Source organism: Castor canadensis, chromosome 5, assembly GCF_047511655.1.
Source record: "Castor canadensis chromosome 5, mCasCan1.hap1v2, whole genome shotgun sequence".
Taxonomy (NCBI): domain Eukaryota; kingdom Metazoa; phylum Chordata; class Mammalia; order Rodentia; family Castoridae; genus Castor; species Castor canadensis.
Window position 1 is genome coordinate 65,863,547 of NC_133390.1, and position 72,089 is coordinate 65,935,635.

Consider the following 72,089-nt stretch of genomic DNA (forward strand, 5'->3'; position numbering starts at 1 on the left):
CCTCCATTGATGGGTATATTGAAGTTAATCTTTAACCTAATACATTAAAGAAATCATTGAGTGAGAGCTAATCAGTCTCAGATTGTTTTTTTTCAGGAGAATTCTTAGGTTTTTAACTCCAGACTCAAAATAAAAAAATAGGACTAGGTTTTCTCAAAATAAATCCAAGTTTTACTCTCAGCTTATTGAATTAGAGTCTCTTGCAGATGGGGTCTGAGAGTTTGCATATAAAAACTACCAATGGAGAGTCCCACTCTAGACTGTGAGATCACTGGAATAAGCGTTGAGACCAGGAAACCTTAGCTTCAAATATTACCTCTACTTCATCTCTCTTTTCTGCACTTTGGTTTCCTCCTTTTTAAAGTTGGATTAATAACATCTACTTTGTGGAGTTATTCTTAGTATCAAGTGAAATAATATGAAACAAGTCATAATTAAAAACATTTTGATATGTATCAAGAATGGAATTTCTACTATTTTACATTTTAAATTGTTTAACAATTGATTCTTATTGACACTCGCTTGTCAGTTTTGTGAATCTAGACAATATAACTCTATACTAGGTCCCAAAATACTGAATAGGAAAGTTCTTTGAAAATAAAGTGAAACAGGTCAGTAAAATTATTTGATTAAATAAAGTGGAAAACATAAACTACACAAAAAATGAAGAGGTGTATTTTGTTTCCTTGGCAGCTTCATTTTTTGCTGTTAATAATACTTGGGTGCCTCCAATGCATTAGGCTGTGTAAAAAAGAGCAGAAGTAGAAAGTATCTTGGCTCACAGGAGGTAATGATATTGATTCAGGAGAGATCTCACTGAAGATGTGAGCCTAACCCAAGAAGACAGAATGTCAGTGGGAGTAGTTCTAGAACTACTGGTTAGTGAAAAGAGTTGACTACTGAGAGTGAAAAAAGAGAGAGAGAATATAGAGGTGAAAAAGCAGGATGATCCCTTCTTATTATAGGCTGCAAGGCCAACAGAAATGCTGAAGCCAGTAAGGTAGAAAGTGCAACTTAAAGAAAGGTCAAGACTAAGAGCAGAAGTGGGAGTTATTATCTATCCTAGTCAGACTTTAATTTATAAAAAAACAAAACAAAACAAAAAAAGACTTAAATATCTGCATTGCTGTGGTATGTGTTAGGAAAATATTTACTGAATGGACAAAAATAAAGAAAGCAAGAGGGTGATTAAGTAAAGTAATAAACATTCATAAATGCAAAATATTATTGTGATGTTCAACAAATATTTGTCAGTGCTACTGTGTGTAATGTGTCATCTATGTGTGTGTGTGTCTTCGGGTTTGTGTGTGTGTATTCAGTTGGGCTTGGATACAAAGATAAATAATACCTCAGTTTTCACCTCAAGTGTTCAGACTATCAAGAGTAATAGTTTATATGTGCGGCATTTTAAGTCCCAGTATATTTTTTATATTAAGTATAAAAAAGTCATGGTAATTCAATATTTATCACCATTTTAAGCCCAAGAAATACAGAAAATATTGACTTATCAAAGCATGCAATTAAGATTTTTACATTTTGAAATTTTAACCCTAATGCATATTATAGATTTTATTTTACTTTGATCTACTTGGATATTTATTAACACATGACAACTAGAGTACAATGACTGTCTTAGAGAAACATCATTGGTTGGCTGGAAGGTCATTATAGCTCATATCTTCCTTGTATGGGCTGAGACAGTAATTTCTGCATTTAAGAAAGAAATGCTTAACTGAAGATTTTATATTGTGGAGAAAGAAGGGGAATGCTAATTTTCATCCCTTGGATATTCTTTCCAAAATTTACAACCAGATGAAAACAAAGGGATATAATGAAAAATGAAATGTAATCCCCTTTGACACCCTTGGATATATGAGTAATATATACATGGTGTTCCTTTAGGAAATCAGAAATAGATACATTTTAACCTCAATTATTCAGTGAATCTAGTCCCCCCTGCCAATGTTTTTCTCTAACAAAAGCTGAGTGGATACCTGAGTTTGACATTTTCATTTTCTCAGAGTTAGTATGCCAAAGAAGAGGACCCCAGCAGAGAGCTGCCCAATGAAAGTACTGGTAGTGACAGTAGCAGATGGAAAGTAAACCATGGGCGTATTGGAAATAATCAGACATCATCCTACAGCTGGGAAATCAGCAAGAAATGAAGATAGGGCATTCTCCTCATTAAATCTGTAATTAAGGCCTCATTCTGCTATGTTGAAATCCTGCTGTGTTGGTGGGTAATACCCTTTCTGTACTGGGGTGAGGGAACCCCTAGAAATGTCAGAGTGATAAGTTAATCAAAGGGTTATACGGAGATAAAAGCAAAGTTGATAAGAGATTTAGGAGGAATCACACACAATAATGAAATAATTCTGATCAATTCCCACATGCTTCTCTGAATCTGACATGGAACTTAAAGGGTGTGGAAAAACATCCAATGATCTGTGTTTGTCAGTGTGAATTTTCATATAGAAATCAAAATCAGAAACTGTTTTGCATGTTTGATAGATGTGATTGGTGTAAATGAAAATAAAAAAGTATTTAATTAGCATTAGAATGTTTACTAGACTGGTAAAAAAGTATCCCAAAGTCAGATCCATGGTATATTCAGCTAAGAATGTAAATTTGACAGTAGCAATTCAGGATGACTTGTAGAAAAGAATTCTCCCTTCTTTACATCAGCATTTGAATGTGAGGCACGCATCCAAATATTGCCAGACTTATTTAACAGTCCAATCCTGGTTTCTCATTGATGAATTTATATAAACACATTTAATTGTTACTATCATACCAACCTATACAACCTCTTGAGGTAACAATTTCTGTAATCTTATTAATATTGGCAAAGGTACTTCTTCCATGTATAGGCTCATAAATTTTCTCTTTCATATTTAAGAACTTGCCCATCTATCATTTTCTTGAAACTTAGAGCACCCAATCTGACCTTTCATAACTTAGTAAACCATAGTGATAACCTTTAAAGTTTTTCCCAGTTGCAAAATACTTGAAAACTCATTGAATAAAATGTGATTAATTTTTGAAATAACTTTCAGTACTATTTAAAAGAATCATAAACATCATTTTTGTCTTAATATGGGGAAAACAGTGGCATGTAATTAGTTATGTGTAAATAATATATGAAATTTCTAAAACAACTATACAGAGACAATATTTTATCTCGAGTGTGGAAAAAAAGAGGATCTCATAATCTTTTGTTTTGTCTTTATGGCTTAGACATAGTCTTAAAATTCTCTAGTTCCCAAGTTTTGTCACTGAGAGATTCCAAAAATAAAGTGGGTTTGTTTCATCTGGCACTTGCTAGATGTATAACTATGGTCAGCAAACATGGTTTGTGATAAGCCCTTAGAGACCATTTCCTCTCACATAAAATGGGGATAAAAAAAAAAAAAACTCCAAGCTAACATAGCATGTAAGAAAATGTATCATAAATGATAAAACACTGTACAAATGAAAGTTAGCTGACATGCTTTTGAGGTCTTCCTAAATAATCTCTAATATTTTTCTAACACACTTTCTACTTTCCCCTGGAGGACAAATACCATTTTTCATACAGACCCCAATTTCCATCTGAGTTGCTTATAAACCAAGAAGCCAGGAATGGCTCCATCATATGTTAGGGGAAATATTTTCTTAAACTAGGTAGATAACCAGACAGCTTGAATTCATTCTTGTGTTATTTGGTGGAAACTGTCAGATTTAGTACATGTAGCTTTGAACACATGTTCAAAAACAAGGTGGTGGGGGAGTGGGTAAAGGAAAATGGTGGAGGGGTGAATTCAAGTATATTTGACGTATTGTAAGAATCTTTGTAAATGCCACAATATACCCCCACCCAACACAATAATAAAAAACAAAAATGGAAAAAAAATGCTTTTAAATATGTAGTGTGCTCAAATCTCCCTAGAGGAGGAATAGTCCTAAAATAGAGAATCTACTATGGAAAGTCTGGGGTGCAGGGCCTGAGACTGCTTTACTAATAAGCTCACAGATGATATCCATATTGTTGGTCATAACCTCACACTTTGACTGGCAAGGTTCTAGACTATCTAGAGGTGCATTCTCCAATATAGTAGCCCATAGTCTTGTGTGGTTCTTTATACTTTAAGTTAACTATAATTAAATAATATTTGAGTGAATTGCTTCTATTAAACTAGTCACATTTCAATTGTTCTCTGGCACAGGTGACTAGTAGCCACAAGCTGGGTAAGTCATAGAACATTTGCATTATGACAGAGAGTTCTATTGGAAGATTCCACGGGAGCAGAGCAGAAATAGTCAGGAATGGAAAACTGCCTTCATGTAACTGGTTTCTCTTCACCTGTCTGGGTGCTAAAGCCGTGTCTCCATGTGTCCATTGGCACTGATGGTTTAACTAACTGAATCTTTTATATATGAAGATGATATAAATGACCTCACCACAAGACACACACTTTGGGCCATGATCACAGGAGGAGGAAGATGGATTTTCTGTGAGTGAGCTTTTAGAAAAAAGTGGAGAGAAACTGAATGGCAGTCCTTCCCAGCAGGAAAGAGAAGAGGGTCCAATGATGCCCAAAAAGAGAATGACTGAGAGCCAGCCTTGCTCCTCTCGAGGGAAGAGTGAAGTGATATTAATCAGCACACTATTGTGTACAAAGAGGGTTCTCTCAGGAGAAGAGCAGCGCATCTGTCCTACTCACACATCAAAGAGGCCCAGCAGCTGAAAACGCTTGTGTCAAATCTCCACTCAGCCTCTTTTTCCTCCTTGCTTTCCTTTCCTGGTTCATTTGCTATTCTATGGGCTGTTTAGCAATAAGCTCTTCATCTGATTAACATTTCAAACCCATTGTTGGTCTGTGCTGGCTTAAATGAACTAATCATCGTTAGTACTTCAAAACCTGTCTGGCTATGCCTGCAAGGGGGAAAAAAAAGAAGAAGGAAGAGAAGAAAGGGAAAAGGAAACAAGTCTGACTCATTAAATAAGTCATCCTTCAGTAGTTGGTCAAGACTTGAAATGGGCTGAATTCTGAGTATTTTAATCACAAATCAAGTCATGGACACAAATAAGAGCTACGCTAGCAAAATTGGAAATTGGATATCTTTCCACAGGGCAATAGTGGAAAACAGGCATGTTCCTCAGAAAGATGAGAAAAGGAAGCCTGGGACTCTATTCATTCTCTTCACTCTTATTTCCTCTCTTTTGGAAAAAGATTAGTTTATGAATCTGATCTCAAAGCCAAATCATTGCAGAAGCTACAGAATTATAGTCTCCAAAGGCAGGTCATCTTTCTGATATTTTATTACTTTTAATGTATGTTCTGAACATTCTGCATTTTTTATAGAATGTTTATGAACCTATTGCCTTAGCGGTCCATCTAAATTACCAGTCTGAGTTAACCTGAGGTTCCCTAAAGGGGTTCTATGTGCCCTCCAATATCAGACTTTTCTAGTAAGTTTATCCATTGCTCATTCCACACTGTACTAAAGTTTCATCTGAATACTTTATAAATCTGAGGACAAAAAAGAAAAAAAAAGAGAACGCAGCAAGAGCATTTCCTGTGCTTGTCTGCAAGGCACAGTGACAGTCTGAAGGAATGTTCTGAAATTTCCAGCTTAAACAAGAACATTTTTCTTGCTTTTCTTGGAAAATCAACATTTCTCACAGTGACCCAGTCCTTGTGATGCAGAAGTAAGTTTCCTGGAGTGTAACCAAAGAGCTGGTGAGGAGAGTCACTTCAGTATCACAGCTTCATCTATTATGTAGTGCACACCACATTCTCTTTTCAATTCTCCTTTAATCCTTTGATCTTGGCAAAGAGAAAATCTTTGGAACATTATGCATTTAATACCACTTCTACTTGCCAATCTCCCGTTTTAACAAGTAGAACAACCCTTAAGTTTAGCATCTTCTAAAGGGGATTGAATCTAGCAAAAACTCAGTAACATTTTGTTTTCATTGAATTATTATATTTAATATTTTTATTTATGTCATATGATACTGGTTTTTTTAAAAATTCATGATAGTAATTGAATGTTTCTTATAGTAAAAACAGTCTTTAAAGAATATATAAGCATTATAATAAAGCAAATGAACATCATACAAATTAAAAGATTAGTACTAATTTGGAGCATCTTGTTTGCTTTGAGGGGTGAAAGGAAGAAAAAATGTGCTGCTGCTTAGCTGTTAGACACTGTACACATGCTAGGTTCAATTTCTAGAAAGTCTACTCTTAATAATGATCTTAGGAAATGATATTTCATAGAAACTGGAGGTGGGAAGATGAGGAAAAAATTACCTCATCCTATACAGAATAATTGTTTATAGGGGAAAAGGTCTCAGGGAGCACAGAAGTGAATGCCTGTGTGGCAAGAAACAGTGAAGCAAAAAGTATCCACAGCAGAAATGGAAGAATATATTTTCCATCTATTCCAATTTGGTTGATTTCAACCAAATTGATTAACTGTTTCATTGCTACTCTTTAGGAGGAGAAAGGAAACATAAGACTTGTGCTTCACATTGCCATGTCCTGCCAAAGGAAACAAATTAACTTTATTAGCAAATATTCTGGAGCTCTCCATCATTAATTTCCTCTAATAGGATCTCATAATACTAGTTCACACCTACCAATACTCTTAGATTAAACCTTTTGCTAGTGCCTAATGAATAAACATGTATTACACACACTATCCATAAGGCAGTTTGTGTTTGTTGTCATGGACGTGATATGGTATCCTGAAATTCAAAGGGTCGTCCATTTATAAGCAGCCCTGGCATCAGCTGCAAGCTCATTAGAAATATATAATCATAGGCTCCAACCCAGACCTGAATGAGAGACTTCAGCATTTCTAAGGTGATTGATACGTACACTGCAGTTTTGGAGAGCCTAAGATATAGAGACCACAGCCTAATTGGGAAAGAATACTGATGCTAAAATAATGAAACAAGAAGTGACAGTGATACTGTGAATGGTATGATCCAAATTTGGATAACGTATTTATCTCCAGAAATCATTGGGAAAAAAGACAGGAACGATGTCTAGAATCAGAGGATGGATTTATGCCCCTACTTTGGAATGTTGATTTTTTTAGGAATGGGGGATAGAACTTCTGTGTGTGTGTGTGTGTGTGTGTGTGTGTGTGTGTGTGTGTCTTCAGTACGCATAGAGAAAACCAGTTGTGACTAAAGAGGATACATGCTGGGAATATGAAGAAATTAAAAGTTATTGGAAAGTATGACTCGGTTCTGGTTGCCAAACAGAATTTACTTTTTGTACCAGAGAAAAATATGCCATCTCTAAGCATATACAGACTAAGAAGTCACACAGTAGAATAAATGCTTAGCATTTGCAAAAGTAAGATGGTTAAACAGTGTGTTCAGAGTGATTACTCTAGTCCCATGGTGGCTACGATGAGTGTAAAGGGGAATGCCAGGATTGTACTGTCTATAAATATTCTTGGTGTGGGATCAAATGCATTGAATAATGTCTGTTTAGCAGAAGATAGGCAAAGGCCCTAAAAACACTAATTATTTGTAAAAGACTAATATAGTCAAACCACTGTATCACAATGACTGTGCTGATTTGAATTTGCCACAATTAAGGAGCTCATTCATTGAAATAAAGTTTCTAAAAATGTTACTTAATAGCACTACTACACTGTTACTCAATTCATTCAGCTGAAAACCATGTGCTTATTACACATCCTTTTATTCCTGTGTTCTATTGTAGAACAATAACAATAAAAGTGAATGCACAATATTGCATTTTAATTCAGGAAGTACCTTTTCTTCAAATGAAGTAGTGCGCTGTACATGCAAACTCTTAAATGGTGGAGCCACACCTGTCCTTGAAACCTGTCTATAACATTTCTGGCTGAATACTAAGGCTAAATGACACTTGACAGTGGCTTAATTTCCCTGATTCTCAATTTCTTTATCTATAAATTAAACTATGTCCCAGGGCTGTTGACACAAGGTCTGGCACATAATTGGAACCGAAAACTAGTGCTGCTGATAACAATTTCATCATCATACACTGTAATCATCATCACATTTAAAACTGACTTGAGGAGTGATACAAATCCAAGGCATACATATTCTACTTTTAAGTTCAGAATATGACTCTAATTTTACAGGAAACCAAATTTCTATATAGTGGTTCCAGAGGTAAGCCAGAGGCCTTTCAAATAAATAAGACTAGCCAGTATTTCATTTAAGTTACACAGTTGTGCTCTACAAATGTAAAAGGGTACTCAGTGATGTGTTTGATATGGGAACTCAGATGTGGGAGAAGCTTGATCACTTGATCACTCTTTCTCCCACCTTAATCTCTATCGTTTAAATTCCAGACCATCTTTACCCATATGGTTTTCTGGCTATCTCCTTTCTCTTGCCCTCCTGCCTCTTTCCCTCTAACCCTGTGATTGGAGCTAAAGCAAACATCTCTCCTCATCACTCCTTCTTCTTCCCCTACCACCTGAAGTATTCTTTCTCCTAAAAAGAGGGTGATATCCAAGAATCAGAGCACTGAGTCTCAACTACATACAATATCCTTAAATTCCAGGAAATTTACAGCTTTCGAGTTTTTACCATGATTCCAGGGGTCATTAATAGAATTTCTCTGAAGGAAAATCAAAGGTTTTTTTCTTCACGGTGATGACTGCCTGTGGATCTAGTTCCTGTCTTACCTCTTTTGCCTAGCTCTCCTGGTAGCTGGAAGCATTCAGATATGTCCTCACTTGTAAATAAAAAGGATGTTCCTACTTGATTCATAATTGAGCTACATTTTATTTAGCAGTCTTCTGGAGTGGTTGGGAATGCAGTTGCTGAGAAGGACTTGAGTCTGCTCTACTAGCATATGTAATGTTTACTCTTGTTATGACTTTTGAATATCCATATATTTCTATTATTATTATTGTGCTGGGTGGGGGTACATTGTAACATTTACAAAGGTTCTTACAATGTATCAAATATATCATACTTGAATTCCCTCCATCCACTGCTCCTTTTCATCCTCCTCCCCTAAATAATGGAAGAGTTTCAACACGTATCATATTTGAATTTACAAACATGTGTATACATTATTTGTACCATATTTTTCACCCTCTTACCCTTTTCTCTGCCACCTCTCCCCACCTATGGTACCACCATGTTCCCCTGCCCCCACAACCTGTTCTGTCCTCCTTCAGTTTTGTAGAAGAAAACACATAAACATAGAGAAACAAGGCATTTTTGCTAGATTAGGATTAAAAACACAAGGAGTTTCCTTGTGTTGTTTCCATGCACATATGTTTTATAACCCCAATTGTATCAGCTCTACCAGTCCTCTTCACTCTTCCCTTATCTTCCCATGGTGACTCTGGCCAGTTTAAGATTCCTATATTCATTCCTGTACAATGAGCACATCAACCACATTCAAGTTTTTGTTTTCCTTCCCTTGCCCTATCCCTTCCTCATATATTCTCCTCTTAGTGTGACCCATGTTCCATAAAATTGCTGCATTTGTTGTAGGTCTATAATCTTTATATGAGTGAGAACATCTGGCTTTTGGCCTTCTGAGCCTGACTAACATTGCTTAAGATGATGTTCTCCAGTTCCATCTGCTTACCTCTGAATGACAAAATTTCATTCTTCTTTGTGGCTGAGGAAAATTCCATTGTGTATAAATACCACATTTACTTTCTATAGTAGTGGGGCATCTTGATTGTTCCCATAGCTTGGCTATTGTGAATAGTGATGCAATAAACATGGGTGTACAGGTGCCTTTTTAATAACCCGAGTCACATTCCTACATACGTATCCCTAGGAGTGGTATTGCTGGATCATATGGCAGATCTATGTTTAGCTTTTTAAGAAGCCTCCATATTGTTTCCCAAAGTGGTTGTACGAACTTACATTCCCACCAGCAGTGTATGAGGGTTCCTTTTTCTCCACATCCTTGCCAACATTTGTTGGTGGTGGTTGATGGTAGCTATTCTAACAGAAGTAAGGTGAAATTTTAGTTTGATTTTTATTTGCACTTCCTTTATGGCCAGGAGTGGTGAGCATCTTTTCATGTGTGTTTTAGCCACTTGGACTTCCTCCTTTGAAAAAGTTTTGGTCAGTTCAGTTGTCCATTTCTTTACTGGGTCATTGATTTTTGGGAGTTTAGATTTTTTTTTAGCTCCCTGTATATTTTAGTTATCAGTCCTTTGTCTGATGTATACCTAGCAAAGAGAAAATCCAGATATTTTTGAGGAATAGATCTACAGATTCAAAGAGTGTTCCACAACCCAGAGGGATCTCTTCACTGCTCATGAACCATGTTTTTACTATCTACATATTATAGAGAATTAGAGAATACTTAGGAGACAACACATTGAACATCTAGACCAAATTTCTCATTTTCTGGGGGCAAAGGCCCCCTGAAATGATTTAGTTAAGTGAGGAACAAGTCCACATTTCTCTACATTAATGGTTCTCAAAATTTAGATTGCATCAGGACACTTAAAATCTGTGAAAACATAGAATTCTGGGCCCTACCCCTTGATTTTCTAATTTAGTAGGTCTGGGGTGGGGTCTGAAATTGTGTAAGTTCAATTCCCAGGTGATGGGATGCTGCTGGCTGGGAACCACACTTTGAAAATCACTGCTTTATATCACTGGGCTTCTCAACCATGCAGACACAAGATATTCTTAAGATTTTTTTAAAATATTCAAATTACACATTATAGCTTCTACTTCTTAACAGGGAGATAAGAACAAAGACTTGAATTACCTACAAAGTTTTATCATCATCTCCCCTCTCCCCAGCCCACTCACTTGTCATGATCTCAATAAAATCTTAGCTTCTAGATACTTACCAGCAAGTTTTTAGCTCCATTATGGGTTGTCAGGATTATGCTCAGTGATAATATGAAATTAAACTAAAAGTCATCATTGCTCTCTTTAAAGGAGAAAGCTTTTTAATATAAAAAACAATATAATTTGTTTGAAAATTCATTCTGTGAACAGCCTATCTTTTCCTTAGGGTGAATGAAAGAGAAATGTTGACTAAACAAAGTAGTTTTGGGGAAATAAAAGGTGGTGATGGGAGATTAGGAAATAAAAGTAAAGAAAGGAGAGGGAGAAAATCAGTATTTTGGTGCCCCTACTGTGTGTTTGGCACCAGTGAGGCACCTCTATACAATTTCACTTGAGTATCCAACCATTCTACAATGCTCTTGGTGAACAGCTGCATTTTTCTCCTAGTGTAAAAGTACAGTTTACACTCTACTCTGTGTCCACACCATAAGCAAACATAGTCTAGTCTTATGAACTGTACTTATTAAATAAATGCTAGTGTCTTTTACAACAATCCTTTATCTATGTGGTAGAGATAAATTTTTTAGCACTAAGTGATCAAAATAGATAACTGATCTAAGGTCACATTACTGCTGCCAGGTAAACCTGGAACTATAACACAGTTTTGTCTAATTACATTGCTACTGGGGGTGCCGCAAACATTGTTTTCCATCCATTTTTACCTTCTCCTCCTCCTTCTCCTCCTCTTCCTCCTCCTCCTCCTCTTCCTCCTCCTCCTCCTCTTTCTCCTCCAACTCCTCCTCTTCCTCCTCCTCCTTCTTCTTTTCTCTCTCTCTCTCTGTCTCTCTCCACTCATTTTTTACTGTGGAGTTCACTAATACTTTTTTCTACTGGGACAGACTCAGGAGGAGAAGAGATAAGGGTTCAGGCAGGGAGGAGGTATCCTTTAGAGTGCTGCATACGCCCTAAGTGTGGCATATGGGTTCTGCCACAAGCTCCAGATTCAAGACAGCAGTTTGAAGTCCCAGATGCACTTCCCTGAATATCGTGAGTTCCTATTTTATTCTCTGAATGGGTCAGCACAAAGAAAAGAAAAGAAAAAAAAAAACCCGAAATTGCTGCTATTAAACGGCAGGCTGCCAGAAATCTGAGCGAGCACACATTGACACAATGTCTCAAGCCTAAAGGGAGAGTTTCATGCCAAGATTCTGCATCTCCTTCAGCCTCAGAGTTTCCATTCTTAGATATGTGACCTTCTCCCTAGGACACTCAGGAATCATCCTACAGATCTTCCAGGTGCAGACTGAAAGCAGTAGCTTGTATCTGTCTTTTGGTGCTGAAGGATAGTTGTAAAATGTATACTATTCCCTATTCCCCATCCCTATCCTTTTATGTAGACCTAGAGACATGTGCCTGTATAACATGCAATATTAATGAAAGAGTCTCCTTCCCTGAGGAGCTCAGTGCATTTGTCCAGCCTTGTTTTCACAAGCAAATGTATTGCAGAGAAGAAGGAATCAATAGCAGAAATAACACGTAGCCACCCACACACAAAAACCTGCTCAGCTGTTTGATGTTAGTACTCTGTGGAGAAGCAGTGTATGAACCTGGAGTGGTATTCCTTCCTGCTCCTCATGGAGTTCAGGGTAACTTAGTGGCTGGACATTGGATTGAATTCTGAATTGAATTAATTTACTTCTGACACAGCCAGCACGGCGCGGTATGAGATGAAGCAGATGCTGTGTTAAGTGTGACATTGTGAGTCCCTGGGTCTAATATCTTCTTAATAAGAAATGTTGCTGTGGACATAAAGGAAATTGTTTTTGTATGTGCTCAGCACTTACACAGGCCAGAACTAGAGTTGCAGAGTTCATTAAATTAAATGATGGATTGAAGGGAAACATAGTTAGGGTTGTGCAAATATTATTCAAAATGTTAACATCTGAAAGTTCATTGTAGTGTAAGTGAGAAGAACTGAGTGATTCCAACATATTTATAACCAGCAGAAGTAACCACAAACCACCAGGAGTAGTGATGGCAGCTGAGAGCCAGTCAGCTTGGCACTGAAGACTGACAGACTGTCCAGATGGTGAAAATCACTCAGGTGGATATTATACTTTGAATAGGATTATTTCTTAATACTCTTGAGAAGTTTAAATTCTATAACAGAGATAAATCTTTGCAGTGTATACTATACTTACATTTGTCACCTTTAATCTAGAAATTATGAATCATTCACCAGAAGCAGAAATATTTTACCATCAGTAGACATTTTATAGTCTGTGGTCAAAGAAGTATACTTTAAAATAACCCTTTCCAAGAATTTTAGCATGTTCACCTCTATACTGTCATTCTGTACATTGGTACCACTCTTCCTATTAAGAAACAATTAGAAAACATGGTTTTCTATTTTATCATAATGGCCCTTTACAAACTAAAGTTTTGCTACAGTTCACAGTGTCAACTGAATTCATTCTATAAATTCAACAAAAGATTAATGTAACTATTACTGTAAATAGTAAGAGTAGTTAAATTCTCTAGGGTAAGAAAATGTAACAAAGAAAAATATATAGTATTGAACTTCATGCAACCTGAACTCTAACTTAGTTTCCATTCCAAAATTGGTCTTTCTATTTCTAGCCCCACTCTATTAAATTCCAGATAGCATTGTTTTTGAATGAACACTCTCAGTATAGTTAGGTTGGTCTCCTCATTGCCCTTAAGGATCATTATGCTGACTGCTTAATTTCCATTCTATCCCCTGCCATGAACACCTGCTTCTACCTATCTGTCACAGTCACAAAGGTATGTTTCTTTCCTTGTTATAAACACATACTGTGTTGGCTGTGGTTCTATTTTAGATGAAGCACACATTGAAAGTTGTGTGATAGAAAAAAAAGAGATCACAATGAAGCATTGATTCTTCAGGAAGTGACACATATTTAATTGGCAGAGAAAAACAGATGCCAGGCTTCAATCTAATTGGCCAGTGAAGTATAACTGTCCTCCAGGGAAGGGTAATGAATATTTGGGAACCATAGTACGGTTTACCTCCATGTCAGCCTTACTCATCTAGCAACTCTCTGATCAATGCCCACTTTTAAATTTATCCCATTTTAAATTTTACTAACTCATTTAATGTTCTTCAGCAGGGTTTACCCTTACTGCACATGCTGGTTTTTACATGTAACAGATTATCTTGCAATATTTTAAAGTAATTTCTTTTTGTGTTTGCCTTCTCATCAATTGTTAGTTGCTGAAGGAAGGAACCATGTTATTTGTCTTTAAAAATAACTCATCCTATGTATGTACTGGTTTTCAGTAAAAGTAAGTACAAAAAAGGCCCCACAGTCTGCATGCATTCTAAAACTGGATAATTATAGCACAACTTACTTTTATAACATACATGAAAATCATGTCAGATGTTATATTATCACAAAACACACAAAAACCATATTCAATATTTTATGCAAAAATAAAAGGTGTAATTTTTTAAGTAATTGTTTCTGTTAAAGATTATATTATGATTGAAAATATATAAAGCAATCCAAAGAATGATGTAGAGAGAGATTCAGTTGAAGATGCCTCATTAAATGTTTGAAGCTAAATAGTTGTAGCCTACATTTAATGTAATTGGAGAAAAAATTTTTCCATGCATGTATGTCTTACATTGGATCCAATATTATATTTGTCAGAGCACTTTAAGTGTCTACTGCAATGTTTCTGCTTATAACTACAGAAGAACTGAGTGCATAAACTTTTTTTAAAAATGGTTGATGATTGATAAAGTAATTTGTTTGGCAATTGTACTCAAGAACGTGTACAATGGAACCTGACACAAATGTGTTAACCATGTGAGAGTCATAGAGGATGTGCAATTAGGAAATGAAAACATAAGCAGGCAGATATGTAACAACATCAGGATTAGAAGGAACCATTTAATAACAACCGACTAAATTTATCATGTGCATTTCCTTGAAATCATTTCATTAGTCTGAAAATTAAGCATCTGTTGTTTCTGAGAGGAGGAGAAAGTGAGACTGGTTTGCCCAAGAGATTGGTAAATGCACGTGAAGCTATTTATCTTCAGATTATAGGTCCGGCTTCAACCAAGAAGCTAAAGGCAGTTATTGCTACTTTATGGTCCATATGAAATGAACTGTCATTATCAGTTTAGATGCTCATTTCAGCAGGCTGTCATGACAGTATTGGTTTGGATGACCCTCATGGCTATGTGGACGAATGTCTGCTTCAAAAGATAACACGGTATGTTGAAAAGAGCCCTTGGCTGAAACTCAGGGGAATTGGGTTCTAGTTCCAATTCTGCCTCCACAGGCTTGCACCTTTCTGGGAGAGAGAGAGAGAGAGAGAGAGAGAGAGAGAGAGAGAGAGAGATAAGGGGTAGGTGACCTCCAAAGTCCTCTGTAGCTCTGGTGCTGGATACCATCATGTCATGGAAAGTTCCTTTTGGCTTGTCCTGGTAGGAAGCTTGTCCAAAGTTATTGGGCAAATGACCCATGACTGCTTTCAGATATTGGTCTACTTCTAAATTCCCTGTGAATAAGTGATAAGATGTTGTCTTCTTCCTTTTTCCTCAAATGTGCAATTTACAAAATATCTCTTAATCTAAGATAGATTCTTAGGTATAGTTTCACAGCCTGTAATTCTTTTTTTAAAAAAGCTTCAAAAAAATCTTCATGATATACAACAACTTATTATAAAAGGTGCCATTCAGGAAATTGCCCAAAGAAAAATAGTTTCAAATACATTTTACAAGTATCCCGTATTTTACATAGGATACTCTCCCTCTGTTTTCAAAGGAAGAAGGCTAAGAGGTGAGTCCTGGGTCCCTGCAAGGCTGAGATACACACAGCTCTTAGAAGGCACATATCCATTAATAATCTGGCTACCAGGCCAGATCTGTACATCTATAGCCTAATTAATTTCACCCTGCCTGTGGTCCATCCCAGCACTGTTCTCACTTGCTGCTCTGAGTGAAAGCCGGAAGCTGCATATTTCTTTGAAAGAAAGGATGACATGAATTCCAGATGATGGAAAAGAAGTTATTTGTTTTACATTTTCTGTAATATATTACATTTCCTAATTTGAAAGTTAGAGTTTGGAGATCTAAGAAAAAATGAGGCTAATACTGAAGCCTTCATCAAAACTGGCATCAAGACACCAAGGTGGAGCTGTTGAGAACACAGCAGCACACACAGACAGTAAGGATGGGGGATAGACACTCAGAGCTGCCATTTGGATTGCTCTGCACTAGCTTTAGATTCTCTACCCTTTGTCGTCCCCACAGCCTGGAAGATGAGGAAACTGAGACCCAGAAAGTTCAAGTCACTTAATCAAGGTCACACAGCAAGAGTGGAGCCAGATTTGTATCTCAGCCTTCTGATTGGTAGAGTTGATTCTAGTAACCACTGAGTTTCCTGCCTTGTAAAGATGTGTATAGGGGCAGTGAGCAGCAGCCTTCACCTCTGCATCTATCCAATGTCATAAACTCAGACCTTTATTTAGTAGGTCAAGCTTTCTTCCACTAATGAAGAAATGGTAGTGATTGGGTCTGGAATAATAATAAATGCCAGCCAAAAGTCTCCATCCAATGTGCCCAACCCTACACCTGAATCTGCTGAGTGACACTGCACCTTCTGCCTCTTCATGTTCTCTGAGAGGGAAATCACACCTAGAAGCCATGAATACCATCACTTTCTAAAAGGGATTTAGCATAGGTGGGTATCTGTGAGGAAAGGTTTCCTCTCAGTTCTGTCACTTAGCAGTTGTACGTCTTCATGCAAGTCCGTTAATATACATGGGATTCAGATTCTACAGTTGTAATAGGAAGACACCAGATATGATTTAAATTATCAGTTTTTTATTTTCCCACAAAGTATAGTTCAATGTTCAGATTATATCTTAGGCCCCAACACAATGTATGAAATAAATGCTATGTTTTTTCTCTGAGTGACTACACAACCATCCTCCCCTCATGCCAACTAAATAGCTGGGGACTTCTCAGTGCACACTAGCAAACACCTTGCTTTGATCCAATAGGTGATCTCAGCCCTTACACAGCCTTGATAGTCTATGACAGTTCTAGAATTCCTTTAGATAAGGAATACATTTACTATTTTTAAGTAAAACCTTTGTTATCTCCTTTGATCAGTTCTAATCATAAACCTTGCAATTAGTCTCCTTTGAATTACAAATGTGATTTATTTAATTTTAAGCACACTAAGACACCCAGTGCTTTCGATAGATTTGCTCTTCAGTTTAGAGGAATGAAGAACTGGACTTTGATACATTACTACTGTGCTGGGGATTGATTTGGGGGAAAGATACATGATTATAGGATAGAACGTGAACGGGGACAGTTTGTGCTGACCTCCACTCTGATTCTCCATTTTTCTGTGGTGCAACATGAGTGACATGGGGTGTGAGGAGTGCTTCATAAGATGTAAAAAGATCTGATTGATTTATCGATCTAAGGAAGACAGTCTCCTTGACGGAGACATGCTGTCAAACAGTGGCAGGATGTGCTGCTAAAAGCCCTCCAGATTGATTACCCTACCTGGCACCTGATCTCTCATCACTGTGTCAGGTGAAGAGTTCTGGAAATGGCCTCCCAGCTGCATTAATAAGATAGGAGAAGCACAGGTCAGGCAAGGCTCTGACAAGGAAAGGGTTTCCCACCACTTCAAATGTCCTCAAAACATAAAGTTTCTCAAATGGTGTGAAACACACAGGCAGAAAATGAGACAAAATAGCTAATCCAGCTGAAAACGTGTATGGCAGCAATGACACCTCTGGGTTCTGAATTCTGTGATTTGGTTTTCCCATCTGTTACTGCTTCTAAAATTTGACAATCCCTGTTCAAATAGTTATGTAATTAGAAAATGCTTTAGAAATGGTATAGTAAGAAACACACCTGGTATAATATGCAAAACACTTTTCTTTTTAACCATACTAGAGAATCTGTACTCACAAATACTGCCACATCCTACCATGTGGATCAACAGGAACATTTAAAAGCAAACATACGCACATGCACATACTCACAGAAGTCATTTTCATATGCACAGTCTTTATACCAAGTCATAGCCGAAGATCACCCAGCAGCTGATAATCAGGGAAGGCACTCAGTTAATGAACAAAAATAATGGAGCAAAATGAGTCAATAGTAATGGTGTTGAATAAACAATTTGATTTTAGCATTTTCCAGAAGGCTAGTGTAATCTGTGACAGGTTATCACATCAGCTTGAAAGGAGATCATTCAAAGCCTTGAAGTGTTAAAAGAGAAATTAACCAACTCCAAATCCTGAAAGAAAATGAGGTTTTTAAACATAATGTTTATGTGCTCAAAAGGATGAAAAGAGTTGCTACAGATGTACAGTATTAAAAATTATATTACAGAATTTCTAGTATTAAAATCCAAAACATTGAATTACAGAAAGATAGATCTAGAGAGATAAGAGAATTCTCCATTGCAGTATTTTACCAATGAGAAAGCTTGGCCCCAGGGAAGGTGACAAATTGGCCTAAAGTCCCACCATATGTTCAGTGGAGAAAGAAATGGGATTTGAGCCTGGCCTCCTGATTTCTGAGTTAGAGCTTTCCACTACATTATGAATACATAATCAATCCTTTTGTTTACCTGGATGTTCCTACAACATTTAAAGAATGTTAAGTCTATCTCAATAACAATAGTAACAATAATAACAACAGAAGCAGGAGCAGCAGTGAGAGCAAAAACAATACTAAAAATCAAAAGTGCTCTCTATGGCAACAATATCACCAGCTTTTTAAAAATTTTACCTTTAAAATCTAATAATATAACTAACTAACCAATCAGAGCCCAAATGAAACAGGTTTCACTGTTCCTGGGGCCAAATGTGTATGGGGGACCCATAGTCATTCTAGAAAATGTGCCCTTTCAATATAATACTAGAAATCAAAGCAATGATCTTGGGGAGACAGACAGCCAATAAGGCAAAAATAATTTTCTATTTCCCTGGAAATAAAATATGATAAATGTAAACAAATACTTTCTTACCCAAAATTTTAAGAGAGGACAGAGACAGCTGAATTTGATCTCTTGAAGGTCACCCTTCAGATGGTGCAACATTTCTCCCAGGCAGTTGTACAATTTACAACTCAAGGGGTTTTTAATAGGTCTATGATCTTAATAAGAAAAAAATATGTCTGTGTTTTTTACTAAGCTCTAAATGAATTTAGCATTTCCTTCTATTGTGAATGTATCCCAACTATTAGTGGTATTATAATTAACTGTGATGTCCTTCATAGAATCACAGATATTTTCATATTATATTACTTCATATATTACAAATTTCCAATATGTAATTTATACTCTTCTCTATTTCAAAGTTACAGTATAACTTAACTCACTTCTAGATCTTGTTACTTAGTATATTATATCAAATTTATATAATAATTTTAATATTTTTATAATTATACTCTAAAATAATTGGTTTACTTCAAATTACTACTGGCAAACTTGTCACAACCAAATGAATTTATGACACAATAGTAGCAATTCTAAGGTTCTCACGCTTAACTTTCTGATATCACAAAAGACTGCCAGAATTACAACCTTGTACAGAGGTCACTGCAACCTTATAAAAAATATTTCTGTAAGCATATGTGCCCAGTAACTATCTGTTCAACCCTGACTTAGAGACACCCTTATTATTAAGCCCTGTAGTCAAGAATTATTATTGCAAATATCTCATGTACTCCTAAAAAATTTCCTCACTTCTTTCTATGAACAGGCTCACAGTTTAGTGTGATATGGATATTTTCGTTTTATTGTTCTGCCTTTCCTAGGTAATGATTTTTATTATAGAGAATGTTTCTCCAATAGTTATTTAGGGAGACATAGCTGGTGGCAGAAGTCTTATCTAAAGCAAGACTACATCTAAAGGGAATCAGTGACTCTTAGAAACAGGCACAATGCCTGTACTGAGTCCTTTGTGATTGCTGTTTCCATGGCTTTCCTGTTTTACTGCCCTACAGTCTATTCTTTTTTTTTTTTAATTTTTAAATTTTTTATTATTCATTTATTCACATGTGCGTACATTGTTTGGGTCATTTCTCCCCCTGCCCCGTTCCCCCCCCCCACCGCTTCCAAGCAGAACCTGTTCTGCCCTTATCTCTAATTTTGTTGAAGAGAAGACATAAGCATAATAAGGAAAACAAAGCGTTTTTGTTAGTTGAGTTAAGGATAGCTATACAGAGAGATTCCTAGCATTGCTTCCACGTACAAATGTGTTACAACCCAAGTTGATTCATCTCTAACTCATCTTTACACTGGTTCCTGATCCCCTTCTCATGTTGACCCCTGTCACTTTAAGGCTTCTGTATTAACTCCTCTGGAGTGGGGACATCAAACACTTTCATGTTTTGGTTTTTAGCTTATCCCCATAGCTCCCATATGACAAGTTTCTCCCCTTGTCATGTGACCCAAGTCCAACAACATTGCTGTATTTGCCCTAGATCTAAAGGCAGCATAGGAGGGAGAACATAAGATTTTTGGTCTTCTGAGCCTGGCTAACCTCGCTCAGAATTATGTTCTCCAGTTCCATCCATTTACCTGCAAATGATAAGATTTCATTCTTCTTCATGGCTGAGTAAAATTCCATTGTGTATAAATACCACATTTTCTTGATCCATTCATCAGTAGTGGGGCATCTTGGTTGTTGTGAATAGTGCTGTTAGTGCTGCAATAAACATGGGTGTGCAGGTGCCTTTGGAGTAACCTGAGTCACATTCCTTTGGGTATATCCCCAGGAGTGGATTGCTGGATCATATGGCAGGTCTATGTTTAGATTTTTAGGAAGTCTCCAAATTTTTTTCTAGAGTGGTTGGACCAGCTTGCATTCCCACCAGCAGTGTATGAGGGTTCCTTTTTCCCCACATCCTCACCAACACCTGTTGTTGGTGGTGTTTTTGATGATGGCTATTCTAACAGGGCTGAGGTGGAATCTTAATGTGGTTTTGATTTGCATTTCATTTCTGGCTAGAAATGGTGAGCATTTTTTTTCATGTGTTTTTTGGCCATTTGAATTTCTTCTTTTGAGAAAATTCTGCTTAGTTCAGTTGCCCATTTCTTAATTGGTTTATTGATTTTAGGAGAGTTTAGTTTCTTCAGTTCCTTGTATATTCTGATTATCAGTCCTTTGTCTGATGTATAGTTGGCAAATATTTTCTCTCACTCTGTGGGTGGTCTCTTCAGTTTAGAGACCATTTCTTTTGTTGTGCAGAAGCTTTTTAATTTTATGAAGTCCCATTTGTCCATCCTTTCTCTTAGTTGCTGAGCTGCTGGGGTCCTATTGAGGAAGTCCTTGCCTATACCTATTTGTTCTAGAGTGTTTCCTGCTCCTTCCTGTACTAACTTCAGAGTTTTGGGTCTGATATTAAGGTCCTTAATCCATTTTGAGTTGATACTAGTACAGGGTGATAGACATGGATCTAGTTTCAGTTTCTTGCATATGGATAACCACTTTTCCCAGCAACATTTGTTGAAGAGGTTGTCTTTTCTCCATCATATATTTTGGCAGTTTTGTCAAAAATGAGGTGGGTATTGAAAAATGTACCCTAAAGTTCATTTGGAAACACAAGAGATCACGAATAGCCAAGGCAATACTCAGCAAAAAGAGCAATGCTGGTGGTATCACAATACCCATCTTCAAACTATATTACAAAGCAATAGCAATAAAAACAGCATGGTACTGGCACAAAAACAGACATGAAGACCAGTAGAACAGAATAGAGGACTCGGATATGAATCCACACGACTATACCCACCTTATTTTTGACAAAAGTGTCAGTCTGTTCTTAAGTTGAGTTCTTCTCTTTTTGGTAGCAGCTACTTACTGAGTTTACTTGGGACTTGACTTAGATAAAGGTCACCTTAAAGGATTTAAAATCTCTTTTGAAGACTATAAAAAGCCTCCTGGCAAAGCTTTTCAGGTATAAGTATACTGTTCTAATGATTATTCTAATTTCCACAGAAATTACATTATGTGACAACTTCACTTACCCTCTGGTAAATTATCTTTTGGTTCTGTGTATCTAGCTTAATATTTTGTTTGATCCTTAGGCCTGAGCTAATTTTGAATACTTTTATTTATATTTTACTTTGGTTTGGTTTTGTGCCTCTATAGATGGATTGACTTTTCACGCTCTCCTTTTGGCTTACTTGTTTCTAAAACTCTCCTGAGAGTAAAAATGCACATTCTAAGTGGTTGGCATGGGACAGGTAATTACAAGCCACTAGGGAGACACTGCCATCTACGAGAGATTCTAATGTCTACAGATAAAGTCTCCTATATTAGGATTAACTTTGCATAGACAGGAAAGATCACCATCAGCATAGGTCAAGAACAAGAAAATTTCTGTGCAACTAGGGAAACCTTGATCTAAATTTAAACAAACTAGGGTGATGGTGTTCTGCCAGGTTAAAAAAAAAATCCTGTACCAAGTATACTTCTGAAAGCAAAGCACCTGTGTGTCTTTATATACACATGAGTTTATGTGTGTTATACATGTGTATGTCTTTTATGTTGTGTCAACATGATAAAATCCCTTAAATGAATTCTATTCAGATGGGTTAACACATAAATGCGTGCTTATATAAACTGTTATAGTTATAGCAATGAGTTCCAATGCCTGTTAGGTCATATGACGTAAGTAAATCTTTGATGAATAAATTTGTTTGAATTTGTGGATAAAATAAAAATGAAGATATCTTCAGAATTGTTAGATATTTTTAAATTGGTTTATTGGGCAGATAATATGGCATTTATCCATGTTAGATTATTAAGATCATAAAAAATGTTTGACCTAGAAACAAATATGCAATATAATGTCAATTGCTTCATGTGCATTAAGTATAATTATCTAACTTTCAGGATTCTGACAAGGAAATAACTTTAAAATGGTTACTACACTTATATGAGATCTCAAATTTCATTGAGATAATCATTAAAATTAATTAGGTGAATGTAAATGAGATAAATTATAATAAATGGACTTTTTCATGGCAAGTCTTAAAGTTACATAAAACTAAGCAATATATGCTCAAAATGTCTAAGTCATGTCTAAATAAGCTAAAATAGTGAAGCATCAACTACTTAATATAAATTAAAATACTTTGGGCTTTAAATTATATATAGAGAAATATATTTGGGTCTATTAATAAATATACTATATTATAGTTATACATTTTCAGTACATAACAGTTTAAGTCTGCTTTCTTCATGTGATTTTACTAGAAATTTTGGTTAAGTTAAAAATCATAACTAATACATGAATTCTATCACAAAAAATGCACAAAGAAAATTGAAATTTGTTTTTGATGAGAAAAACTATAATATATAAAATTATATCATGTAATCAGAATATTAAAAATTATTTCAAAATGTAAAATTTTTAAAAAATAAAAAAAAGGACAGAATGGAAGCACTAAGTACTTGGGAGAGATACAAAGAAAGTTATTCGATGAATACCAAAACATAAATTTTTACATGACAACAAATATTTTACAGTATAAAATAAATATTTTGTCCTAAAGTAGAATAACTAGATTGGTCCAGAATAGAAATAAAGTAATATAGGGCAAAGCTAACGACTTAGAAGGTTGCAAAGATCAAAAGGTTTGTGAAAGACAATTAGAAAAAATTATTTATTGGTATTTCTAAAAGTTGAGCATAAATACACTGATATAGAATCATAATCTAATTTTGTTCTTTAAAGTAATAAGATTGTATTGACATATTAGTAAAAATTAACAAGAAGTTAATTCTAATATCTGTCTTTAATGCTTAAATCATTTTCTGAATGGCAGCTTTTCTTATTTTATAGTTTCCATCCAATTCAGGACTTTCTCAACTTTTTCGTCAGTTCTTGTATGCTTTATTACTCAATTCTGCCTCTGTTATTATGGCTTGATCTAAAACCGTTTGTTTGAAAAACCAAGGATAACTTAGCTTTTCTTTAATTATTCTGTATAACCACACAATTTCATGCACTTTTACTGTTTCCAAAAGTCATGAATTCTTCTGCTCAAAGATGGTTCTGGTCTTGTTTGCATTCTTCTAGAATATGATGTAATTTGTAAGCCTGGACACATACTCTTTCTGTGTCTAAATAATTTCAAATACCTTTTCATCAGGTTTGACTTTCAGGTTGTCTAAACCAGCTTCTCCTAAGGAGAATCAATAATACTGTAGGAGGTTTTTCCTTACCTTTCGTAACTGGCTCAGGGAAAAAAGATTTTGTGTTTTCTCAAGTTCATTTTTGTGTTTCCTATAGTTTTTACTAGATTTTTGACTGCCTAGGAAAACTTAATGATAAAAGAATTATTTTTTGTTGTTATAACATACATTTGCTTTTAAGGTCTTTAAGCCACTTTTTATTTTTAAAATGTGATCACTCTATAACTAGTAAATCTGGTTTATAAATACATAATAAATATAATATTGATATATATTAATGAAATTATACTCAGATAAATTCAAATACATATATAAATTTAAACCACATTATATTTGAGTGTCATAGTATTAATATGACTTATTATATTTATATAATATAAATATTTATAGGTAATATATTTGTAATAATAATTTAAATTGGTTAAGTCACTGTTTAAATGATTGACCATTATTTCCCAATGATCTATGATCCCATTTTGAGCAGATGTTTTAAAACTGTCATGAAATTTTAGGCATATTTCCCCAGGATCAAAATTCTAACATGTATTTTTGACCTCATATTAAATTTTAGATTTTTCCACTTGGAGTCCCTCAAAGGATGTATCTCTAATCTTGTGGGAACAATAAACTAGTTAGTTATTTGACTCATTAGATGGTATAGGAAGTATTGCCAGATAATAAAATGATGAATAAAATTTAAGTTATATTTTTATGTCTATGTTATTGTTTTAAATGTTCTGAAGATCACCTAAAATTTGTAAAAGTCCAATGGTCTTAGTGTGAGATATTGGTGATAATTTTTGCTTAAAATGTACATGCAATGAAGATAACTGATTTTCTTAGCCAGTTTCTACCTGAATTTTAACCATGACTACTTCTAGTTTTAACTCTTCTCTCAAAGACTTTACAGTCAGATTCATGGAAGCTATTCTCATAAGTTTTCTTGAATACAGATTTCTCATAACTTTAAGATCAAAGGTATTCAGAACTTTAATGAAGAAATTGGTTGGGTTTATAAAAACAGTAATGAAGATCAGAAAAACAAGAATTAATTTCATGATAATAGTTACAGGCTTTTAAGTCTTTTGTCTATGAAGTTTTACTGGTTCTTTACTAAATGTTTTGTTTTCTAGGTTTGAGGAAACTTGTTTTACTTTTCTATAATTTATAATAATTTGGCAAAGTGTACTTTTGTGAACAAAGGTGAAAGCATCTACATTTGATCATCCAAAATTTAAAAAATTATTCATGTTTTTATGGTAATGTGATTATTTGCATGAATTCGATAAAAATTGTTCTCTTTATATAAAGGCCCATTTGGAAACATTGACATGTATGAAAATATTCATAAAAGACTTGTCTTAGAGGAGACGAAACATCAGAGTGAGTAACAGCCTCTACTTCCTGGCAGGCCCCAGAGCCTCAGGCTTTTAAGCACTGAAGGTGAGAATCTTAAGTGAGCCTGGGTTTGGCTATCTAACCTCTAGAATTTTCTAAATCTGAGATGACTGTGTAGATAATTACTTTTCTTGCTGTACTTATGCAGATAATCAAGTCAAAATGATACAACCTAATTCACTTTACAAATTGTTTTCTTTCTTTGATTACCTTGGTAAAAACTGATGACTAAACAGAGAAAAATTATATTCTTAAATATAAACTATATGACGTGTTATTAGATTATAATTTTTTTTTTAGTTTCTTCATTATCTGCCTGTAGACTGGATTAGATCCTAAATTTTCTATGTTCCTCCAATCCACCTTCCTCCCTTAAAATGATTATGAAGAGGAACTGCTCTATCCTGAAGCTCGATAAGCTGAAGTTGAACAATTTCATGTAAATTCCTAAAGACAAACCACATGCCTGATGTGTGGGTTGCATAGAAAGCTCAACAAATTGCCTGGTGCCATAACTGGTAATATTCAAACTACAAACCAGGTAGAAAAATTGATGTCAGCACAAGTCTCCATTCCATGAGAGCTTACCTCTCTTGACTTGTGTCTGTGCCTACCCTTTCACTTGGAGGGATAATATTGTAATTAAATTTCATGAACAATAACTCCTGTGAGTAACTTGACAAAACCTAGCCTAAGGGATCCTTTAGTCCATCTAGTAGGTAACTTTGATAACATCCCTGACACAACTTTTTGTACAAATTATACCAGTGGCCCCCTTTTATACCACTGTTGTAAATCAACCTAGTCAAAAGATAGCGAACAACATTGCTGTAGGTAATTTATTGATTAAACAGGAAAATGTCTATGGTACTCTTATTACTGCATGGTGATCCTGGATAGCTCCCTCCAGGGAAATTGCAACACAAATGCATATTTTTTGACTTATAGATTCTTTAAAGGTGTATTGTTTAGTTTTAATGTATTTGGGATTTTTTTCGTGTATGTCTCAGTGACTGAATTCCAATTTGATTCCATTAGGGGGAGGAAAGGTACCACATGATTTTAGTTCTTTTGAATTTGGTAAGTTTTATTTTATGGCCCAGAATATGGTCTATCTTGGTACGTATTTTGTGCGTACTTGGAAAGAATGTGTATTTGTGTCATTCTATCCAATAGACATTCTGGTGTTTTTCAGTTCTTCAGTATCATTGCTTATTGCTTTTTTCTCTCTACTTGTCCCATCAGTGGTTGAGAGGGATATTTAACTCTCCAGCTATAACTATGGCTCTGTCTATTTCTTTTGTTATTTCTATCAAGTTTTATATCACATATTTTTCAGGTCTATGTGTGATATATATACATTTAGGATTCCTATGTCATCTTGATGTATTAAGCTTTTTATCTTTCTAAAATGTCCCTCTCATTCTGGTACTTTTACTTCCTCAAAAATCTATTTTATTTTATTTTAATATAATAGACTCTTCTGTGTTCCTTTGCTTTCTTTTGAGGTTTGATCTTTTTCCACCATTTTACTCCCAACTTGGTTATATCATTAGAAATGAAGTATATTTCTTTTAGATTTCATATAGACAGTTCCTTTTTTAGACCATTTTGCCAATTTCTTTTAGTTGGTATATTTACTATGTTAATGACTTTAGTTTTTGTTTTCTATTCTGTTTTTTCTTTGTTTGATCATTTGTTTCTTTTATTGTTTTATTATCTCCCTATGGGCTATTCAAATGATTTTTAGTTCACTTTTTTTGCATATAATACTAACCAAAATAACTTTTTGTATCATTTTTAACAGTTGTTCAAAGCATTTTTAATATATATGTAAGAGGTAGTTAAGCTTCTTTTGCTGAAAAGCATTCACTCCTTACTTGTTCTGTCAGGAAGAACAGGATTAATTGGTAGCATCTTTATGACAAGGGACTGAAACTACTCCCCAGGAATAGTTGAACCTTGCAGTACACACCACCCCTCCCCAATAAAAAATGAGGACAATTATCTGTAATGATGAAGCTTTCCGTGGAGTAGGAGAATCATCTCATAGAGACCAGAATGCTCCCCTCCAGTGATGACAGGGATAATATCTTTTCCAAGGGAGGAACAAGGACTGAGGTAGTGGTCAAACAGGTCCCATTGAGCCAACCCTGAGGCAGTGTGCTGCCAGATCACCTGTGGCCACCTCTGAACACTGGAGCACACCTGTGACTAGGACTTTTAACTATGCATACCTTTCTCCAATTGCCCCAGTTCTTCCACTATTTAAATCTAAAGCTTATGTGTACCCCTGGAAGATGGCCAACAATGGGCTGAAGTGCTGTCTCCCCATGCCATGACACACCATGCCATGCCATGTAATAACCATCCTTTTTCTGCCCTTTCACCATATCTTTATTTAGCATATAAAGGTAAGTGGCCAAGCCTGCCATGTGGAATCCCAGGAGTTTGGGTCTGAGTCTTAAAACTATGGCTTCCCATATATAACTTATCAGGCTATTATTATTTACATCTTATCAGCTTAAGTGTAGAAATCCTATCTTCCTGCATGTTCTTTGATCATTCCCATTTATAATATAGCTATCTTAAATATGCCCCTTTGCATATTTAGAACATTAGAAAGTGTTATATTGTCTCAATCATCAAATATAGTTTTGAAAACTCAAGAGGAGAAAAAAATTACGCTCACTTATATATATGTTTATTATGTGTATTATTCATTCTTTCTTCCTGACATTCCAGAATTCCTCCCTTTGTCATTTCCTTTCTGTTTAGTAAAATTTTCTGCCATTATTTTATGTAGATCTGCTGTTTGTAACTTCTTTTAGTTTTATTTCATTTGGGAATATCTTGATTTCCTCTTAATTCCTGAAGGAGAGATTCACTGGATATTGAATTCTGGCTTGATGGTTCTTTCCTTTTTTCTTTTCTGCATTTAAAAAGTGAGCCACTTCTTACTGGCCTGCATGGGTTCTGATGAAACATCTACTCAACTCAAATTATTTTTTACCTATGCATAAGGTGCCATTTCTTGCTCCTTATTTTGAAGGTATTTTTCTGTCTTAGTTTTATGAATTTGGAAAGTGATATGCTTCCAAGAAAACTTCTTTAGATCTACCTCCTTTCTTTCCTTTTTACTTTCTTTCTTTTTCTTTCTTTCTTCTTTCTTCCTTTTCCTCTCTCTCCCTCATCCTTCCTTCCTTCCTTCTCTCTCTTTATCCTCCCTCTCTTTCCTCCTTTTTTCCCTTCTTTTTCTTGCTTTCTTCTTTCTTTGCAATTGCTCTCTTGTTCAAATTGGTTAATTTTTACCGTGCTAGCTTAGAGCTCTTTGATTTCTTTCATCCATTCCTGTCCTTTCTGATGTTGAATCTATCCATTGAGGTTTTCTTTTATTTTCATTATTGTAGGGTTTTTTGTTTTAAAATTTGTATTTTGTTCTTTGTTATGTCATCCATTTCTTTTTAAGAGCCTTTTTTGTTGAGCCTCTGATTTTAGTATGCTTATAATTTTTATTGAACCATTTAAATCATGACTCAAAATTTTTTTCAGATAATTAAACATCTCAGTCAATTTAGTGTTGCTGTATATTCATTGTCTATTTAAATTATAGTTGACATTTTCCTGGTTCTTGGTATGAAGACTATTAAAACATGTACATACAGGACATTATGTTTTGAAATTCCAGATCTTATTTAAACCTGTTTTAGGTGACTTCCTCAGGCACTGATCCAACATGGAAGCAAGAAGGGCAGCATCATTACTACTACGTAGGGTGGAAATCCAGGCTCCACATTGTGTCTTCAGTGACATTGACAGAGAAATGGGATCCATGCAAGTACTGGGCTTGTTTTGTTAGAGCTGAGAACACTGTCTGGGAGAACCAGGAGTGGCTCTCACTCTTCCCATTCTTGCCTCCACTGGGGCCTTGGCCCAGTGCCTTGTTACTGTTAGGTGGCAGAGAAAGACTTTCCACTAGCCCTCTTATAATACAGAGGAGAGACAGGGATACCTTCTTACTATCAGGTCCAGGTGAAGTCCAGTCTTCTTCCTCAACTTTCTTTGATACCACCCCAACAGGGTAAGTAATGGCACTTCATTACAGACTGGTGAGAGTGGAAATTTAGGCTTCCCACTGCTTCAGTCTTTGCTGGCAATGCCAGAGGTTGGGCCATGTTTGTTGTTGTTTTTTCTGTAACATTGCATTGGCTACTATATAGCAGTTTTTGTCTAGGAGCTGCCTATCTTATAAGCTGGCTACCCCTTTCCTAACTCTTTGACTAGAGATAACACATTTTTTGGTGGGACTTGTTTTTGCTGTTGATTCTTTTTTTTAGCATTTGCAGATTACTGACTTCTTCATCTCCAAATTTGGGATAGGAGAGACAAAAAGGAACCCCAAGGACTCCCTTCCATATCTGTCTTTAGGTTTTAGGTTCTATTCATTTTACCTTCTTCTGCCCAAGTTTTAAGTTTTCTTACTTGTTTTTAGCATATAATATCCAAGGGTTTAGTTGAATGTAGTGTAAATAAGAAGGAATAGTTCATATATTCCACGATCCTAGAAGTAGAAGGCCAAATTATATATTTTTATTCCTGAAGCAATTACTCTAATAGGTCCACTGGCTCTATCAAGCTGCTGACTGATGCTGTGGACATGGGTGCCGAGAGGGTTCTTCACTAGGAAGTCCCTTAGAGCAAGCAGTCCACAGGTGCTCTGCCTTGGAATCCATTCCTTCAGTTGAACACCTGACTAGTTGTTTTTACTGATATTAAACCCATCCATTATACCCTACCTCGAGCTGACATAAAAATCCTAGCCTTTCAGATATGTCCTACCTTTATGCCAAGCTCCATCCCAATCTATCTTGACTATTGGGTAAATATTTATTTGTCACCTATATGGACATGTACGCTGCCTGACTTCAGAGACCTTCTATAATGTGCCATAAGTTAGAGTCAAGAGCAATGTCCCAACCCTAGATCTTATTTTGGTCACAATAATATTTTGGGAAAAAGACTGTAAGTGATAATACATTGCTTGTGAAAATATTTTTAAATAATTAGTCAAATGATCCTTTTATTGGGGCAACACAAAGTTCATACATTCCTTTAGAGATATTGATTTGTAAGTGAATATAAATATTGGTATTACTTAAGTTTCACAATTCCCTAGAGAATCCATGCAGTTACTTTCTGTCTAGGGAAATGCATTTCCATTTGGGGAAAGAATGGCCAGCATGCCCAGATAGTTCCTTCACATCTTTTTGTAGACATACAAGTTCATGAAAGTCTCAAAAGAAGTCCCTTTTATAGATAAGTTCTCTTAATGGAAGTTAGCACAATTACACTGACAGAGCTGAGAGAGGAGGCAAAACAGAAAAGGAAACAGGATAAAAAGACAGGTGGATAGAGGATGAAACTGTTCTCAGCTAAGATGAAGCCTGTCCTGCTGACCAATGTTTTTAAATTGCTAAGGGGTCTTTATACTGTCAGCTTTAGCCTTCTGAAGTTTTGGAAATGAGGGTATCATTCAAGAAAAAAATATTGATTTCCTCAAAATGTGGTGGATGTAAGATTTATGATTGAGAAATTATATTAAGTGATTATTTATTCACACAAGTGCTGATCACTTAATTTAATTCACTGTAAATTAAATTACCTACAAGGACAGAGTCATGAAAAGATCATTCCAGATTCTCTGTAAGGTTAATAAAAGTAACTAAGTCAGTATTTGGGGCTAACAACTGACTCACTTCACCTGTTTGGATGGACACTCATCAGCTTTGCATGAACTGTTAGTCTACAGTTGAGTCAAAGATTTACCCACATAGGAAAAGGCATTTTGAAATGGAAAAATTCTGGACAGATGTATAATTATTCTCTATCCCACTTCTCCTTGGGCACTGGATCTGTTCACATTGAGCAATTTGAGATAAATTTAAGATTGAAGCTATAATTTTCCATGAATACTGGGAAAATAGAGTTCCAATATTTGATTAGAGTGCATAGATTTAGATAACAAAGGGACCTAAAATTTGAAGGGCAAGATAAATAGAAGGAAAACATAACAAATTTTCATGCACTTATTTTCCATTGGGGATATTTTACACGTTCTTACATCACTTCTTGTTACTGGCAGATTTCAGAGGCACTTAGACCCAAACCAGGTAGACAGTGTTTCAGTGATTCCCACAGCACACTCAGACTCACGTGGCTGCTGGGTGAAGGAGACCGGGCACAGATAGAGAGATGTAGGTAACACTATGATAAAAAAATTACCCATTTCTCCCTGTAGCCTGTATCTCATACTGCTCTCCCAGCATCCACCTGGGTATTGCAAAAGAAACTCTACAGTCTTCATCAGTATTCCAGCTCCTAACAGCTAGGAGATAATGAGTTGAGAGCTAAAATGACTGCCGGAAAACATTACCTGAGAAAATGATTTTGTGCAACAGTTATGAACAAGATGATATTGCAGCCTTGTGTTAACCAATCAAAAAGGAAAGAGAAACCTGTGGTGTCTCCTTCTTGCTCTGTATTTGACTAACAAAAGATAGTTAAGTGACTTGGTGATGGAATGAGAACCTGTCTTAAGGCCCAAATCACTTACTGTAGTTCATTTTCAGTTATCTCTACAACTAGGTCAGTATAGTATAGGTAATCTCTAAAATACACCCTTTCTGCAAGAGGATATAGAGATGACAATACCCAGGACATGGCATGGGGCTCTTTACTCTGTGCGCCTCAGTCGGAGGATGAATCTTCTCATCCTGTCTTCACACTGTTTAGGTGATTGGGAGATGACAACATTGATGAGGAGCACAGGTTTGTTCTATGAGTGACTATTTCAGCCTCTCCTTTCATTTAAAAGCTCTGAAAATGCCTCTGTAAAGGAACAATCCTTTATTTTCTCTGACTTCTAGATCTCTCTTCAACAAGCCCTGGAAAGGGAGTGTGGTGGAAGGGAAAAGAGGACAAAAGGATGATAGAACTAGGAAGGATAGAAATAAGTAAAAATTATGTAGCCTTTTTTCCCATTATCATTGTATCCTGAAAGGTTGGAAGATTCTCTTTTGAGTGTTCTTTTCACCATGATGAAGAAAAGAAGATAGACCTGGAAGGGCTAGAAATCCTGAAACTCTATAAAACATGATCTCATCAATAATATATGCCTTCCCCACAGCTTGGTGAAAATCAATTATTAATATGCCCAATTTTAAAGAGGGAAACAAGGCTGCACTGCACTGTTTTTCATACAATATCGATGCACTTGTTCATACATTATGTGCTCCAGTGATTTCCATAGTTTCTTTTCTGAGTGCCACGCAGACATGGGCACCTATACTTCTTGGCAGAATGAAGCCATGGGCTCTCAAGCTAATACACAGCATGCTGGTGGTTTAGAGGGTCACATGGGATGCTATTAGTTTTAGTTTGGATATCCTCCAAATGCTTTTTAGAGAGCTTCCTTGGGGCTTTTCTCCCTCATCTTCCCATACTATATTGTAGAGGCTTCACATTCCTCATATACACTTTTAAAACAGGTTCTTTCCTTGCTCTAAAATATAAGACTAGTTATTGGGAAGAAAAGAGATTCTGAAAAGATAAAGGATTCAGGTAAACTTCATATCATCCCAGTACAAGGGAAAAGTTAATATGTCTTGATAGGACATCATTAAGTCTTTATGATGGTATAAATGCAATAGTAGGACTGGTAAGTGAGATGTAATATCCTTCTGACCAAATCTGGAAAACTGGTCTTCAGCATCTCTGGTCTCTAAGCTGGAAATGTGCACCTACAGAATCAGTGTCATCTCTGTGTGTTTCCCTACGCTCAAAAATGTTGAGGAAAAGTTACTGTACATACTAATTTAATATGGAATGTGGTTTTCTTAATCTTTAAAAAGTATAATTAATATATTCTGAAAATACTTACATCAAATTAGATTAAAAATGAAATCTAAACTACATGCCAATGACATCCAGATTTGCAGAATATTGATCTAGAAGAGCAGCAAATGCTATCTAATTCAGAGGCTTCAAACAGATTTCCAAAGAGCCCTAAAGTTCCACTGAAGTCCCTCAAATGCTTCTGGGAAAAGGACAGGAAAGAGATAAGTGGACACCAAACAAACAGGGCTCTGAACGCTTTAGTTTGCTGCAGCTAGAGAAGCTATAGTTTTATATGCTTTATACAATAATTATAGTCTAACAATAAAAAGTAAAGTTAGATTCATATTCATTGAAAAACATCCTCTCTATTTTTAGAAAATACTATCTTCTTCAAACATGTTAGAAAGACTCAGTGAAATATCAGAATATGAAAAATGATATGCCATCTTAAGCAAACAAAAATGTCATTGTTTTTTACAAAAACAGAGAACAGGCAGGCAAAACAGGTCCTGTCTGGGAAGTGGCTACCAGTGGGAGGTGGATGGGTATAAGAAAGAGGTTAACGAAGGGTGAATATGGTGGATGTATTTTTTATGTCAATAGAAAAATGAAACCTGTCGAAATTGTTTGAAGAAGGGGGAAAAGGGAGAAGAGGGAGAACAATGGAGAGAGTAAATCTAAGATACATTGTTAGCACATAGGTAAATATCACAATGTATCCCCCTGTGCAGCCACTATATGCTAAAAAATAAATTTAAAAAATGAAAAGAAAATTATATAAAGTATATGCTCTCAAATGATAGGATTGATATAAGGCATATATTTTGTGTAGTGGGGAGGTCATTTTATGGTCACAGGCATGTGATGCATTACTGAACATTACAGACTCCTAACACTACCAGATTTCGATGTTGTGATTTTTCTAGACTTAAAATTGCATTATCATATCTACAAAATTAACATCCTAAATTACTTAAAATAAATATGCATGGATGTGCACCTGTGTATTGGTCATGCAAATTAGCTCTTGTAGATATACCTATAGATCAAAATGAATCAGGTGTAGAACTAAATAAAATCAGTTGGTTGATTTAAATTTTAATAAATCCTACCACTCACCTACATTTAGGGTTAGTATTCATTATGATCTGTGAGAACTCATCACCCCACAAGGTGTCAGATGCCCAGAGCTGTGGGATAGATGGTAATGCATTGCTCATAGGGTTGCTACAAGCTGAGAAAGATGATACTGAAAAAGGAAGTAAGCAGAAAGCAAAAATGTTCATGGTAAAGCACCTATACTTGATGTGTGCTATAAAAGCATAGCAAATATATACTGTCCTTGCAAGCCAGGTGTGTACAAAGTGAGCAGGCCATATTTCAGAACAAAATTATTGATGGGATTATAAGTAACTACAAAGGAATAATATGTAAAAATGAGAATATAACAGGTACTATTGCTGGACGTGATACTGGTGAACAGAAGAGACATTGAAAACCCATATATCTATGTACGTCAGATAAATAATTTGATTTTGAGGAGTAGACTGGGTGGAAGACAGCTGAGCAGTTTGGTTATAGAGAGTGGAAACAGTCTGACCATTCTAAAAGGAGCAGCTGCTTTCACTAGGTCCAGTTCACTATAACTATCTAGAAGTGATGGGACCAGTGAATTAATTTGTCAAGGAATGATAAAATCCAAATCTCTCGATGTTTTACTTAGCACTCAATTCAATAAGTACATGAAAAATCAAACCTATAAGGACCGAACAAGACATGAGCGTGACTTGCAGTTGTGGATGCAGATGCTCTCAGCTTGTTACTGAGGGACTTGAGTTCCAGAGAGGTCAGTGGTGGCCAGAACCTGCTGCATGGCCATGCTCAGTTTAGTTTCAGTTCTTCTAATCCTTCAACAAACAACCTGCATCTTGGAGATTATGAAGGGGAAACACTTCCTTCAATTCCCTTCACACATTTTCCCACAATTGCTGGAGGCTGAAGTAACTGTCAGTTGTGAAGACCGGCTTCCTGTTTCAGCTTTGCAACATTTTGGGCAGCTCAGTGGTGGCCCTGCCATAAATGAGCCACTGCCTTCACCCTTTTCATTCCCTGCTTACTCCCCTTCTTTTGATGATTGTAATGTCAGCACTGTGCTTGGGTCAGGACTAATTCATTAAGGCTTTCAGGGGCAAGAGGTGATTTCTCCCTGCCAACTTCTTCTCCTGTACAAAATTCCAGAAAACTCATGTCTTTCCTTCCACCAAAAAAGATGCAATTTATTTTAAAATCTTAGGTCAGAACAGATTTAAATGATATGCGTTTTTCATTTCTCATCCATGTGCCCAGTTTTGAAATTGTTCCATTAAAAATATTTTTATTTTGCTATTTTGGTTTCCACTTTTTGGCTGGCATTCATTTCTGTCAAGAGGAAGAAGCAGGGAAGCAATGTTGTGCATGTCAGATGGAGGGAGTCTGCTACGTGTCATTGAAAGGAAAGACAACAGCCTATATTCTGCACCTGTCATGCATGAGCACGTCATCATTAAGAATAAGGTTAGGGTTAGAGTAAATTATTCCTGAGAAATAGCTTGTGCAAACATTGCAATCTCCAAATAGTGTCTAATAAAAATTAGGCAAGCTTCTTTTTCTATCTCATTTCTAAGAAATGAATGTCTTGCCACTTAGCATAACCTCAAGAAGTAACCTTGTCATACCTTGCCAACTGAACAGTATTATAACTTGTCAATGTGGATAGCAGAGTTCTGCAAGTTCTTGCTGCAAATGGAAAACACCCTGGTTGACAAACAGAAGGGAGCACTGTGTGCATTCTTCTTGCAGTGACATCAGTAAGAAACTTATGCCTATGCCTAGAAGAAGAATTAAAAAACAAGTGTTCAAATAAATCTATAAAGTTATCCCTATAACTCCTCATGCGAGGTGTGGTTAAGGTAAGGGGTTCAAATGAACTTTAACCATTAAAACAGTTACACTTTTTCTCAGATGGAATCCTCCAAGAAGACTTTAAGAACTGACATGCCTAAGGCCATGCTAGATATCAACATTCAAAAGTAACATAGTATTATTTGTCACTGTATAAAAAGGCAGCCAGGTGCAGATGGCTCTCACCTGTAATCCTAGCTACTCAGGAGGCAGAAATCAGGAGGATCACAGTTCAAAGCCAACCTGCACAAATAGTTTGTGAGAACCTATCTCAAAAAAGAAAAAAAAAAAAACTAACACAAACAAAAAGGACTGATGAAGTGGCTCAAGGAGTTTAAGTGCCAGTACCACCCAAAAATGTCAAGTACAATAAAGGGAATGAGAAGACCATCCATAGACTAAGAAAAATATTTGCAAATTATATATATGGTAGAAGATTGTTTTTCAATATATACAAAGAACACATTACAACTCAATAAGAAAACATGTAACAAATAAAAAGTAAGTCACCTCACTAAAGAAGATAAGAAGGCAGCAAATAAGTACGTGAAAAGATGTTTCTAGTCATATGCCCTCAGGAAAATGCAAATTAAAACAAGTAGGGCTGGCACAGTGGCTCACTTGGTAGCAGGCATGAGGACCAGAGCTCATTTCCAAACCATCAAGAAAACAAAATCAAAGGAATAAAACAACAATTACACAGGACTATATATCATAATGACCAAAATCCAGAACTCTGACAGCACCAAATGCTGGCAGGGATGTGGAGCAACGGGAACGCTCATTCATTGCTGGTGGAAAGGGAAAATGATGCAGCTGCATTGGAGAACAATTTGTAACTTTCTTACAAAATTAAATATACTTTTAGCATATGGTTCAGCAATCATCCTCCTTGATATTTGCCCAAATAAGTTAAAAACTTATGTTTACATAAAAACTTGCATATGGGTATTTATAGCAGCTTTGGCAAACCTTGGAAAGACCCAAGATGTCCTTCAGTAAATTAAGGGATAAATAAGCTGATTCACTCAGACTGAAATATTTTTCAGCAATAAAAAAGTCAAATAATGAAAACGCTTAGAGTAAGTTTAAATGCATACTGCTATGTGAAATAAGCCAACCTGAAGTTAGGGAAGATGACATGAGTCTATAGACATTCTGGGAAAGACAAAGCTATAGAGATAATAATAATTCAGCTACTACCAGGGATTGATGGGAGACAGGGAACAGATTAATAGATGGAGCACTGAATATTTTTAAAGTAGTGAAAATACTTTATGTGATATGCAGTGGTGAATAACGCCATTATACATTTGAGCAAACCCATAAGATGTCTAGCACCAAGACTGAGCTCTTAGGTAAACTATGAGCCTTGGGTGACAATGATGTGTCAATTTAGGTTCATCAATTTTAGTAAATAAACCACTCTAGTGAAAAATGATGACAGTGAGAAAGGCAATAAATGTGTGCAAGCATTTGTGAAGTTTCTGTACCTTTTCTCAATTTTGTTGTGAACCTAAAACTGCTAGAAGAATTGTCTTTGAAAAATCCAGTATGACATAAAAGAAAATATTTTGACAAGATTGAAAAAATTACCAAATATTTACATATTTGACATATGCAAATATGTAAATATTCCTTTGGTTGGCTTTGCCTAAGATATGTCCTTAATCAGGATGAAGGGTTAAAGGCAGGAAGAACCTGATGCAGAGGAAAATCAGGGTAAAGCAGGAGAGAGGAGACCAAAGGCACAAAGAGAACTGAGCCCTGAGCAGGCAGGGTTACTTCATGCCAGCTATGAGAACTTAGGTAGGATGAGCCTGTAAGTGGGATAAGCTGAACTCTGGGATTTAATTCTGTTGTTGCTGTAAAGAGGTTATTCCTATCTGGGACACCCATGCAGACTCTTTCACTTTGGAAGATCAAATTATATAGAAAAGCAAAAGGTGATTTAAAAAAGTACTCATTTGAGAGATAGGTAAGAGGGTTAGTGCATAGCTGTTCCCCGTCCCGCACCCCGTCCCCACCAGCACCTCCATACAGGAGCATAGAACCTAAAGCATGGTCATTTAATCTGCTTTACTTTACCCGTCTTCCTTACTGGATTCTTTCATAGGTTAGCAATGTAGGTATAAGACAAACTCAATGAGGCCCCAATAAGAGAGCAGTTCACGCCACATCATTTCCAGGCCACACTTGCTCATACATACACATATCCAGCCAAGGTGGGAGAAGTTACATTTCAATCCTGCAAAAACAACTAAGAAGAGGACAATCACAATTGCCTGGTTCTGCTCTCACATGAGCTCCCAATGAGAAGTCATTCTGGCTGACCTAACTCTCTGGGCTTCAACCTGCAGGGCACGTACCCTGTTGGAGAAGTATATTTCTGGGTTAGAAGGGTAGATGTCAGCCACACAACTAGAGGCTTGTAACTTCCAGCAAGAGAAGGAAATTTCAGCATCACTGAAATTGCCCTTGAACCAAAAATAACTCTTGGCAACTTGATATATTAGGCATTGCTACATAAGAATAATAGCTCCGTGACAGCAGGGCATGTGTCCGCCTGCGTTGTTGCTGCATATCTAGATTGAGCATTGAGCTAGTGTACTGAATGTGTTCAATACATAGTTATTAAATTAATCCCTTGAATGTTAAGGATGTCTATTCAAATGAAAAATCTCATTCTGGCACATTACATTTTAATTGGAGTAAATTTTTCCTTCTTGAACGATCAGGCTACTCTCTCTCTCTCTCTCTCTTCATCTTGTATATACATAAAATAACATCCCTGTATACAATTGCAGTAATCAAATCCTAACATGCTCTACAAATTAAAATTTTTAGAACATTTTTGTCTCCTTTGCTGTCTGTCCTATTGACATTTTTAGAGAGACACACTTTATGGACCCGTGAGCAGATAGCATTCACATTTAGATATAGGTCACCTGCAATGGGAAAGTATCTGTAGGACTCATTTGCTATAAGCAATTTATGGTGCTACAAACACTAATGAGTGTTATCGAAATGTCTGGAGCCCTCTCCTTGATGTGGAGAAAAGCCTCAAAGAATGTTTTAGTACCGATACCCACTTCAGAGTTGGCAATTGAGAGAAAGTCTAAACTCAGTCGCAACCTTTTCAACATACTTAGATATATGGCTTTAAACCTTTCTAAGTTTTTACAACTCATAATACAATAGATTTTATAGATATTGTTTAATTAAAATGTGGAAATTATCTAATATTAAATTTCTTTTTAGACTACAATCAAATTTGGCCTACTATTTTCATTTGGTTGGAAAAAATGTCATAAGAAGAGTGATTCTTGTCTCTTTCTTGAAGAATGTATGACTGATATAATTTAAGTGCATTAACTGTAAGGTGAGCTACATATTATCAGCAAATTTATCAGTAATATAAGAGAGCAGGAGAAGGAATAAAGTATCAAAGTGAAGAATATAATTTGAAAAAAAATCCATAGTATATTAATTAGTTTAAGAATTTAAGAATCAACCATGAGCCAAGCGTTATCGTAGAGACTGCACATAAGGTACAAAGCAAAAGGGATGTGGTTTCTGCCTCATGCATCTTGAGTCCATTGGGGGAGTCAGAAGTCAATAAAGTAATTGTATAAATAAAATAATTCAAAGTATGTAGTTTGTGCAGACAGCACATAACATGGCAGCTGATCTTGTCTGTTGAATGCAAGGGAGGCATTTATAGCTGAGCTGAGATGGGAAGGGTGAGACAGAAAAATTAAGGCTGACATCTTGGGTAGGGTAGGGAGAGCATAGCATAAACAAATGCCATGGTAGAAAGAGGCTTTACCTTCCACAATCACCTGGAGTTGACAAGTAAAGCCTAAGCAGAGGGAATGAAGTAGAAAGTAGTTTATGGTGTGGTTAAGAGGTTAACAGATCACATAGGGCTCTGAAACTGTGATAGATATTTGTAAAATTTTCTCAGGACCATGGGAATGCCCGGAAAGTTTTTAAGCATAGGTGATTTGGATTACTAACTGCAACATGAACTGTAGATTTGAGCAGAGGAAAATTATAATTTGGAAAATAAGTATGAAGTCTTTTTTCCTTAGTCCAGATGTACTAGCCCTATACTCCAGACTGGACTGGTTATGTTGACGGCACAGAGGGGAAAAAAAAGATACATGATTTGAGTAACATTCAGTAAGTAAAAGTGGTACACTTCAGTCACAAATAGGTATGTATGATAAAAAAAAAAAAAAAGAGCCAGCAGCCGAACACTAGTGACTCACCTCTGTAATCCTAGCTACTCAGGAGGCAGAGATCAGGAAGGTTGTGGTTCAAAGCCAGCCTAGGCACATAGTAGTCAAGATCCTTTTTTGAAAAGGCGTTTCACAAAAAAGGGCAAGAGCTGGTGGAGTGGCCCAACGTGTAGGCCCTGAGTTCAAACCCCAGAACCACCAAAAAAAAAAAGAAGGAGAGGAGGGAGCCAAAGGTACCTACAGAATGAAAATGACTAGAGAGCTCTGAGGTACTATAATGGTTGAATTGTTGGGAGTCCTAACTCTCATTACTTCAGGATATGACTTTATTTGGAGACAGGGCCCTTATAGATGTAATCAAGTTAAATTGAGATCACTGGTATGAGTCCTAAAGTGAATATGACTCACCAACACAGTGACAGACTGTATAGTGGTCAGGTTATATGGAGACACACAGGAGAAGATGGCTGTCCACAGGGTTATGAGAGAAGTCTGGCACAGATTCTTCTCTCCCAGTCCTCAGAAGGAAAGATGCTATGACATCTTCACTCAGACTTAAATCCTCAAGAACTATTAGACAATAAATTTGTATTATTAAGTCACCCAGTGTGTTGCATCTATTATGACAATATTAGGAAACTAGGAAATGTGTTCTTGTAGTATGACTTATTCTTTTCACAATGGACACATGCAAAGGAGGTCATAAACAGAGTTCCTCTGAACATGCCACCTCTGTTAACATGTTACATAACCAAGGGCACATTATTCAAAAACTAAGAAACAAGCCGGGCTCATGCTTATAATCCTAAATATTTGGGAGGCTGAGATAGGGAGGATCAAGATCCTGGGCCAGCCCCGGCAAACAGTTTGCATGACCCCATCTCAACCAATAGCTAGGCGTGTGGCATGCACCTATCATCAAAACTACACAAGAGGCTGAGATCGGGAGGATCATGGTTTCAGGCCAGCCTGGGCAAAAAAGTTCACAAGATCTCACTTCCAAAATAACTACAGCAAAATGGGTTGAAGGCATAGTTCAAGCAATAGAGTGCCTGCCTAGCAAGCAAGAAACCCTGAGTTCAAATCCCAGTACCAACAAAGCAACCAACCAACAAACAAAACAATTAAGAAATGAATACTACTTTATCACCTTATCACTACCTATAAAATACAGCATTCCTAGGGTTTTAAGATATTTTCTGTTAATTATTTTCCAGTTCCAGGATCCAGCTGAGAAGTCCACATTGCAGTTAGTCCTCATGTCTTATTAGTTTCTTCCTATTTGTGATCCTTTCCTAGACTTTCCTTGTTTTCATGACTTTGACAATTTTGGAGGGTCCTAGTCAGGTATTTTGTGGAATATCCTCAAAATTGAGTGTGCCTGATATTTTGTCCTCATGATAATAATGGGCTTTCAGGTAGATAACATGCTATCTTGTTACATTGTATCAGGGATAAGTGATAACAAAATGACTTTGTACTGGTGATGTTAACCTTGATAACCTGGTTAAGGCAGTATTTACTAGGCTTCTCTATTTATTTTCGAGTCACTAGTTTTTTCCTTTCCACACTCTATTATTTGGAAGCAAGTTACTATGTCTGGTATACATTCAGAGTAAAGAAGGAAAGTTAGACTTTATTTTTAAAAACTAAAAGAAAATATTCTTCATTGCACTTTTTTTATTGTATTTAATTATCCATTGTTACTATTAGCTTGACACACCCATTAACATTGCATTAAAATAGCAAACACAGAAGAATCCAGCTGGCTATCACAGCAGAGCTTTGGAGTGCTAAGTGGTGTTAGATTGCAAGAAAATTACTAGTGGCTAAAAGGCAATGTAGAACTTGTAAGGGAGAGTAGATAAACTGAAGATTCTGAACAAATTAACTACATAAAATTATTCACCAATATTGCTTATGACCTACTAGATAGTGGTCAGCCTATGTTCATAGATGATAGAACCTTCAAAAGAACTCATAGAGTTGCTAGGTTCTGACAGTCTTGATGGGGAACAGCATATTTACCAAGGGTAAGTAGGCAGGCATCCACTAATCTAGCTGGGATAGGAAGTGTTGTTCATCATTGCCTACCTCTCTTAAAGGAGCAACAGTGCTCTCCTTACTGCCAAGGGCAATTTACAAGTTACTTTAACTGTTGAAATCACCCAGATATGGATCCTGGTGCAAATAGGCTATGGTGTAAACTGGGAGCCAAGGCCCAGAAAATTTTACTGGCATTCTCAAGTTTGTAGAAAAACATGTTGGACCAGGAGGGCCTAGAGTGAAGGGTCCAGACTCCTCTAAATTTTCTTCCAACCATGTACTAGTCTCTCTTTTTTTAGACTCTAGCCTGAAACCAGGGACAAGGTCCAGATGTTTGTGTAGCCCTGGGTCCAGAAGAGTCACACAAATCCTAAAGATAAGCTTTAAACATGACAACAATAGCATCCATGGAGACTCCACTCTGCTTTCAGTTTTAATTAAACTCTTTGTGTTAAACAGATTGGAAAAATCTGCTGCAACATAACTCACAATTATAGAATTTAGTGTTAACCTTAGGAAGAAAACTGTTCCCAGAATTAGCTTTATCAAAGGTCAAAACCTTTCCAAAAATATTTATAACTCAAAAATGAAGGACTACCAGGAGCCATGGAATATATAATCCACACAGAATACCATTTATTCTTATTTTCCAGCACCAACAATATAAATAAAGTTGTCCATATAAACATTTGGAAACGATATCAACTATTCTTTTCTTCTATATTTTCACATTATTTTTCAGCAGGGAATCATTGAGGAGAGTCCTTTTCATGTGAGACCTCTTGAACTACTTACTTACACTTGAATGGCCATATATGCTGTTTACATATGATAATCAGAGAAAACAGAATTACAAGAACATAATAGGCACCAAAAGATGATTGGATTATTTCTTAGATTATCAAAAATGATGACATAATTACTAGATATTTAAGACATTGGAATATACTTTTTTGTGTGTGTGATACCGGAGTTTGAACCCAGGGCCTTCACCTTGTACCACTCCATGAGCCCTATTTTTGTGAAGGGTTTTTCAAGATAGGATCTTGCTATTTGCCCAGGTTGGATTTGAACTGTGATCCTCCTGATTTCTGCCTTCTGAGTAGCTAGGATTACAGGCATGAGCCACTGGTGCCTGGCTGGTATATACATTTTTAAACTAAATTAATTCATATTATGTATCATTTCCTTGGTAAATAAGGTCATGTTCTGAGCTCAAGACTACTGCTGCATGTATATAAAATATCTTGGCTATCTAGTAGTACATGAAACATGTTAGACTTCTATAATTCTATGTTTGCATCAATCATCCAACTGAGGAGAATTTACACAATTATGCTAATAAACAATTCCCTTATTCTTGTCAACTAGGCTGAGTTGGCATGAACTTATTTTCCTTGTGCCTACCTACCTAGCCCATTTCCTCCCTCATCTTTTCTGGCATCTTCTGCATCAACACCACCTCCATAATCATTTGCTTCCGTGCACACTCTATTATTTTTCCCTGCTTGTGCTCTTGTTGTCATTCCTCCTTGTTGTCGTGCTTCTGAGTCACCTATATAAAACCCATTTCAATAATCCAGCCCTGGGCTGGGAGGAGAAATGGAATGATTTTTCTTCATGTGAGTTCTCTGTGAGAAATCTAGTGTCTTCAAGGCACCAGCAGAAGCTCTCGAAGTCTTCATAAGGCCCTCTGATTGACAAACGCCAATCCTCCATGTTCTCATTCAGTGTGCTTTAAAGTTAGGTTTCTTTTTCTTTTTTTTAAAAAAAAATCACATTTATGAAATGAATGATGAGAACAATTCTGGAAATTCATAAAAGTCAGGTAGTATCTGTTACCAAGGTAACAAGATGTGGGGCAGATGAACAGAATAGAGATCATTGATTATTTTCAGTCTCAGTTGTATGAATGGTATGCAATAATACAGCTCTAATTAAAGCATGCAAAGACTTTCGTCCACCTCTGAGGCCTCTCAGATGTTTCCCTAGACACAGTAACAGGTAGAAGTCCCTAGCAAATGATTTTTCAATATGTTTGCTTGAATCAATGTTTGCTTCTTTCACTTACTTATCTACAATTTGTTTTATGATCTCTACAAGCTTTACCCAAGACCTTGCCTACTTTTGCTGTTTTTCCCTTTTAAATACATTGTTGTTAAACCACTCACTGCTGGATGTGTTTATCATAGGGGATAGCTTCATACTCTAGATTGCAGAGTTTACCAAAGGCTACCAAAGGCTGGCATGGGTGTACAGAAACCACAGGTAGTAAACAAACATGGATCTGACATTTCATTTATCCTGGCATGCTGCCAATAGGAAAGAACATATTTGAGAATGTCAAAGTTGCAGCCTTTTACCAGCACCATGACTGTAAACATTAAAGATATTCTATTTTAGTATTCTGCACAAAGTTTGCTATATAGCAAATGAGAATGCATAGGTCATTTCTCAGAAATTAGAATCAATCACATTTCCTGATATTAAGGACATTGATATTTGGGGACATGTTTATTTTTAAATGGTAATTTTTTGTGTACTTGACCAACTGGATTTCAATTGCACTAATGAATTTATTATAGATAGAGTATTATAAGTGTATTTTGTCATGATTATTACCACTTTATTGAGCATATGATCATCAAATAATCTCATGGTACTTTCATGAGGAATAAAAGCTCATGTTTCTCCAGTTTCAAAGCACATAGAATATTAAAGATTTTGGAATTTAAGGAATTAAATGTCAACCTACCGAATAATACTGTTTGGTATGTTTATAATGTATTTGTCTCCAGATAGTTAACAAAAGAACATACATATCTTTAAAAAACTGATTTGAATTCTAAGTAACTAAAGTACTGGAAAAACATAAAGGAAGAATGACAGTCTCTTCATTTGTTATAAAAACTATGACTTAAAAATGTCTCTGCTTCCATGTTTAATAATTAAAGTCAAGGAGTCAGGCATTTGATGGTGCAAAGGATTATACTGGATAGCTGTACCCCAGAAATACTCCCATCTATTGCAGAAGGGGAACATTTTGCAAGTACACTGGGTTCTCAAGGGGATTCAAAGATCTCCGATGTTAGTGCAGATGAACGGTCTGACACAAACAAGAAAGGGCTCCTTAGATCCCTGTCCCAATCAATAGCACAGCCAATTGCTTCCAACAGACTATACAATTTCAACCTTGGATTCACAACGATACCATACTATGATCATTGTGAAAGTCTCTATAGAGCTCCAAGTACTGAAAGGACTTGAATGAGCAGGAGAAAAATTGTGTAGAAGTTTCTCTTATCTTTGCTATGCCTCTTACCTCAAGAGAAGAGAAAAAAAATTCTGTAAGTAGTTTAGAACAAAAAAACCCTATGCACTCCTCCACATGTGAAGGGAGGGGTGGGGTAAAATTGAGCAAGGAACTAAGAGTTATGAGGATTGTCAGGTTTTTAGCCATGATTTGGCAACTAGCAAATTTGTTTTAAAATGTACAAATCACACCATCTTCCTATGCCTCAGCTGTCTCATCTAAAAAATGCAGAGATTTGAGCTACTTCTTCTTCTTTTTTTTTTTTTAATCTCAGTTTGCCTTTGGCTCCATCATTCTTTGATTCTAAAACAAAAGTGCCAGGAAGTCTTTAGGGCAGCTATTATCTTTGGTCCTCTCATTCCCCAGCAGGACCCACAGTTCCTCGCTCTTTGAGAGCTGCCAAATGAATGAGCAAGATTCAAACTCTCTTTCTTCATGCTGTCATCTTTATATTTCATATTCCCCATCTTCTCCTATATAGAAACATGAGTTTCTTAAATAAAGAGATTGACTTTCTCATTATTAAAAAAAAGAAAAAGACAGTGGAATTGCCTAAGTATAGAAACCCCTTAACAATGCTCCTCTATTCTTCTTTAAAATACCTTCAAGCTTTCCTGGGTGGCCCTGAGGCCACTTAACTTTGTAAGTGAAAAGCTAGAAGAGCAGATTCTCAGAATTCAATATGGTTTATAGATGGAAGCAGAAGAATATATGTCAAATTGGTTTCAGTAGCCTCTAGGTGATCTTGACTATCTGTGCTACTGACGAAACGAGATATGAGGCCTATAGACATACTCTACAATTTGACTTTCCTAAGAGAAAACAAAAAAATAAAACCTAAAGCTCCTAGTGTGTATGTATTGCTAATTATAATTGAGTCACATAGATTAAAGAATATCTTCCCCTTTGAATGAGTCTCATTGGCTGGACTCAGAAGACAAAGTTTATTGCAGAAAAGACACCATGGCAATGTTTCCCACATTAGATCTCAGGACTAATTACTTCTCAGTACTATCCAGAAACCAATGACTCTTCTACTACCCTTCGCCTGGGTACCAGAGGAAGGAGCACAGATGAGGAGTAGGTGTACATTCATAACCAATGGAACCCCGTGAGTCTGACATTTCTTGACATACCAACACCCATTGAGTTTCTTGACCCACTCGTCCTGCTTCCAGAGGTAAAGGAACTTCAAGCTGTGATTATGAAGAAATAAGCAGAACATTCAAAAACAGAAGATGCTTTTCTTGCCTGTAATTTTCTACTTTCCTTTTACTGCTAATGCCAGTGATTAATGGAAGTATTTGAACTTGAGTGAGAGTTCTATCCCTCCCTCTTCCTGTTGACATTGGATTTGAGATCTGACAGTCTTCCTTATTTGTGAGGGGCCAGAACCACACCGCAAGGAAAGGAAAAGACAAATAAGGACAAAGAAAAAGGCAAAAGAAGAATAAAAACTTCCAAACCTCAAGACCAAATAAACTTGTTTTAACTAAAGATTATTTAATCAATAGTTGTTTTTTTTACTTACCTGAATTTATTTCAGTTCCAGTAGTTGTTATATAAATTACTTGTCTTTGAAAACACATTTTATTTCCCTCAAATGCGAATTCCCCTCACTATAGAAGGACATTCAAGGGCATAGTGTGTGAATGCTCAAACTTTGCTGCTGTCTTTGCTGAGTATGGGGCTACTTTGCCCACAGCCTTCTAGTCCATTTACTGTGACTACCTAAAGTTTGTCCTATAAAATTTTTTCTCCCTCATCCTATGAAATATTTCTACTCTTTGGTTTTTCTTCATGTTTTCAGAGATGCTACCATTTTCCTAATCAGCTAAGGTCAAACCCTGAATTGATAATAAAAAAAAAATCTGGCCCACTGAGACAATTCTTACAGTCAGATCATTTCTAATCTAACCTAGACATCATTATTAACTGCTTTTCCCTGGCTCCCTAAAGTAAACTGATCACCAGAGCTGCTCCATTGTTTCTGTCTGATATTTCTTCCATTCATTTGTCTATCTGTCCTTACCTTCATTTCTCATTGCTAACATCTTAATTTAGGCCTATAACTTCCTAACTTTGAATAATTAAAAGATTATTAAAGATTATAAAAAATTTCTCAAATTTAATTCATTGTTTCTGACCAGTAATATTTCCAATACATAATTTGCATACTGTATTAATTCCTAAATGGATTTTAAAGGAAATCGGTCTTTTAATAAATAACACTTTTATTGGTTTGTGAACCTCAGAGTAAAATCATGTCATCATTTCCAATATTTTTTATTATACCCCTACTGAAATGTTTTAGAGTCTCTCAAAGTTTTGTTTTTACTGCCTTTACAGATGCCTCACACTTTTCTAACCTTGTGTCACCCTGTCATGATTTCTTCTACTGTTTCTTTTGTGTGCCCAAAACCTTTTATTAACATTAAGGCATTATGTTTCTCATAAACGTTAAACCCTGTTTTCATTACTTTCTGTTTGCTCATCTATAACTATAACTGTCACACATATTTGTGTGTCTAAATTAATGTGTAATGTACATTAATGTACAGTGAGTGCACATTAATAAACAAGAGCAATTTGTCCCCCTAGAGCTCTATAATGATGTAAATCCAGTTTCTATGAGTCTCACCTTTTAGTTCACTCTGAACCTAAGAAAACACACACACATGTTATTATGACATGAAGGTCAACCTACTCAGGTTCATGGACAATAGTCCTATGTAAACAAGCTCAAATGTCTCATCTTATCTTCTTCCCCATCCATCAAGCTAAGAATCCCTAAACTGTTGCAGATGCTCCCTACAGCTACCTCCCATGTCTAGTATTGCTAATCTTGCCAGAAATAGTTTCCTTTCCATTCACCTGGTGAGAGAAATGCTGGTGGTAGATCATAACCTCGAAGCAGCAGGAAGACAGTGTTGGGCGTTTACCTGCCTCCTTTGAGACTCAACTACAGAGCCCTTTGCAGAGCGAGGCACCTGCTGTTGGATGAGTGCCCAGTGCCAGGCAATGCTTGTCAGCACATGAGGTAGAACTCTGCCAGAAATCAGTGTGGTTCCATATTTCCACCCACAAGTTAAGTTGCAAATACAGGATAAACGGGAACAAGTTAGGACTAACTGTCTGTGTGGTTGGGGATGGCTATAGGATGAAAAGGAGAAAGGGAAAAAAGCACACAGCAGATGATGGTGAGGACAGCCCTACATTCTACAAGACATCAGAAAACAAGGGGTGGAATGTTGACTTTGCAGTCATTTGACAAATGAGTTCCATTTTTCAGAAATAAACTTTTCATCCATTAAAAAGGAAAATTGCTTTGGATGTTCCTCTAGGTTATTCTTGGCTCTTATATTTTTATGATTTTTAAAAAGGAAAATATTAGGAGAGGGTGAAAGTGCTCTCTTGACTGGAATGAGACAGATTTACCCATTGATTCACTCCCACATGTTTCTTTCTTTTTCAATTGATACATAAAATTTACATATTTATGAGGTGTAGTGTGATATTTTGATACATGCATACAATGAGTGATGAGTAAATCAGGGTCATTAGCATATCCATCACCTCAAACACTTATCATTTCTTTATATTGGGAACATTCAAAATCCTCTCTTCTAGCTATTTTGAAATATACAGAAAATTTTTGTCAACTAATGTCACCCTACTGTGCAATAGAACACTAGAACTTATTCCTTCTGTCTAACCATAGTTTGGTTCCTGTTAGCCAACCTCTTCCTATCTCCCCATTCCCCATACTCTTACCTACTTCTGGTAACAATTATTCTATGTTTTACTTCTGTGAGACCAGCTCTATTAGCTTCCACATGAGCATGTGATCACTTTCAGCTCCTGACTTATTTTTTTATCACCAAAAAATTAATTAAGAAATTAATCAAGAACAATTTTATAAGGCTGAGGATGAAGTAACTCTGTGATAGAATACTGGTCTAGCATGCTCAAAGCTCTAGGTTGATCCCAACACCACAAAAAGAACAAGAGTATCTACATCCATTTATCTATCATCTATCTATTATCTATTATCTATCATCTATCTATCTACCTATATGTGTGTGTATAAAATTCCCTCACCCTGTACTTTTTGGCATTACTGAGGTTTGAACTCAGCTGTATGCTTGCTAGGCAGGCACTCTACTGCTTGAGCCATACCTCAAGCCCTTTTTGCTCTGAATATTTTTGAGAAAGTGTCTCATGTTTTACCAGGCAATGGTCCTCCTATTTTAGGTCTCCTACAGTAGCAAGCATACATATGTGCACAACTATGCCCAATTATAGTTTGAGATAGGTTCTCATGAACTTTTTTGCCTGGGCTGGCCTCTAAGAATAGATCACAGCATCCACAGTAGCTAGAATTACAGGCATGAGCCACCTGCACTCGGCTTCTACTCTTTATTTCCCTTTATCTTTCTTCTTTTGTTCTGTTTATTTATAATACTAGCCTTGACTGCCACCAGATACTCACTAGAGGCTCCATGGAAACAAATCCTATTGAAGCATATTTCCTCCTTGTCCAAGAAGAAAAGAGGTCACTTTTAAGGTATAGCCATGAACTTGGTACTGGGTAGTGTGTAGTAATAAGAGATAGAACAGTGAATTTAGACTCACTGCTTAATCTGAACCTGGCTCTTTTCACATCCTTCACCATCCCGTTATTATTCTGACACTACCTCACACTAAGTTTGGCCAGTGGTATTGTGGCCAAAATGCCTTCAATTTAGCAGGAAAACAATGCAGCAGTCAGCCAGGCCTGCACTGCTTATGTGGTGTCTCCTGATCATCTCCACTGAATCACAAGTATTCAGGTTGAGAGGGGTGACCTTACATAACCTCTGTATCTCAAAGATTCTCTGATCTTGTTCTCTAGATCAGAAGTACTTAATCCCTAAACATGACACATGAAAGAAGAGAAAATCCTAACCTCAGATTATTATCATTGCCTTCTCTCTCCATTTGTGTTCATGTTTTATCCAGGATCTGGGTCTACTTGTTTAAAGTATGTGCTCTGGGAGCAGTTCTTTCAGAATGGTGCTAAGCTAACGTAAAAATGAGAGATGATTAGATTTTTCATTCACTTTGTGAGTGATAGTTGTGTATAACTTAAATTTAGCATCTAGGAAATGAGGATAATATATCAGAGTTAATGAGCGTTGCTAATCCTTACAAGCCAGTGACTGCCACTGTTCCTCACATGCCTTCTTCTCTCTGCATGCAGTTTGTATGTGTATGTGTGTTTCACAGAAGAGGAAGTAGGATATGTACATTCTCTCATACCACACACACCCACCTGCAGGTAAAAATAACACATTGCTATGAAGGGACTCCAGGAAAGGAAGAAAAGATTCTTGGCAAAGGAAATTTTGACCAGCACATAAACAAATTCAAGTGATCTAGTCACTTTAACCAAGGGTAAGTCTAACTCTTTATATCCATATTCATTACTTATGCCTGTACCCACTTTCCTTCCATTAATCCACAAAAAAGGAACAGGGAATGAAATAGTTAAAAGGAATTCATTCACTTATCAAATAGTGTGTTTGATGGCATTAGGTACCATAGGTAAATTATGTGCCTTGTTAATTTACCATTTTTGTAAAACCAAGATTAGGAATTTTTCAAGAAGCACTTGTGAAGTGGTTGAAGAATGGGAAATAGAAACATAAGCTTATGAGGCTTATCTAGAGTTGGATAACCAAAGTTTAAATTCAAGCTCTGGTTCTCACTCTTTAGGCATACTTGAAAATTCTTTGACCTCTCTAGCATTCCATTATTAAAAATACATTGTGCTATGCATATTTAAGGTATTTACAACATGATATTCAAAGATATGTATAGAGAGAGTAAAATGTATACTACAACAGAACAAAGGAAGATATCCATTATTTCACACACCAGTTTCCCCCTGCAAGAGCAGTTATAATCTATTTATTGAACAAAAATCCAGAGCACAATACACTATTTTTAAATTTTTTATTATATTATTATTGTGCTGGAGGTACATTGGGACATTTACAAAATTGCTTACAATATATCTTAGTCAAATTCATCCCTTCTATCATTCTCCTTTATCCCTCCTCCCCTCTTCTTAGAATAGTTTCAACAAGTCTCATTTTTCCATTTTCATACATGGACACATAGTTCCACCATATTCACCCTCTTTCACTCCTTCCCTATATCCTCTCCCTCCCATTGATATCCAACCCAGAACACATTTTACCTTCTTGTCCTTTGATTTAAAAAATTTCTGTTTGTTCAAGATAGCTACACAGAGAATTTCATTATGAGACGGTAAAATACACTATTACTAGCCTTGGCCGTCATATACATTAGGTGACCTTGTTTATCCAACATATTTTACACATTGTGTCCTCTAACCTTCAAATCACCATTTTCATCTTACAAAAAAGTATTAATATTTACCTTGCAAGGTTTTACGTACTTTATATTCATCACCTAATAGATCTCAATATAGACTAGATGCTAAGTGATTTGGGTTTCCACCTAGTGTCTGTCTCTCAATTTCTAATACTCTGTTCAATAACATAAACCAGGGTGCATTGAAGAAGAGATTCACTCTGGATTGCAGTAGGAAATATTCAAAATGCTCCTGCAATAACTTAAAATGCCAGAATAAATGAAATGCCAGTAAGTACAATGATGGGGATAAGTCAGGGGGACAGAGGAGACAAATGAAAGAGCTTCCATAGTCTAAGCTATAACAATTTAAACAACAAAATGAAGTAACATTAGATTATCCAAACTATAGAATAAAAATCCATAGCACAAACTGTAATAAATTATTAGGTAAAAGAGAATAAATAAATTTAATGTTCAGAAATATTGCAAGTAATTTATGCATATGCCCCACATTTAAGGAGTTGGAGCACAATGCTCTACTCTTCTGTGTGGGTTGCATTCAGTGACTTCATTCCAAAAGATACAGAATGGTGAGCAGGGGAAGTAAACCAGAAGAACACTTCCTCAGCTAGAAGCACAAGGTCACCATCAATAATAATAAGTCACATTGATATTATGCACCCTTGATATGATCTGATGAAAATCGTACTTTTCCTCTCTCAAATCCATAACCCACTCTGAGAAAAATAACAAACAACTTTCAACTGAGGGACCTTCTCAAAATACTGACCAGTACTCCTCAAAACTATCAAGGTCATCAGAAAATGTGAGAGTCAGAGAAGCTGTCGTGATTTAGAGGAGTCTGGGGAGATGTAGTTAAATATAGTTTATCAGGTAGGACCAGAACAAGGACAGTAAGCAAAAAAGAATGGCAATCTGAATAAAGTATAGAGTTTAGTTAATAAAATGTATCAACACTGGATCAGTAATTATAACAAACATACTATACTAAAGTAAGATGCTCATAATACAAGAAAATAAGTACAAAATATACAGAGAAGTCTGGACTGTTTTTGCAGTTTTCACATACATTTGCTCTAGAGCAAGAACTTTAAAGTTAAAAAATATTTTAAAATAGTGGATACAGTTATTAATGCTTAGGAGGCTCCACAAAAGTGCTGTATTTAAACAGAGAAGGCCACTGCACTTAAAGTGGGCTTCGCTATTGACTTAAACGGCCTCTTCATTTCCCATATTCTCTAACAGAATTGTGCAAGAGGACCTCAATCAAAAGAAGGGTCCCTTTGAGCCTAAGCCTGGGAAGTCCATGCTAACACAGTGTGGTTAAGAAAGACTCCCAAGAAGCTAAAATTGAGGAAATGTGTTCTGCTAAGTACCTTGTGTTGGGCCTGGGTTACTACAGGTGACTACAGAGATGTTATTGTATTTTTCTCAAACAGGAATGATAGAGCTCCACTACACTCTCAGTAGGGTCCTAAGGCTATCTGTGGACAATTTCTGCTCACAAATGTACAAATGGATTGCTTGACCAAGGTGGGCAAGGTTAAAAGAGAGATAACAGGAAATGAGTCAGCTGAGGAATCAAAGAAGGAGAGTCTGATTCTCTAGTTTAGCAACAACAAAAATCCCAGGTCAGGGACAGATGTGTGCTGGGGTCTCCAGAACAGACGTGTGCATTTCCAATTCTCTGATTTCTCAGGTCCCTGTATCAGCAAAAGACAGAGTATGGTCTGTGACCGCCAGGCAATCAGAAAAACTGCCAAGTCAAGGAAACTTGGTGGAGTGAAATGATGTGGTAATTCCAGTTAGCTGAAGGATGAGGCTCTGTTCACAGAGTGGGGCGGAGTGAGCTATACACATGATAACTCTTTTCAACTAAAAGGTGTATTTACAAGCAGGAAACTAGTACCTTTCCAACCTGGGCCTCCTCCCACTCCCACTTCTGGAGCTATGAGTAGCGGAAACCCATATATTATTATCTCAGGCATGTGAGCTAACTGCAAAAAAAAAAAAAAAAAGAGCAGAGCTGATTTATTTCTCTGTGTGGAACACAAGTTCTGTAGGCATCTGTGGTTCATTGCAAAAGCTGAACTTTCAGATGTTAAGGCTGTACCTCATGGAAGTTATGCTACTTGCGTAGAGATGATTTTTTTTTCAAAGACAGACTAGGTAACTGTCTTCATTCCCTTAGTACAGCTGAGGCAACAGTCTCCCATGATTCATTCCTCTTCATTTCATGCAACCCATTTACTCAGAAATCTACAACAGCTTTCCTCCCACAGCAGGTCTCTTTCTCTTCTTCAGACTAACCTGACTGCAGCTCCTCCTCACGTGCCCACCACACACACCATTCTGATCTCTCCTGTTAATTCACTGACCTAAAACATGACATGTTCCTTCTCACTCATGTTCTTTCCCCTCTTCCCCCCAAGTCCTGCAATGCTTCTTTAGGCTCTACTCAGTTTCAACCTTCTCAGATTCTCAACATGGTTTTTGATTTCTGTAGAGCACCATTTAGGTCACCATTATGTTATTTGCAATTATTTTTTTGAGGAATTTTCATTATTTATTTATATCTCATCTGAGTCTGAAGAAAAATTTGGCAGCTTTGTCTTAAGTCTTTCTTTTCAAATTACAGGTTAAGTTTCTTGAAGGCCACAACTGTGTCTGTGTTTCATTGATGCTTCAAATTCCTATGCCCAAAGTCAGGGTTCAGAAGACTACTGACTAGCTAGCAGCACATGGTACCTAACTCCTAGTGGTAAAGTGAAAAAGTTCTGGAGTCAACATACAAGGGTACAAAATCTGACTCTGACTTTTTTTTTTTTTTTTTTTGTGGTACTGGGGATTGAACTCGGGGCCTACACTTGAGCCACTGCACCAGATTTTTTTTCTTTCCTTTTTTTCTTTTAGTGAAGGGTTTTTCAAGATAGGGTCTCATGAACTATTTCCCCAGGCTGGCTTCAAACCCGGATCCTGCTGATCTCTGCCTCCTGAGTAGCTACGATTACAGGAGTGAGCCACTGTCACCCGGCCTGACTCTGACACTTTCTAGGCCCTCATCTCAACATACTGGGAGGGCTGCAAGAAATGTCACATCAAACATTAAAGGGACAAGGGGGAGTGAGGAAGAGTGAGTAAGAAAGAGATATAGAAGGGGTGAATATGGTCAAAGTACATTTTATGCATGTATGGGATTAACAGGAGAAAGCCCTCTACTATGTGCAGTTTATTACATGCCAGTAAAAAAATGGAAAAAGAATTAAAAAGAAACAACTCCAGAGCTAGGTGTGGTGGTGCGCTTCTTCAGTCGTAACATTCGGGAGGTGCAGGCAGGAGGATCTAGAGTTAGAGGCTAGCCCGTGATACATAGGGAGACCCTGTCTTAACAAACAACAACAAAAATGCTGGATGTGGTGGTTTATGCCTATAATTCCAGCTACTACTCAAGTAGCAGAGATAGGGAGGATTATGGTTCAAGACCAACCTAGCCAAAAAGTGGAGACCCCATCTCATCCAACATGTAGAAGTTGTAACTAGAGGGATCTGGTCCAGGCTGGCCAGTCTTGGAAGAAACCTGAGACCCTATTCCAAAAGTAGCAAAAAGCAAAAGGGACTGGGGTGTGGTTCAAGTGGTAAAGCACCTGCCTAGCAGGTCCAAGGCCCTGAGTTCAAACCCCAGCACAAGGGAAAATAAAAACCAAAAACAAAAGTCAAAAAACAAAACATCATGTTAAGTGAAGTAAACCAGTCTCAGAAACACAAAAGCCACATGTTTTCTCTCATACATGGAAGATAGATCCAAAGACAAACATATACACAAAAACCCAGCATGATCATATACAAACTCAGATGTAGAACATGTTTATAACAGTGGAACTACTCTATAGAACTCGGGGAAAGGGAAAGGAAAAGGGAATGATAGAGCATCTGTAATATCATATAACATAAGATGTGAAGGCAGAGGACATAATTATGTGTATTGAAAGCTGTTGAAAAATGGGGGGTGGAAGATAATAAAAGGGTAAGGGAGGGTAATGGAGGAGGTTGAAGAGACCAAAGCAAACTACACCTACAATGTGCAAACATTGAGACATAACTTTGAACATCAACTTAAATATTAATAATGGAAAACATGACTGTAAAATAGGGACATTGTGTGTCTGAGGGGATACTAGTGGGAGGGGAGAGGGTGAATGAAGGAGATTAAGATGACAGTATATGGTAGATGGATTTCATATACCTATATGAAACAGAACTAACCTCTTGCAATTGCTTTAAGTGGGGTGGGGAAGGGGCTGAGGGGGAGAGACTATGGTACAATGTAAATAATATACAATATGAGCCAAATCAGAATTGTCACTATGAATCCCCCCACAAAATAAATATATCCTAATAAAAATTTATTAAAAAATAACAACAAAAATCAGTGATAAGCACAAGGCAAGCACTTTTTACATGGTAGCTGTTTGATTGTGACTCTTGCTGTCTTTATCACTCTCATATCCAATAAGACACATGCTCAGGCCTTGAATGCATTTCAGGGCTTTCTACCATCTTGGATACTTTCTTAATCCTTTGACATACCATAGCTCCCACTGCTGTTTCTGAGAGATCTCCTCATAGTCACCATACTATCTTACCTCCTCCAGCTCCCCTCTTCTAAAAAAATTCTGTTTTGGCCACTTGTTTTAAGTTTCCCATTATTACCAAAGGCAAAGGAACACTGGCCTGGCAGCTGTTCTCTGATGTGGGGCAGGATGATTCATTCAGGCTTCCCAGGAGTAGCTGAAGTGAAGATTTCTCAATTTTTAATCTGCTGATTTGGCCTCCCAAGCCATCTGATACCTGGAGAGAGGCATCCTCCAGGCAGATAATGTGCTGGGTGGTAAAGAGGTTTCCAACAGTGCCTATTAGCGCATTGGAATTCTGAGTTATAAAAAATCCATAAGCAATCTCCTACTATCTGTAGTCATCTCAACTATGCCTATTAGGCTGGCCTTGGATATACAAATTGCAGTTATGACTCTAAGTTATAGCTCAAAAATCTTTTAGAAGACCATTTCTATCCAAAGTCTTAAGTGTCCTCCTGCCAGCCATCCTGTCAGTATATGTCCTCTTGCAAAGTGTATCTGGTTATCCAGTTACCAGAGTGCACACTGACTATTTTGCTCTACCCTAGCAAGATTAAGCTCTGAAACATTGAAGTCCAGTCATTCAGTTTCTGACACAGCCATACATGGGGCTTTCTATCATCCCCACCACTGTATTGCTCCATTCTTGGTCATTTGCTAGTGCCCTGTTTTTTCTTTTCTTCTTTTCATTCCAGATCTCATTCCTCTGTCACACACGCTTGGAAATATCCAAACTGGAGACTAGTCATTCAGGAACGTGTGGGCATGAATGGCAAGGCCATCTGGAGAGAGAGCTCACTCCTCTCTCATTCTTTCTCACTCACCCCTCCCTCTACCCACACTTTACCCCCAGTGGATTGTGTTGAAAGGCCTGAAACAATCCTGGCAAGGTCACACCATTTGATTCTGCTGTCAGTTTAAATTATGTCTCAGCTTTTATATCTAAATCAAAATACAAAAGAATAAAAAAAAAGAGAGTGAGAGAGACAGCAAAGAGACATGGCAACATCCTACAGTCAGTGGAGAAATCCCATTTCAATTAGCCAATTGATCGGCTCCCTTGACAGCTGCTCCTCCTTGCTTGCCCCTAGTTATTATTTAACATGTAAAAACTCTGGGACCTCTCCAGGCCCTCTGTGGATGGAATGTACACCTGCTTTTGGGAGGTAGGAGAAGAAACTGTTTTCTGTAATAGCAAAAATTACCCACAGGAACTAATTTTAAAATGGTCATTTCTATTTGCTTAGTCATTTTTATTAAAATCAAGTTTCTTATTCTCAGATTTTATGATTTCAGGGAACTTTAGTTTCCTAAAGCTTTAAAGTCAATAACCTACTCAGTTTAGAAATTGCCAAGACAAGATTTTAAAGCTATAACCTACTATGGGGCTGTGTCTAAATAACATTTTCATGGAGACAAAGGTAAGTAAGGGATGACTTAGCATCTATATCAGCTTTCCGTTGGAAGTAATTTTTTCATAGTCCTATTCAAGAAAAGGATGATTCTTTATTGACTTGAAGCCTTTGACTGAAGGGTTACTGCAGAGAGTTCTGTAAGACATCTATCTGTTAGTCTTTTATAGCTTCAAAATATGGTGCATTGGTTTTGAGAAAAGTTGAGAGAAACTAGAAGTAGTATATAGTCATGAGTTAGCACTGCATTAAACATGGCTTGACTTTATATTTTACTGATGATGTTACCATGCCATTAATAGTGTTATGGATTTTCTTCTTATTATAAGATTTTCCCCTCCTTAGAATAAAAGTTTACTGGGTTTTTTAATCTTTCCTGGATATCGTTTATTTATTTGTTTGTTTGTTTATTGGAAGTGCTGGGATTTGCACTCAGGGCCTCATGCTTACTAAGCAGGCACTCTATCACTGAGCCACTCCACCAGTCTTTTTCCGTGTTGGTATTTACAAGATAGGGTCTCGTGAACTATTTGCCTGTGCTGGTTTCAAACCATGATCCTCCTGAGTTTAGACTAAAACAATGTTTTACAAGTCATTGTTAGTGAACTATACTTTTCATCATTTATGCAGAGGTGGTGTTTGGTTTGTTCTGATACAGTCATGTACTTACCAGGCTCTCTAAAGGAGGATTTACATCGAGATCAGTAAATAAACACTCGGAAACATTGCATTATATTGAACAAGAATGGAGAGAATGGACATCCTTGTCTCATTCCTGATTTTAGAAAAATGCTTTCATTACACTAAATGAGGAAAGTCCATTTAGTACAATGTTGGCTATAGGTTTGTCACATATAGTCTTTATGATGTTGAGGCATGGTCCTTCTTAGTTCTCCCACTGTAGACTCAGTATGGAAGCTTCTCAAAAAACTAAAAATACAACTATTATATGACCTACCACACTACTTCTGAGTCTTTACTTGAAGGAATAAAAGTCACCTTCACATCCATGTTTAGTGCAGCACAACTCAAAATAGCCAAACCATGGAATCAGCATGCATGCCCATGAACCTATGCATGGATAAAGAAAATGTGGTACATACACACAATGTAGTATTATTCAGCCATAAAAAAAGAAATTATACCATTTACAAGCAAATGGTTGAAATTGGAGACCATCATGTGAACTGAAATAAATGAGGCTCAGAAAGACAAATATCACATTTTCTCTCATATGTGGAACCTAGATCTTTAAAAAAAATGCCATGAAAGCAGAAGCAGGATGATTTAGGCGACCAAGGGAGGGTGATGAGGGGGGATGAATGTGATCAAAGTACATTATATACATGTATGATAATGTCATAATAAAACCTGTTATTCTGTTCAATCAATATATGCTAATAAAAAGACATTTCATGCCTTGAAATAACTTATCATTAATTTTTCAGAAACCAAAAGTAGTAATTCTGTTTCTATTCTATACTGTGTGATCATTAACTGACAATTTTCTACATTTCTCCGAGTTCCAGCTGTTGTTAGCTTTTAATTTTACTTATAAAATTCAGTTACTACTTGACACAGCTCCTTCTCAATGCATTCTTGAAGGCCCAAAGCATAAAAAGGTGGCATTACTGTTGAAAAGGTGGCATTGCAGTTTATAAGATATTGATAGGCTGTAATGATTACTGACTTTGCTAGTACCACATACTGACCCTTTATGATTCTAGGAACCTAAAGCCTCAAATTCTACATAGAAAACTAACTTCATGAGGTAGGAAAAACGATGGTATTTTCATTTATTCCATAAAGTCTAGAATTATGTTCAGTGAAATGGTTAGTGGTTAGAAACAGCCCATGATGCTGCAGAAATGAAATAGTTTGGTTGTTACTTTGAAAACCCCCTTTGGAGTAGTAAGGCTACAAGTGGTTGGTTCTGATAATCTCCCACTAGAGCTGTGACAAAGAGGGATGTTGTTATTCTTGCTTCCCCTTGAGACAACAAGAGTAGAAATGCTAACTTCATACTAAGCACATCGACTACCTGCACTGTGGGCTGTAACAGCGAAATGGTCACTTGCCAGACAGTGTACTAATCCTTCAGAAGCACTTCACTTTAACTCCCTTTGTCCTAGTGAGATTGAACTATACTTACTATTTATAACCATTAGGTGCTAAAATACAGCTCTCTGTTGACTGTATTAAATGGCAGAATCCTATGAGACAGTTTCTGCATTGAAACTTACTCTTACATTTTCCTTTGGTTTATTCAACCAAAAAATCATTCCATGTTGTTGATTTTAATAGTTTTAGAGTAAAGTCCTCTTTTCCAAGTTGCGATATTGTCTAACTGAAATTGAAAGTAGGGAAAAGGAGGAAAGAACTGAATATACTTTATACGTAAACTTAATTGGTGATTTACTTATTTATGTAATAAAACTAACCTTTTTGTCTCTTTTATGCAAGTCAACATTCTAGAGTTGGCTGAGATAAGAAAAATGAAGTTATAGGCTATGTCTCCTTTTCCTAAATTTTAGGTAACTGACAAAGCTAAGCCAGAGCTTGGATCAAAGAGGTTGGTAACTGTGGGGAGATCATTGGTTTTAAGTTTTTGTTTCTTTGCTTTAAGCCTTCATTAATATGGCCTCCACTACAGCTTTGAGTCAGAAAGCACTACAGGAGAGGTACAGTTTAGCACTGGCCTTTGGGATTGGTGTAAATACTAATTTGTGCTAGATCATTTCCAATAAGCCAGGAAAATTCTAATGATGCTAGGTAGAGATGAACTGCTAGTGAGCCGTTTCATAGATTATATCCTGTCCTCAGAGCAGATGTACATAATCTTACCTAGCTAAAAATATAGTCATACTTTTAAATGAGATGGAGATTATTGAAATGAAGATAATGGTTGGAAGGTGGAAGAGACAGAAAATAGGTGGGATTCATACTACCCACCCACAGGACTTGTGTGGTTTCCTAGTAGACATTTGGAGACCATTAAGTCTACACTCAAGTTGCAAAGACTCTGCTTATTTTATTCCATGTGAACTAGTTTAATTTCTCTCTGGAACTTTCAGATCCTTCTCCTAACACATTTCACAACATTCTCCAACTGATAGATGGCATCTTCACTCTCTCTGTTGAATAATCCTACTCAAGGAACACCTTCCTAATGGAATCCTCCTTGATAATCACCAAAGTATTTCAATCACAAACTTTTGCATTATATTAAATTGGTTCAATATTCATGTCAATTTTATTACTGTACTTCCTTCCTTCCCTGCAGATTGCTCTAAAACTCTTCCTAGAATAAACTATAAACTTTTTAAGCACAAGTACCAGATTCTACTTCATAGTATACCTCAAAGTGATGGAGTTATAACTCTTTATAAATAGTGGGCACTCCAGAGTAATCGCAATCATTATCATAAAATGTAATATTTATTGAGCACCTCATTTGTACCAGGCACTTTTACATATATTAGACTTTATCTTTTGGAAATTCTATAAGTTTTTGCTCCTATTTAGATGAAGAAAGTAAATCTCAAAGAGATTAGAGACTTCCATAAGATTACATCAGTAGGGTTGGGTTGTGATCCAAATTGAATCTGCTCCAAAATTCATTTACCAACCTTTTCATAAGAATGTAGTCTCAGACATGGAAAAGTAACTTTTAACCCTATTCTGAATATAATTTTTTTTCCTAAAAATAGGCACTGAAAGATCTTACATTACTTCACTGTTGTGCTAATTACAATAATTATTTTGTCCAATGGAGCTACTAATATTTCACTTTTGACTTTAATTTAGAGATTCATAGAATTCTGTTTAACAATATATTTCCTATGCCATTTGTAAATGAATGAATAGTATACGAATACTATAGTAAATGAATGTATGTTTTATCTTAAACAATGAATATTTCCCAATTTATGTTATGAAAATCACTACGTAAGCTAGTTTGTTCAAAACTTGGAATGTTTATTTTCCCATTAAATTTATGTTATAGATAACTAATGTCTTCTCTTTCTATATTACTTTATTTTCATCCATGATTTAACATGTGACATTTATGCTATATATTCTAGTTATTTATGGATGTTCACCTTCTTTTATGCCCTGCTCAAAGTACACTGTAGCTTTCTTAAGGCAGATTATATGGCTTGCTGTCTTCATCTTAATATACAACCTCATGAGCTAGTCTGGCCCCTTACTCACAGTAAACACCCTATAATTTTTAGCATATTTACAATGTGCCAGGTCTGTGTCAGTTTGAGAATACACTGTAACTTTAAAATAGGTATAATCTGTGTCCTTAAGGAGCTTACAATTCAATGTGGAAGATAGCAAATATTTATAAAACCATGTAATTCAAAATTCTTATATTTGATACAAAGAAAAATCAGAAGAAAACTGAGATAATAATCTTCTCACATAAGAAATGAGATAGCCAGATGTGGGTGGTGCACACTTGTAATCCCAGCACCAGGGAAGCTGAGACAAGAGTTCAAGAGTGCCCTGCTCTTTATGGTGAGTTGCACACCAGCCTGGGCTACATAGCGAGATCCTCTCCATTAAAACAGAAACAAAAGCAAACAAAAAACCCCAAACAACAAACAAAAGAATGAGATGTCTGACACTCATAGATGTGCTTATTATGAAAGACTTTTTAAACTATAATTGGCTGTAATGGGATTTTAAATGATCTATAAACCAATATTCATTTATAACATTTCAATGGGAAAACATATCCTGTGACCCTTCTTTAAAAGCTCAAAATACAACCTGCACCCTTTCCAGTCTTCTATTCTTGGCAAACAAAAGCAGATCTCTTCCTATTCCTGCTGAGACTTCAATATAAAGACACACTGATTTCATCCTGTCACAGAAGATAGTACTGTAGTTATGGGTTCCCTGGGGCAGAATAGTGGCTTCCAAGGTGAGGACTGATTTCCCTATGACCACCCTGGACTATGCTGAATTTAGAAACGTTAGAAACAAGCAAGTAAAAGCAAGCCAAGTTACCACGCTGTTGTGAAATTGGGTGATTGTCATCGTCAGTTTCCACCCATTTCAGTGTTATGTCAACTACTTCTAAGGCTATAACAGAACTGCTCAAAGGACATTGCCAAGTCTCTGTTGTGCCAGTTGTCTCTGTGAGTTTGTGTGAAAGCTGGCATGGATCTCAGGCCACTTGTTACTGCCTTTGTGGGTACATGCCATGTGATTAGAAGATCCTTGTCCACTCAGGCATTTTGGATGCTTGAAAGTCACTGATTTTATTTTTTGTAATTTATCTGTTCTATTCTATTTCTTTGATAGCCACTGATTCTAGAAACATTCTCAATAGCATGATAGACATGCCCAGGGAAATAGTTAGGGTGATTGCCTTTGATCACTGACTTTTGTGTAAGTCTCAAGTCCAAGTAAACAGCAAGACTATACTTAATTAGTAAATAAAAATCAAAATTGATAAAAACTGAATAAGCTCTAAATATGTTTCTAATTTGAATAAGTCAAAATTAAAACTATTATCTTTCATCTGTAGTCTTTATCTAATGTTGATGATTTTATTTAAAATGCATTTATCTATTACAAAATAGCTGATTACATGTTTTATTCTCTTGCTTGTATGTTCCTTTATCTCCTCTCTCCATGGGTTATTCTATTTTCAGTCTTTTGAGAAATGACTGCAATTTTGGTATTGATTTTGAAATCATGCATGACCAAACTTTTCTTATCCAAGCAGCCCTATATCTTCAATCTTTGTTCTTAATAGAGCATGTCCATCCAATACACACACATACAGGCTTTCTACATGACTGCCAATGAATGGCAATGCCTAGCACAATTCTCTATTCAATGAATTTCTGAATAAATGGCATTATGGAGGTGATGAAGTTCTGAACCCAGAGAGAAATATGGAATAAACTATGGCTGAAAGGAGCTGGACACCAGGTCTTATTTTGGGAAGGAAGATAAACCATTCTTAGTGGCTTCCCAGTGCTTTGCACATGCTTCTGTCAGCTCCTACTGCTAGGTGGCATAATTTTTGGCTCATTTGAGTCCTTTCTTGTCCACTGACCTGTAGCTCTCTGAAGATGAGAGTGGTTTCTAGTCTCTTTGTATCCCTAGCACTTAATATGGCGGCTGCTTCATAATAGGTGCTTAATGAATATTTGTAAAAACAATAGTGAATGAAGGGAAAGGAAGAGAAAAGGATAGGAAAGGAGGAAAGAAAAGGGAAGAATCTTAATAGTAAGAAAAGTTGAAGGGATCTGAGTTAATACTTGGATAATCTGGGCAACTTCTGTGGATCACAAATATGTCTACACTGTACCAGCTGGATTTATATTGAAATTCTTCTAGCATTGTACTTTATGTGTATGAGTGGGAAGTATATGTATAGACATTAGGCATAATATATATGAATAATATTGTCAGTGAAATTCAATAAATCTACAATTTTGATGAGTACTTTAACATAAAGTTTCTGATACCATTATTGAAATTAATTAACATGTCATATTTAAAAGCATGTAAGTACATAAACCTTGTGGACATTTACTTCTTTCAGAGAATCTAAAAGGAAACCATTCAAGTTCTAAATAAGAAGAGCAGTTAGGAAAGAAATAGATGTTTACTATGAAATTGTATTATTCAAGACTCTGAGCAAAGCACACAACCTAAGTTATCTAATGCTCATGGCAACATTTTTTAAATGAGGAAACTCAGACACTATAAAATTAAACAACTTGTCCCATCTACAAAGCTTGGAACTGTCCTATTGGTCTGATCTGGTCGATTCTAAACAAATACTTTAATACTGTACAAAACATCACCTGTTGATAAAGAAGTTTCAGTTTCTATATACATTGCAAACTATATCAATAAATATTTATATTCACAATTGGCACTTCTCAGGCATTTCTTAAAAGTATCCTTGAGGCCTAAGAGAGAAAATGCATACATTCCAGGCTGACTATAGTCAACTAAAGCATCTTCTTTATATATAGTAGTCTATTTGAATCTATGTGATTCTTCAACACTACTGTGTCTTTAACACCAGCCCCTCCTTGAAAACAAGTAAACTTGGCACTCTCAGAATATGCATTTTATTTTTCAATGGCTAGGGATAGTCACAGTCTCAGTGAACAACCATGGTCTTCCTTGAGTCATAGGAAATTGTATTTTCCCAAAGCCAAGCTAAAGAATGCAACCCATAGGGTTTCTACTCTCTTGAGAAAGAATCCATTTGATTCAAATGCCTAAAGCAGTGTTAACTGGTTTCTTGAGCCTTAATAAATAAGAACACTTAATCTTTTTCTTCTCTTTCTTTTCCCCTCTAAGGAGAGGCTTTTTTTTTTTTAAAGAAACAGCTAAAATTAAAAGAAAGTTAACAGTATGGAAGTTGTAGAAAATTTTTAGAATATTTGAAAATAAGATACCTCTCTTATTCATACTCATCTAAATATGAAATTCTTCAAAAATGTTATTACAACCTGATTTTTACCATAGATGTCATATGTTCTTCTTTCATTAATTCAGTGGTTCATAGAGTCTTGGTGATTAAAAAAAATCTCATAGATCAATTATTCCAATCTTACTTTCTGTATATGAGAGAATTGAGACCCAGGGGATAAAATTGCTAACTCAATATCACAGAACTAATTGGGAGTAGATTCAGGCCCTAGAACCCAAATCTCCTGCTTCCCAGCTTTTCTATCCATGGCAGATACTCCCATTGTCAATCACAACTTGGCTTTCTAATAGAATATCTGACCCTGTATTTGAGTTATATTTAGGCAGACAAAAATTCTGAATTATAACCAAGACTTTAGATGCCAGCTGGATGAGATTCAGCAAGACACCCAATTGCCGTTTAGATGCTGAGAGAAGTGAAGGAGGCCAAGATGGCTCAGAAATGCCTGCTGTCATCATTATCAATGGATTGGCTTAGTTCACAAGTGGCTAATCTGTTCTTTAGCAGAATGAAATTTTTGAGTTTTACTGGCTAATTTTGTTACTTTTAATTCAATTTGATAAACAAAATCCAAAGTGAATTATATGATATATATTTTTTAAGTATGCTATGGAAGTCAATACTACTAATTTAATCCAAGTTACTGTCTGCCTCGGCGAGCAGTGTATACTTTTCATGAATGGATGAAAACCAACGAGATTGTGGGCTCTGTATTCCAAGTCCTTATTCTGCCTGTTACTCACTGTTTAACCTTGGGCAGTCTACTTAACATGTTTTTCCTAATTGTTGTGAAGTCTGAATAAATTTATACATGGAAGCCTCTAAAGCAGTTCCTGACACATATTCAGGTGCCAGTGACTACTTATAAGGGATGTTTTTTAGGATCAAGTATTTGAGTGTGGAAAGAGAAGAGTGATGGCACTTAGAACTCCACAAGAAATAAGTCAGGACTGTTTCAAGGAGCCTGAGGATTCCCTGCTCTCATTCTAGGATTGCTTATAAGCTTACATCAGTTCCACAAACTCCAGGAAGAAATACATTTACATAAAATATCCAAATGGCCAAAAGGCTTCTTCATAAACATTTCTTACCTGAACTGCAGTTCTGGTCATTTAGCAAAGTATAATTGCAGAAAATTACCAGAGACTTCTATATCTACAATACCTACTTCAGCAAAACCCTGAGGTTATACCACAGTTTTTAAATAAAGAGCTCAGAAGCACTCCTAAGATGATTCCTGCTAGTCTCCTAATTGAATTAGCTAGTTAATAGAATCAAGTCACCATTTTTCCACAGTAATTGCAGCACTTGGAATTCATAAGGATTTTTCTTTTATTCTGGACCTTTTGAATTTCAGCAAATAAAAACTGTCAACATCAAACAAAACTCCTTTTATTCTATTCTGAGAATGAAAAGGGAGAGAAAACACATAAGTACCAAATTTTATACCAACCTTTAGATATTTATGCATAGACATTCTTGGAAGTTTTGCAGATGCTAATTTGTCATATCTTCTTTCTTAGTTTCCCTGTTGCCTTGATAAAATTATCTCAGAAGTTCATCTTTGCTAAGTTACTAGACAAATACATTAAGAATAGTTTTATAGTCTGATTTGTTTAAATGAAAGAGCTGTAATGAAGAATACATTTCTGTAATAATTTCTTAATTTATCTTGTTTTCATTGCATATTTTAAAAATTAAGCTTAATATTATAAAGGTGCTACATGTGCATTAGTGAAATTCAAAAGAGTGCAGAAAAGCAGATGGCATATTTAATGGATTTTCAAAAATAAACTGGTTCATAGCTATTATATACCTAGAATATAAGATACACTGTTTTCAACTGAACTCAGATATAAAAATAATTATCATTTTATCCCTTTATCTGAGATCTCTATTTTTATTGGATAATTAATTAATTTTATTAACATTGGACATAATTTCTGCATTCACTACTTTACACTAGTTCATCACGCTCTGTCTGCTGTCTCCTTATATCAAGAGAATATGACCTGTGGTGAGCACCTACAGAGCTAGGCAATGTTCCTACATATTTGAGGAGTCATTTTGGGGTCTGGGTAGCAATATAACTGAATCCCAAGAAGAACCAGGACAAGAGTATACTTAAAAAATAAGTTCTTCTTGAATAAGGTTAATATACTCTCTATATAGTAATAAATATAGAAATCTTAAACCAACTGAAGCTACCATAAGAAAGGGACTGAAGTGAAATAAAGAAAATTAGAGGAGATAAACCTATTGGAGTTATAATACACTTATACATGGAAATATTACAAGGAAACTCCCTGTGTAGCTACCTTTATCTCAAATAAGCAAAAATGCCATGTTTTTCATTTTATCTTTTCTCTTTTTTCTCCTACAAAATCAGAGAACAGAAGGGCAGAACAAGTCCTGCCCATGGGGGGAAGGTTGGTACCTGTGGGAGGGGAGAGGAGATGAAGAAAGGGGATAGGAGGGTGACTATGGTGAAAAAATGTGTACACATGTATGTAAGCACAAAAATGATATCTGTTGAAATGACTCCTGGAATTGGGGAAGGGAGGGATAAAGGAGAGTGGTAGAGGAGGTGAATTCAAGTATGATATATTTTATACATTGTAAGAACCTGTGCAAATGCCACATTGTACCCCCACCCAGAACAACAAAGGAAAATAAATAAAATAATATAAAAATGGAATAAGTTCTTAATGAATACTAAAGGACAAAGCAGAAAATGGGGCAAGATTACCTGTAGATAGAGAAAATGACCACGACATCCTAATAATACAAAACCCTGAAGAGCTGTCTCCTTTGCTTGCCATCAGCTTGACAAGGGGGCCAAATATACAAGTTATCTATTGAGTCATCTATGGCAGGAGGAAATAAACAAATAAGCAATTAAATGTGGGAACTAAATTTTTTCTGGTGTAGGAAGAAGTGAACACATATGGAGAATTCATGTAGTCCTGTGGATTGCAAGTTGAAGAAGATCCATTGGAAACCAAGTAGGTAACAAGTAGCTTGATTTGAAAGGAGATCACAACTGTCATCTCTGATTTAGGAATGGACCACAGGGAAGAGAGAGTGTATAAATATTAAACTTCCTGCTGTAGCTGTGTATATGTGTATAGATGGAGGGGACAGAGGCTGATGGACAAGGGTATGCAGTAAGGAAGGAGTAAGTGTTTTCAGATAAGAAGCAATAGAGCTTTGAAATTTGCTGGACAACAGAGAAGTTGTGCTCATGGCTCAGGCACCAGCCAAAGCTTTGAGAGCAGCAATGTTACAGAAACTGCTAGAAATGAGGGTGTTATCAACTGTGTGCAAGGAGCCATTTGCTCTTTTTAAAGAAGAAAGCTAAAATCACATCTATACAGATGATGGGATGCTGGGTGATACAGTCTACTGAGGACAATATTGGACATATCTCAAAGAAAATGATTATCTGTTCATTTACCAATGCCCTTCCATGAAGTATTATTTTTCAGTAAATAATCTACATAGAAATTGTGCATCTTCTTTATAGCTTTAAGAATATTATGAAAATTTGCTTATTAAAACAACGCTCTGAACTCCTGGTAAAGAGATACTCTATTAATACAATATGTAATTATTTATTTTCATGGGCCACCACATCAGACAATGGCTTTTAGATGCATTTTAAGCTGAATTTAATTACCTTTTCTAAAAATTGGAAATAGTCTGTTTCCATTTGGATAGATGCCAGGGCAGCATATCTAGCTGATACAGGCTGATGTATTCCAATCAGCTCTCCCAAGTTAGTATGAGCTAGTTTATAAATATCAGCTAATAGGCTTTTACAGGTTTCCCAGAATTTAATTACAGTAGATATAAATTAATTGCTAAATTGATAAAAGGATTCCCAAGGAATCCTCAAATTTTAAAACTTATAGTGGTGCTGCTAGAAATGAGGGTGTTATCATCTATATCAGATAGCCATGGCTCTAGAAAGGTTCTGTGCTGTGGTTTTTATCCTGACTTCTTAAATAAACTGTCTAAGAAGGACATAGCTTCACTTTCAGGCTATCTTTCTTATTAATCTGATAAATAGAACACATCTATTCAGTCAACAAATACTTAGGGGGTATCTATAATGTGACACTTGCCAGACACAGAAGATAGAAATATAGACAGATAGAAATGCCTTTTGTCTTATTTAATTATACAATCATGCACATTTAGTTTATTTTTAGGAAAATGATAGCTACTGAAAATTTATAAAAGGGGGTTGGTGTGGAGACACAGGTTAGGCTATTATCTAAAGTGGCAGAGACATATTGCTACCTGGTTAGAAACTCTTCAGGTTTCTGGCTTAGAGGCATCATTATAACAAGCAAACCCAACAAGTCAAATGGTCACTCACAAGCACGCTTGTCCAAAGAGATAAACAAAGAGACCATTTGTTCTTCTCAGAATAATTTATACACATTTTTAGAAAAGCAACAATAACAACAGTAAGTATAAAACAAAACAGAATTAGCATGTTTTTCTAGAACCTAATAAGTAGACAAGCAAGTGCTATGTTTTAATGGTTGTAGAAGTGTTACACCCAATTTGGTTTGATTTTTCTATTGCAGGAATAGCAAGTAAAGGAATGAAGAATGAGTTAATTTAGATGACACCACCCTGGGATAGTCAAATAGGAATTACAACAAAACAGATTACATGCAAGAGGAATGGAATGAATCTCCAAGGACACATTGCTTGAACTAGACAACTATTTGATAGCTTGAAACAGCTAAGGAATTAAAGGTACAATATTCAGAGAAGCTGAAGAACAGTAAGAGGATAGTACTGAAAATGTTTAAAGATTAAACATCTAAAAAAGGAAGGATATTTTTGTAAAGACTTGTTATTTAGGGATGCCTAGAAAATTATATAAATTGGCAAAAATTCTAAAATAGATAATAATTTAAGGAAGTGTTGTTATAGGCTTTCAAATAACTGCGGTGACTGCTGACAGAGTTGATCTATCCATGCTTGCTGGACTACTTTAAATGAATAGATGAAACTGATTGTAATTAGCAGCACTCATCTGGATAAAATGAGTATCTGATAATTTATTTAAATTGGCTTCCCCCTTCCTTCAAATGGTCTGTAGAAGTACTTTCTTTTAGAGTGAATTAAACTTAATTTTGCTTAGAGGCTTTTTGTGGATATCAAGACATGTTCAAAACTAAGTGGAGGCATTTTGAGTTGTTGTAAAGAAGAGGTTGAAAATTATTTATTTATAACCCTATTTATTGACCTAACAATTTTCAAGATTTTACAATAATGAAAGTAATTATAAACTAGATCGTCAAATCATATAATATATGCTAAGCATATCTGAATTACAGATTAAACCAAATGCCAAATGCATCAATAGTGAACAACCAGTAAATATGGAAAAATAAGGGCAGGGAGCTTTCCCTTTAGGCTACATAATTCCAGATAAAGTGTTACTAAAACAGAATTGCATAGACAATCATCTCGTTTTACTTTAGGCAAAATGCACAATGATTAAAACAATCCAAAAGAAGCAGATCAAAATTAAAATTAATAAAATGCTTATCTTTTGAAAATAGTTTTTATTCACTTTGTAGCAATGATATACGTTTATAGAAAAAGACACACAGTACCAAAACTATACAAATGTAAAATGAAATAGTACTTCAAATGCTACCACCTAGAAATGACATGGTTAATGTTCTCTGGTAGCAACACTTTTCAGTATTTATGCAGAGACACGTGTTAATATAAGCATAAGGATATACTTCTAAGAAGATGCCCTATATATGAGATTTTGCAACCTCTTTTTTTCCACTTAACAATATGTTTGGGACATGTTTAAATAAATTAATTCTACATCCATATTTCAATGGAATTTTAAAACTCAATTATAATATGAACCATTATTCAATTTAATAATATCTTGATGAACAGTTAGGTTTTTGCTTTATTATAATTCCTATTATAAAGTATTCTGCCATGAATATTTTTATAGTTATATTAGAAACAGTAACTTTTTAGAACTAAGACTGCTGGGTTAACTGTAGGCATAATTACCTTTAGTGTATATTATGTGTTAGTGTGCAGGAGTGGTCCATTCTCCAAGTTTTTGTGCAATTTGTTAAGTAAACAGTGGTTTGATTTTCTTTTCCTTTTTCTCTTTCTCAATTTATTTATCCATTTAACATCTGTTTATTAACTACTCATAGTTCTTCTTTTGTCAACTGCCTATTTAGATCCTTTGGCAATTTTTCTATCAGGATTACCATTGTTTACCCATATTG